The sequence below is a fragment of the Diceros bicornis genome, unplaced genomic scaffold, assembly GCF_020826845.1.
Source record: "Diceros bicornis minor isolate mBicDic1 unplaced genomic scaffold, mDicBic1.mat.cur scaffold_92_ctg1, whole genome shotgun sequence".
Taxonomy (NCBI): Eukaryota; Metazoa; Chordata; class Mammalia; order Perissodactyla; family Rhinocerotidae; genus Diceros; species Diceros bicornis.
In genome coordinates this window covers 187,247-259,335 of record NW_026691812.1, presented here as the reverse complement: position 1 = coordinate 259,335, position 72,089 = coordinate 187,247, and positions in this window count along the sequence as shown.

Genomic DNA, 72,089 nt, shown 5'->3' with positions numbered 1-72,089 from the left:
TTTAGTAGACGCTGTTTTCTATATTTGCAGTCAATATTTTTGCTTTAAAAAAATTAAAGCAAAAGATAGTGGAAAAAACTTATTTTAATTTTGTGTGTGTGTGTGTGTGAGGAAGACTGGCCCTGAGCTAGCATCCAATGCCAATCCTCCTCTTTTTGCTGAGGAAGATTGGCCTTGGGCTAACATCCATGCCCATCTTCCTCTACTTTATATGGGATGCCGCCACAGCATGGCTTGACAAGCAACACTTCAGTGCACGCCCCGGATCTGAACCTGCAAACCCCGTGCCACCGAAGCGGAGAGTGCACACTTAACCACTGCGCCACCGGGCCAGCCTCTATTTTGATATGTTTTGCTTCTTTATGGCACTCAACCAATCCAAACTGCTGATTAAACTATTCTTGAATCTCTTAAATGAATCATTCCTTATAAATTTTAAAGTCTTTAACAACTATTCAGTGTGCTATTACATATATGAGATTTATAATTGTGCTCATATTTAGTTCTATTTATTTTTATTAATTATGGAAGTACATATATCACAAAACTAGACCAATAATGGATACACACACACACACACACACACACACACTCCTATACAGATGCTTTATACCCTCTTAGCCACTTATTCATATAAATACCATAATAGAACTGAGAAGAAAGGAGCTTCCCACTTAATCAATTTTTCTGTTTGACTAGTTTTATTCACATTATATAAAATAGATTAGGATGTGGCTGAACAGTCAGCTTGTTAATTGCTCTCTGAACAAGTTCTAAATGTGTCGTTATTATCTAAGTAATGAATAATTGTGGGTGTGATTTCAACATGGAATAGCCCGCCCTCCGCTTTTATTTCTTAAGAGGTGTAATGTAACTTCAGTTGCTTTCAGTCGGATGTGACATCTTCTGTACATTGATAGATGTGTTACTGACACGCGGGGTCTTGATGTGGCGAATTCGCTTTCGTCTTTGATTAAGATGAACTGTCCCGTCGCAACAGCCGCTCTCCCGTCGTCAGTCTCACAGCCAGCTTCCTGCCACTCCCCACACTGAGGCTTTAACAGCATGTTCAGCAAGTGTCTTTGTGTTTCTATATCTGCAGCCCCGTTTCCTGTTTCCTGATACGAGAGGCACGTAAACCTCTACTGCCCTGCAGTAGAGATCTATTGTTCTTGCCTGACTGCCTCTCCACTCCTGCTCACAGCAGCCCAACCTTCCTTTGGAGGATCTCCCCTAACCCCTTTCAGTCCTTGTGATAGGAGTGGGTCTCATCTTACCAGTCCCCCAACCACTTCACCTCTGAGAATAGGCATATGAATCAACTTGGCCAATGAGATTAGTCTGTCTTTGCTTACAGAAGCAATACAGGTAATAACTATTATTTGGGCATTACACTTAACAGAAAATTAAAAATTGGCCTATTTTTTATATATAAAAATAATATACCTATAGGATATAATATTAGCTTATTTCTGTAGTGTCACTGAAATTTCCATTTGATTGCAATTAAAATATCTAGAATATTCAGTCTCAAAGAAATTATAAATATTAATGGAACAACATTTTATTTATTTTGTTGCAATGGGTATAAAATTGAAATATGACATTGAAGGTCATAGGAGCTCTTGGGAAGGCTCTAATAGGATGAAAAAATGTGATAATTGCCATTATGGGCACAACCAATTTTGGGTTGGGTCATGTCAGCTGTTTAGTTCTAGTTCTTATATTAATTTGTTGTAATAATAAACCAGTTGCATATTAATACCTGTCTCACAAAAGATTAGATAGGTTAAAAAATGCTTTGAATTAAAAGAAAACTCACCATATAAATTCAAGGAATCCTTCTCAGTTTTCTCCTCCCGATTCTACAAGACTTCTCCTAAGTCCATTTATATTTGGACCTCAACCCATGGGTTGAGAATCTATTCAAGTTCAATATTAAACGAAGTAATTCAACTAATAATGCTACAGACACTTATTTAAAGAGATGTTCTGAATAAATTATTCATAAAAATCTGGGTTAATTGGCCAAAGAAATGCTTAAAATTTTTCAAAATTAAATAATCAATGCTTTATTACTTAAAGGGAAAATTGATGGCACAGAGTTTTAATGATTCAATTAATGGAAAATTATAATGAAATTTCTTTAAAATTATTTTCAACATCCTAGTGTACCACTAGATTCATTACCATTGTCTTTACATTCAAAGGTATTAATATCAATGGAATAATTGAAGACAATCAAAATGGAACTCATTTATATCCAATTCTCCTTTTCCCAAGGCTTTATATTGCAGGTTTATGTAGCCTTTGGATTGAAAACAGAAAAAAAATTTTTCTTGGCTAAAAAAATTAGCTTTTCTGGTTCTTTCAGAATAAACAGAAACAGAAGAGTGGTATGTCGAATGGCTAATTGTTTCATTAGAAACCCAACCACCAGAAGACAATAATAAAACCATACTCAACTAATCTAATTTTTATTTATTTATTTATTTTTCCCCCAAAGCCCCAGTAGATAGTTGTATGTCATAGTTGCACATCCTTCTAGTTGCTGTATGTGGGACGCGGCCTCAGCATGGCCGGAGAAGCGGTGCGTCGGTGCGCACCCGGGATCCGAACCCAGGCCGCCAGCAGCGGAGCGCGCGCACTTAACCGCTAAGCCATGGGGCTGGCCCAATACTCAACTAATCTAAACGGCCAAACTGAAATAAATTTCCATTTATTTCAGATGTCCAGAACAAAAACACCAGCACTTCAGTTAAAAGCAAACACACAGCACAATTATGTTGTTGATATGACTATAATAATTAATCCCATCAACTCTAATTAAACCTTAATGATCAAATCCCTGGGAATTTCTTCAGAGTTCATAACAGGCAAGAATTTCATCTATTATTAAATCATCCATAGAAAGCTTACAGTGACACTGTTAGTGATATGCTATATTAAGCTACACTAGACCGTACTTGCTTGACTTTTTTAAATAAAAGAAAATGTAAAACGTAGCCTCAAGTTTTATTGTATTTGTTGAGAATGATACAGAAGAAATGGTGAATATTAGTTAGCTATTGAAGTGTAACAAATTACCCCAAAATTGAGTGCCATATAACAGTATTATCTCACTATTTCTGCAAATCAGGAATCGAGGCACAGCTTAGCTGGATCCTTCAGCTCTGGATCTCTCACAAGTATCACCTTGGAAGGCAATCAAGCTGTCAACTGGGTCTGCAGTCACCTTAAAACATGACTGGTGGTGGAACTATTTCTAAGCTCGAGAGGGGCTGTTGGCAGAATTTAGTCCTCTCCAGCTCTCGGATTAAGGGCCTCAGTTGCTCACTGACTGTTGGCCAGATGCCGTCTTCAGCTCTTTATCATGCAGGCATCTCCATAGGGTAGCTCACCACATGACAGCTTGCTTTATCAGAGCAAGCGAGTAAGAAGAGCCAAAGGGAGAGTCTGCAAGAAAGATCGAAATCACAGACTTTTACAACCTAATCTCAAAGTGACACCTCTTTTGTCTGTTCTATTTGTTAGAAGAAAGCCACTAGATCCAGTTCACACAAAAGATGAGGGGATCATACAAGGGGTGAACAGCAGGAGGTGGGGATCATTGAGAGTTATTTCAGAAATGGTCTACCGTGTGGTGCCAGTACTACTAAACTATAGGGGTTGTCTGAGTAGAATAGTGTCCCCCTAATATTCATATCCTTCTCAGCACCTCAGAATGTGACCTTATTTGGAAACAAGGTTGTTGCAGGTGTAATTAAGTGAAACTTATGTCATACTGGAGTAGAGATCAGCCCTATAATCCAATATGACCAGTGTCCTTATAAGAAAAGAAGACACACAGAAACATACAGGGAGAATGCCAGGTGACAACAGAGGCAGAGATTGGAGTGATGCCCCTACAAGCCAAGGGATGCCAAGGATTTCCAGCAACCACCAAAATCTAGGAAAGATCCTACCCTAGAGCCTTCAGAGGGAGCATGGCCCTCGCTTTCAGATTTCTAGCCTCCAGAACTTTGAAAGAATAAATCTGTTGTTTTAAGCCACCAAGTTTGTTCATACTTTGTTACAGCAGCCCTAGAAAACTAATATTTTTATATAGGTGCTAATTTAAAGAATAACTATATAGATTATCCCAGTAACAGAACTTTTTCTTCTGAAGAAAACAGTGTTTCTTCAGGTTAGATTAAGTAATACACAGATCTCTCTTTAAAGAAGAAAAATTCTCATGTATTACCAGTGATAAAACTATCTTAGGGGCCCGCCCGGTGGCGCAAGCGGTTAAGTGCGCGCACTCCACTGCAGTGGCCCGGGGTTCGCCAGTTCGGATCCCGGGCACGCACAGACGCACCGCTTGGCAAGCCATGCTGTGGCGGCGTCCCATATAAAGTGGAGGAAGATGGGCACGGATGTTAGCCCAGGGCCAGTCTTCCTCAGCAAAAAAAGAGGAGGATTGGCAGATGTTAGCACAGGGCTGATCTTCATCACAAAAAAAAAAACTTTATTAATTATATTAGTTTTATGAAAGATGATATTGCTTTGCTGAACATAAATGACACTTGTTGGGGTTAATAGATTATTTGCAAGTTTTACACTTCATTTATTGTGGGACGGACAGACTTGTAGGTGGCCTCAGATACCCGCCTCCTGGTATTACACCCTTGTATAATCCCCTTCCCTTGAGTGTGGGACCTGTGACTCTCTTCTAACCAAAAGAATACGGCAAAGGTGCTGGGACATCACTACCACAGTTACAGTATGTCATATAGGATTCCATCTTGCCAGAGACTCTCTCTCTCTACTGCTGGCTTTAAAGAAACAAGTTGCCGTGACTCTTACAACTGCAAGTAAATGAACTCTGTGAGCAACCTGAGCGAGCCTGGAAATGAACTCTTCCCCAGTCAAGCCTCCAGATGAGACGTAGTCAAGCAGAAGCATTGACTAAAGCCTTGTGAAACCCTAAGCAGAGGACACATCAAAGACCTGCTCAGACTCCTGACCCACAGAAACTGTTAGATAATAAATGTGGGTTGTTTAAAGCTGCTGTGGTTGTGGTAATTTGTTATGCAGCAATAGATAACTAATGCTCAACTTGATTCTTTTGATTTTAAGCATGATGATCCCTCATTTGAGTTATTATTGTCATTTTTTGCAGGGGGAAGTTTTAAATTTTTTAAAGACTTTATTTTTTTAGACCAGTTTTAGGTTTACAACAAAACTGAGAGGGAGGTACAGAGATTTCTCATATACCTCGTCCCCCACATATTCATAGCCTCCCCCATTATCAACCTCTCTCACCTGAATGGTACTTTGTTTTTTTTTGTGTGTGTGTGAGGAAGATTAGCCCTGAGCTAACATCTGTCGCCAATCCTCCTCTTTTTGCTGAGAGAGACTGGCCCTGGGCTAACATCTGTGCCCATCTTCCTCTACTTTATATGGGACGCTGCCATAGCACGGCTTGACAAGCAGTGCATCGGTGTGCGCCCGGGATCCAAACCCCAGGCCGCCACAGTGGAGCGTGCACACTTAACCACTACACCCCAGAATGGTACATTTTTTACTGAAAAGATGAACCTACATGACACATCATAATCACCCAAAGTCCATAGTTTACCTTAAGGTTCACTCTTGGTGTTGCACATTCTATGGGTTTAGACAGATGTATAATGACATATATCCATCATTGTGATATCATACAGATTATTTTCACTGCCCTAAAAATCCTCTGTGCTCTCTTATTTTTAAATAGTGTATTTCTTTCAAACTATCAATCATTTTTTGATGAATCAATCAATTACCTAGTGCTGACATTCAACACTAAAAAGTAAAAATCTCTATTTAATTAAAAAGTCTTTTGTATATTTATTATTACTCTTAGTACAAAGAGAATTCTCCAAGTGGTGGGTAAATAAATTAGAGATTTTTACAATACGATTTTTTGCAATGTTAATATGATACGATCACACACGTAAGAAGACAATTCTCCAGTCACTTTTCCCAATTTAAACTACTGTGAAAATTTCATCCATACAGCACATCGTGATGTCATTTGGCCGTTACTGGGTAAAACATAAGTCATAAAAATAAATGCACACTCCACAGAAATCACAGGGCCATTCCCAGATATAAATGATCAATCAGATGATCCAGAATATACTTATTTTTGCTTACATTAAAATTTTAAATTATTTTATAAACATAACTGCAAAATATAAAAGTTCCCATTAATTAACATTCAAAATTATTCCCAAAGACACTCAGATCTATACTCTTGTTATAAAAATAGTAGAACAAAAACAAGTAAAAGTGATATAAAGGATATAAAAGGATAACTTGAATAATATTAATATGTTAACTTTTCTAATATAAATAATTTGCTACATTTGTTTCATTTATCAGTACTAGTTATGTAACAGGCATAAATGCCCTTTGTCACTAGCTTGGGATACAAAGATAGGCTCCAGGGGCCAGCCTGGTGGCGCAAGCGGTTAGGTGCGTGCGCTCTGCTGCAGTGGCCCAGGGTTCACCGGTTCGGATCCTGGGTGTGCACCGACGTACCGCTTGTCATGCCATGCTGTGGCGGCATCCCACATAAAGTAGAGGAAGATGGGTGTGGATGTTAGGCCGGGGCCAGTCTTCCTCAGCAAAAAAAAAGAGGAGGATTGGCAGATGTTCGCTCAGGGCCAATCTTCCTCACCAAAAAAAAAAAAAAAAAGATAGGCTCCAATTCTATCCCTAAATCATGGGTGACTGAGGCCCTCCCCCAGTCCCCTGAGTTCTCAGTTATTCCCTAGAGCTTTATCAGGGTCCCAGGAATATCCCCATGTGGTGTTTAGGGAAGATGCTGCACTCATACCCAGGTGGTGGGGTACCCTGACCTGGTCATCAGCCCTGGGCTGAGCTGCTAGGTGGGTCCAGTCTCTGCTCCTGGTAACTCACTTGAAACTCCCACAGTCAATGCCCAGATCTTAGAACGCTAAGACTTCTCTGCCCTTGTCAGAAGGATAGGTATGGAGGGGCAGGTAGGAAAAGGAATACATTCCAACCTTCACTGATGACTAGCCTATCACCCAAGGACAGACAAGAGGCTTCTTGATAAAGCATAAAAAAAGAAAAACAATCAATAAAGTTCCTTGGTGAGACCTTCTCTCTTCAATATTCAATTTCTAGCAGCACATCTCAAAGCTGACAACAAAACAATGATATGCTACGATAATGTAGTTTTTTTAAGAACGATTGCCCAATTATACATTCATATTTACTTGGTGGATTTCAAGAAAAAATTGAAATACAATACTTAAGTATAGTCATAATTATGCATTGCCAAAAAAAGGAACACTAAAAATCTTCATTAAGCAATTCCACTTCTAGGTATTTACCCAAGAGAACTAAAAACATGTCCATCAAAAGACTTGTAAAGGGCTCACGTTTTCCGGTGCAGCACGTAAAGAGCTTGGAAGTCATCACTCCAGCATCACAAGCAAGAAGCTGAAAAAACTGAACATCAGCAATTCTTCTTAGACGCATCAGAGAATTGAGGTCACAGGGCAGGCCTTCTTAAGAAGAACAGAATGCTCTGGTGTGTTTCAAAATGTTTCAAAATAGGATTTTTCTCCAATCTTCACTGTGAGAACCCGGTAGAGCTCCTGGAGGAAAAGCTCATGAAAAGGTGGGCGTGGCCCCTTAAGACTGGCCCCCGGGAGGTGGTACATTTCAGACTTGTCTGAGCCTCCAGCAATTCGTCAGTTACCATTTAGGTTTTCTCACCCCACGCTGAGTCCCAAGGAGGTTTCTGCTCATAGGTTTCTGCTCCAGGGCGTTGTGGTTCTCTGTGTCTGCCTGTCTGTTTCTCCAGTTTTTGAAGACACAAGCACTAAGCAGTTTGTATGTATTATTCTCACTCAATCTTGACAATAATTCTTTGATTCAATTATTTTCTCCACATTACAATGATTAAATGGAAGGTTAGAAAGGTTGAACTGTACCTAAAGTCTGAAGCAAAGCCAGGCCTTGAGCCTAGACTGCCCAACTCCAAAACCTCTGCTTTGAACCACCCTACTGTATGGCCTATTCAGCCCCATTTCCTGTCACGCGACTTGGAAGCTAAGCAGGTTAGCTGTCTCCTGATGGGGTAGGGGAGAAAGCAGAAGATGAGAGAAGACATGGGTGGCGGCCTATTAAGGCAAGTGTTATTACTTGTAATCCTAGATCTACCACTATTTCTATACATCACCTTGGCTGGATAACTTGATGAATAAAATGAAGGAAAATGGACAGACCGGATCCAGATTTTTCCGTTAGATTGGAATATATTAATGGGTTTGAAGGGATCAAAGAACACTGAAATTCTGTGATGGTGATACATATGTGTGCACATGGTAGGGCATATACCTTTTTCTGGGAAGAAGATCCATGGCTTCAGATTCTGAAGCAAGTTTGTAATCCAAATATTTTAAGATGATCTTTAAGGTCCCTTTCAACTCCAACAGTCTGTGCATCTTCCACTGAGTCATAGTTCTTCTTTACCTTAATTTCTACCCATTATAGAGACAACTTGTTTTCCTTCCAAAATGTATAATGTTTGAGGGGAAAAGAAGAGAAATAATTTTTCATTTTGAAACATTGTGCTCTAAAGTTCTTTGGTGGATGTTTGTATTTTGCCTAACAATTGCATCTGCATCTTTGAACAAATACATTGGATATGGTCATTTCCACATCAATATCACCTATACAGGTAGACTAACTTGTATTCACTTTGTACAGTTAGAGAAGTTCTGGACAAAATCAAATAAGCATAACTCAACCATTCCCATTTTCACCTATATAGTCACTGTGCCAATTTGTTGAAGCTAGAAAGTCTGGATTTTTCAGTGATTTTAAGAATCTTATAAACTAAGGTGAAAAATAGAATTTTTTTCTTAAAGGAAAGGCTTCCTATGTTATGAGGAGAAATGTTTTATTAAGCATTTTTTAGTCAGGAAGTTATGACAAGAATCTTCACACATTCTCAGAGAAACCCTGAAATGGGTAAGTAATTCATAGGCTGGATTTGTGCAACATAATTATTCCTTGGAGATTCTAAGAAATACCTAGGGAGGATATTAGACTTTCATTAGTTATACATTTGGGACTTGACTGTGTTCACTGAATCTTAAAAAAAGAGGAATCTCCCATGAAGGACAGAAATATGAGAACAAGCAAGTAGTGATATGCTGGTAAATGTTTAACAACTGGGTTTCCAGAAAAAATAAAAAGCCCTGATTTGTAGTGTTTGCTGGTTTTTGAAAGACCTTCTGAGACAGTAAGAGTAAAAATCAACGTGGACTGAAAAACAAAAGTCAGCCCTGCTGTGAATCAGGCTGGAAGGACAAACATACAAAGTCAGCTGCAAAGTTAAGAGGACAAATGGCTTATCCCAAGGTTCGGTGGGTGTAAAATGTCATAACGCCCCCTTTATGAGTGATCACTACTTTCTCACCAATGACGCTCCCAGACGCCCTTTGCTATTCACAATTGGATTCCCAATTGCTAAACCTTCCTACCCTCATGGAGGCACACAACCCCTCGTTAATCCCCAGTTCTCTAATCCTGTCTCAGAAACAGCAACCAACCCAGAATGGATCTCCCCTCCCATAGGCCCTCCTTGGAATCCTCCAGCAGGCACCCAACATTTATAGACCCGTCCTCTCCTCCCCCTTGGTCAGGTGACCCAGCACAGTTCCTCCGACTGCACTCCCTTGCTGTGCGTCAGTCAATAAGTCAGATTTTGCCAGACTACAGGCTGGAAGTCTTTGGCTGATGAGATTTTAACATTTTCATGGTGTTAATACTCCCACCAACGCTGATTTTAAGCTGCCCAAATGATGCCCCTGAACATGATCTGGAAAAACATGAGCACGATCAGCAGAAGTTGGTACAAGCTGGCTCCACGGCCCAGGTTACACTCTCAACAGCCATGGAAGAGATATTTTTTAATCTCTATTTTATAGATACGGAAACCAAGGCTTAGAGTTTACATAAATTATTTAAGGTCACAAAGCTGGTGGCAGAGCCACCATTTAAATCTGTGTCATTCTGATTCAAAATACTATGATCTTTTAACTAACACCACCCTGTTCAATACATTATAATAGTATCATCTCATAGTAATTTCATAGGTGTAGACCTTTTTAAAGACTGCACATTCCATTGCTTGTACAGGCTGCATTTTATAATACTTTTGTGTATCTTCCACACACTGTATGGTAGCTGTGAAACTTTAGGTAAAATATTTATCATCAATGAGGTCTCATCTGTAACATGGGGACAAATACAGTGCTTATCCCATAGGGTTGTTGTATAGATTTTAAAAATTAATAAATATAAACTGATAAATATAAACTGCTTAGCGTAATGACTAACACATAGTCAGTACTTAATAAATGTTAGCTATTAAAATTACAATGCTATATATGTAAAGTGCAAAATAAATGTCATTTTTATGGGCATTCAACTTTATAAGTCTCTATAATTCTCATTCAAATCACTTTCAGATTTTCCTATACAAGTGAGATGGTTTAAAAAATCTTTCTATAATCCTGTTTCCATTAATTATTGCTGCTTTACAAACCAAAACTCATTGGTTTAAAACCACAATGATGTACTGTTTTTCACATTTCTGTGGGTTGTCTGGTGGTTCTATTCCATGTAGTGTCAGCTGACGTCTCCGTACGGCTATGTTCAACTGGAAACTAGGCTGGGGAACCCTGGTCTTCTTCCAACTGGCCTCTCTCTTCACATGTGTCTCATCCTCCAGGGCCATTCCACATGGTGTCTCTCTCTAGCAATATAGTCTGGACTTCCTTACGCTATGATATCTAGGTTCCAAAATGGAGTTTTCTAAGAGGACAACTTGAATGAGCAAGCCCTCAACAAACCCTACTGTGTCACATTTGCTAATGTCCGTTGACCACAGCCAGTTACACAGCCAAGCCCAGAGCCCTTGTGGAAGGGAGCTACACAAGGGCATTAGTACTGAGAGGCATAGTTTTTGGGGGGCCACCAATGCACCAGCCTGCCACAGATTCCTATGCATATTCATGTACAAACCTCTTTCAGAATCAATGAGAAGATGCCAAATAACTGATTTTATAGAGAGAGTCTTTAGTCCTGTGAATAATGAAAGCAGAATTGGAACTGACAAAGTTCCTGTCAGTCTGATTCTCTGCGCCATATATGCATGGCCCTATCACACGATGAGAACTGAGAAATAATGGCAAAGTCATTTTAATGAGCTAGGGAAGAGTGAATCAATTATGATCCTATAAGTACCAATTTCCATCTACCTCTTTATGGACTAAAAAAAGTGTCACAGATTATGCTAATCATTCATCTAACAACACACACACAACGTCATCATCATTAGGATTGTCATTATACCCGTTACATTTTTATTAACGTTTTCTCCCTGAAATTTCCATTTGAAAGCCAATGGTAATTTCATTTTGAAATCAATTCTGACTACGAATGGCTCCAATACATATTTTGTTTCTGAAGTCAGCCTCCCCTGATAAAAGCTGGCCTGTTTCACTTTTTTCTTGTTCCTTTCCTCTGTTCTTCTGAGGGTGAAAAATAATAGCTCTTTTCTTTGAAAAGAGCTATTATTATATGTCTACCGTAATTATAAGCAAGATTCAATTACACTGCTCTAAAATATTCATTGCAAATTTATGATTTAAAGATATTTCATTTCCTATTCATGTGTATTTCCCACACTCACAGTATAAATATTTACAGTTAATTATAGAAAATTTCACACATTAATCCCAGTAGCATGAAAATATATTAATAAATTTACATTAATAAGTGATTCTTTGAAAAATTATTTAGAAGTGGGAAAAGAGAAGAATGTCATATAACTATGGTAGTCAGAGGCTTAGGCTTTGGGGTCTCTTATTTACCCAGGGCCTTTCCAAGACCATGGTCACATAATCGTATGTTTTCGTAAAATCTATAAAATGAGGATATTTTATCTTATCTTAGGACCTTTGTCTCTTTCCACTTTGAATTCCCCTCCATCACACGTCCTCTCATGTAGGGTAGCATTGGAACGGCTGTGGCATTTTTAGACTCTGGTAAGGAAAAGTTAAGTGAGGAATACATTTAGTTTGGGTATTGTGGGACGTACTTAAATGGCTTATGGTCACATCGATGTATAATTGTTATGCCCGTGATCTCAGCATAGGAAAGACCTTCAGAAATACTTCTTTCCAATTAAGATTATGCACACTCACACATTGTGAAGGTGCAGGCCACATGAATGTATCTTACAGTGTCTAGCATGGAAATTTGTTGGAGTAGAAGAGAAACACAGTTTGAAATTTATGGACTAAATTGTCTTTTTATTCTGAAGTGAAACCAAAAATACACACCAAAAAACTATAAAGGGGAAAAAAGTAATGTACAGGTATATCGGGCAATTCATTAATAACAAGTACATGTTTTCTTTGTGGATTTGTTCTGTTTACAGTATTGGTCAGCTTTTAAACTTTTGTAAATTGTTATGATTCCTCTTCTCAACCTAAATAAATATTCACCTTCATACTTGATTAGGTAGTAGTACTTTTGTATTCTCTTCTTAAAGAATGCTCCCCAAACTATGCAAGCAAAACCTGGATCTGCTCCCAATGGTAACCAATCTCTAATACAGTAAAATCTTCTATTTGAGGGATTGAGCTATTGGACAATAATAAAACCATGTTAAGTAAATTCTTTTTGTTTCTGGATTTCCATTTTTCTTCTCTTTACTCATGAAGACTGATTCACTCATCTATAAAATGTGACTCTAGTCTCTTACTTTCACTTTAAACTCTGACACGTAGGATTAGAGATGAATTTTGGCCAGAGTAGATCATTAATCCTGATTGACTGAATGTATTGGCCAGGGTTCTCCTGAGAAACAGAATAGAGAGAGCGAGAGAGAGAAATTTATTATAAGGAATTGGCTCACCCAATTGTAGAGGCTGGCAAGCATGAAATCTGCAAGATTTGTTTTTCTGCCAGTCTAGGCCTGCAGGCTGGAGGCCCAGGAAAGAGTTGATGTTGCAGCCGGAGTCTGAAGGCAGACTGCACGCAGAATTCTCTCTTCCTTGGGAAGTTGGTCTTTTCTCCCTTAAGGCCTTCAATAGTGACGGGTGAGGCCACTCACATTTTGGAGGGTAATCTGCTTTACTCTAAGTCTACTGATTTAAATGTTGCTCTCATCATAAAGTGCCTTCACAGCAACATCTAGACTAGTTTTTGATCAAATATCTGGGTACTGTGGCCTAGTCAAGTCGACACATCCAACTAACCATCACACTGATGAACACACAGCGAAGGTAGGAACCAGCATTGCTACATTTACTTAAGTCATGACATGAAAATATATATACCATATTCTATTCTTTTGTAGGATGATGGATTCTACGAAACTAAGTATCCAAATTAATAAAAAGGGACCAGATAAAGAAATCACTTTTTGCGTCACTATGTGAAACAAACAAGATGTCAGAAGAACACAAAAGGGTTTGACTGTAGAAATAGCAGAATGTTGAGATTTTGGCCAAAGTTATGAGACTGGCCCAGTCCCTACGAACCAGCTAGAAAAAACAGACTACTTTGAATTATAATTCCTCCAATCCCTTAGAGAATTCCAGAAAAACCAAGAGATCACAACTATGTGAACCTAGATCCCTTACAGTTCTAATATTCTGTAACTCAATTTGATGTTAAAAAATGAGATTCATAGAAGATGGGGGACGAAATATTGAAACAAGAAGATTTGATAATAGTTCTACACTAGATGTGTTAATGGCATATGCTACCTTTTGCCTCAAAGAGCCTATTAAATCATCATCTTAAATTATCATCAAAAAAGACAGCTTTGAGAGGCAAAGGGGGTTTAAAATCAAACATATTTATAGTTCACATCATAGTTCAGAATAGCTGATTCTCTAAACAGTGTCTCGAAGAACTGCTTGTAAAGTGACTTTTAACAGGTGCTGACAGAAGTTAAATACAAAATAAGCCCCCTTTGTCATCCATAACTTTAACATTTTGAAAATAGAGTTTGTGGGGTGGAAAAATCTTTAAATAAATTTTATTAGATGACATGTCATATTTAACATCTTAGCAAAATCCCATTGTTAAGTGGAAATTATCACTCCAAATGCCAATATTCTTATTAGGAGATTTATGAGCCTTTTAGTTTACATTTCTTCCAACAAATATCACGCTCTCATGCCACTGTGCAATTTAATACAAGACAGTAGGGCCATATAGCCTATCAGTTCTAGCCTCCAAACATTTTCTCCTGTTAGTCTCTCACTTGATCCTCCTCTACATTCTAGTAAAAGGTCTGTCTGACGTCATTCTCCTGCACTTTCTTCACTCTCCAGCTCTTATGTCCTACTTCTTTATTCTAATCCAATCTAATACCTCATCCAAAGATCAGACCAAGTCTTAACCCCTTAATGAATGTGAGTGCATAGAAGGGAAGCATCAAGATAATAAGGCATTCAAAATTTGTAGCAGTGGTTTTCAAACTAGCGTCTTATAAAACAACGGTTTCCCTCACGCTGATCTGAGATATTTTAACTACTAAAATCTTAATATTGGAAGTTTTTTCCCAATCTGCATATTAAAAAATGTAATTAGTAGATAAAATTTTCAATGCTAAAGAATTCTTTTGTACATTTAAAGTAAAATTTTATTGTCAGCTAGTACCCACCAGACGACAAAATGAATGTATCAATAAATGAATACTAATGAAAATTGAAAAAATATTCATTTTATCTTGTACTGGATATTAGCTGTTGCTAAATTTTACATGAACGTTCTCGTCGCTTGAAAGGAATATCCCCACTATACATTAATACATCAACATTCTGAGTACTTGTTAGCTTCTTTTGAAAGAATAAGTTGCTGATATCCCAGTTAGCTCAAAGTGCACTGACAAATTGAGTTTATCTGAAGTTGTAGCATTAACCGTGAGCTTGGACATCCCCACCAAGGTATCACCACCATATGAGACCACACAGAAACAGTCAGCCTTCCAACCCAGCATCATCTCTCATTTTAGAAACATGACACATATTTTTTTTTTATCCAGTTGTAAGTTCTTCAAATGCATGGACTAAATTTCACTTCAAATGCATGGACTAATGCTCCACACCACCTATCACGTTACTGGCATATCAGAGATGCTTAATTATGATATTGTTATTTCTACCATTAGATGGCACCCTCCGACGTTAGATCTACCAGTCTTCACCCCACTACCCGCACATATCTTCCCAACACCAATCCTAGCTGCGAATCTCTTGATCAGCATCAAAGAGTAACCGGAGACCAATGTTTTGTTTTGTCTTGTTTCCCGCCTCCGTCCCGTCCCGTCCCCACCCCCCCCCCCACGTGTATCTAGTTTCTCTCCTCACTCTTAGTGACTGAAAAAGGAGCAAAAGAAAATGGTAACCTCACCCACCTCTTTTCTGGCAACTAGATCTACGGAAACCCAACATACATTGGCTGAGAACAAGAACAGCAGCATCAACATTAACAATAATAATTACCTTTATTAGGTGCTTAATTTGTTCAGGCATTGTGCTAAGCACTTGACATGGATCATCTTGTTAATTCCTCTTAATGCACCTACCTGCATTAAGAGGCATTTTGTAACTGGATAACCATTTTCCATAAATCCTAAAATGGGTCTGACGTGGAAGAGAGAAATAGGGTACCCAAAAAGGCCTTGCAGTTGGGATGAGGGAAAAACAGCAGCCTTGGTGACTAAACCCCAGCCCAGCGAGAGAATGTCCCAGCTGATGCCAGCAGGGATAGATGATGACACCCAGGATCATGTGCTCTCCCTGCCTTACCTTAGCACCACTTAGAGGAAAAAGAACATTTCAATATATAGGGGGAAGTTGAAGCCAGGTACCTGAGGGATACTGTACATGTTAAGCCAATTTGCTATTTTTTCCTGTTTAATTTGAGGGGTGATTCAGGGGTCTCGAGGATTTGTGAGCTTGTTTTCTAGAGGATTTATGAGCTTGTTTTGCAGAACAAAGAGAATGTCTTTGGGGAGGTTGTGATCACAAGATGGCTGGCCCTCAGCAGCTGGTGGAGCCCAGAAGTCAGATTGCCCCCCGGGCGTATTGGGAGTGAGCCCTTCTTCCCTGAAGCTCCTCCTGCCCAGCCCTTTAGCTCTATAAAACCCCCTGCTTTCTGTTCTTGGGCAGGGGGATTTGAGCGAACCCAGGCTCCCACCTACTCGTTTCGGCCAATTCAAATAAATCTTTCTCCATCTCCAAGCACTGATGTCTCAGTATTTGGCTTGCTGGGCATCGGGCACACGAACTGGAGATTGAGAGGTTCAGTATCAAAGTGACTCCTGAAACGACTGAGATTGTTCCCACCAATAGATGGATTGGGCATTCATAATAGATATTAATTTCAGTTATGGAAAAATAAATGTGTATTTCTTGCACATCTGAGTTTGTAGACCTGGGTATTAATATCACCCTACGGTTCACGGGGAAAAAAACCCCTGAGATTCAGACATTTGTCCAAGATCATACAGATATTCAGTGATGGTGTCTGGGTTTGAAGCCATGATGTCTGAATCCAGAGTTCAGTCTTTTGAGTATTGGATATATAAAAATTTTACAAACATAATGGGAATGGTGTGACATTAAAAAGGTAACCTGCCTCAGTATCATTTCTTCCAGAAGTTGTGTCCTTTCTGTGTATCCCTGGGTCACCAAGAAAAGGCACAAACGTATCTGGATCGTAGCACTGTCCTATAGAACTATAATTCAAGCTAAATATATAATTTCAAATTTTCCAGCAGCCACAGTTTAAAAAGTAAAAAGAAACAGATAAAAATAAATTTTCATAAAATATTTCCTTTAAAAAATATCCAAAATATTATTATTTCACCATGTAATCAATATTTTAAAATTTCAAATAAACTATTTTACATTTTTTTACACTAAATCTCTAAAATCTGGTATGTATTTTTTTAATTGAGGTATAATTGACATATAACATTATATTAGTTTCAGGTGTACAACATAATGATTCGATATTTGTATATATTGCAAAATGATCACCACAAAAGTCAACATCTGTCACTACACACAGTTATAATTTTTTTTCCTTGTGATAAGGACTTTTAAGATCTATTCTCTTAGCAACCTTCAAATATGCAATACAGTGTTATTGACTATAGTATCTCATGTGTATTTTATCCTGACACCACATCTCAGTTCAGATTAGCCACATTTCAAGTGCTAAACGGCCACATGTGGCTAGTGGCTACCTTTTGGACAGTACTGGCCCAGATAAAACAGAGTAAGGGGGTGATTCCAATTCATCACAAAGGATTACTTTATGACCCCAATTCATGGCGTCCCCAGGTGCTCCTTCCTCCACAAAGAGCTGCGGGAAGCACAGCCCTCCTGTCTGTCTGTCCCAGAACTTTACCTTCCTTTGAAAAAAGTCTCAAAATTCTCAGGCGTCAAGCTAGCATTTTCTTTTAGTAACACAATTTTCATTTAACTTTTTCTTCTCTCACTTTTATGAACAGCCTTATTGAGGAATAACTGGCATACAAAAACTTACTTTAGTGAGAAAACATTTATTTCGTTTTAGTAAGAACAAAAGTTTATCAAGCTTTTACTACCTGTCCTGTACTGTCCTAGCTTTTATTAATCTAAGTGAAATCTTGCAACCTATGAGTAGGTACTACCAGTATTATCTATCCCATTTCATATATAAGGAAATTGAGGCTTAGCGGACGAAGGCCACTTGTCAAGGTGATTCAGCTAGAAAGAGTGGACGCCTGAATTCAGAATCAGGCAGGCTGCCTCCACTGAGCAATACTGCCTTCAAGGTACCTAACTGTAAATATCAGAAGGAGGTAGGTTTGTATTATCACACCATAAAATGCTAGAGGCAGAGGTGAGGAGGTGCTAGGAGCATTTTAATATAATTACCAAGAGACATAGAAGAAACAAAAAAGTCTTTATGCAGATTTCTGGCTAGTCAAGCTAATCTCTCTTTAGATAACACCTATTTACTTATTATAGGCATGTGACTCTTCAGTCTTTTGCAACCTTAATATTTGTAAACAATGAGCTTTCCATAATAATTCTGCATAAGGTTTGCTGAGCACATTACACAGTAGAAATACTTAATGAAACAGAATAGTGTTAGAGCACCTAATTTTTAGTATTATGCTCTCATGGTACATTCAAGAATGTTTGAAACTATACTCAGAGTTTCCATGAGATGTATTCTCCCTTCAAGACCAACTGCTAGAATAGTTTAGAAGCATGAGGACTGCCAGCATTTTCCACCTAAAGATGTTCCTTTCCCTTAACCTGGCACCACCACCCATTATCACCTTTGGCACCACTAATGAATATGGAGAGAACCCCCCTTGAGCCTAAGTTGCATTCTTCCTAGACTCAGACATGTCTGAGCATTTCTGGCAAACAGATAAATCAGAGCCACAAGGAATCGAGGGGCGGGGCGGGGGTGGTGGTGGTGGCGGGTGCCTTTAGGCAAAGAAAGAAAGAGAACTGAAGCTCATTGTTTCTTCTATTAAAAATGTCCTGGGTAAAGAGTGAGAGGAGTAACATTAGGCGAGTGTGGCTCGTCACAATCAGTGCCTAATATCAGGCGAGTGTGGCTCATCTTGTTCTATGACTTCCCCTTCCTCCTAGGGCCCCACCTTCCCTCCCTCCAGGGACCTGGGCCAGATCCTGAGGGGAGGAGCATTTACAGAAATGGAGGAGAGCTGCCTAGCTCAGAGGTCTGAGAAATATTGGGCGCCCAAATCAGCACTGCTTTGGAAACTCTGAGAGACAATAAAACAAAGGTAGGAATTTTCCCCACTTGGAGAAGAAGCCAGTGCAGACTTAAGAAATCAAAGTACAGAGTGAAGCCTTGGCATAACCTGAGCTCCAACACACCAGCAGTGTTGGGGACATTTCCAGCCACAGAGCAAAGCCCCAGTGACCTCAGCTCGCCTCAACGTGGCAGGGGCAACATCCTCACAGCCACACATTCATCAGCAGCCTACACCCACACTGACAGGCAGCACCAGGCAGCCTACATACCCCCAGAGTCTGGCATAAAGGAAGGAAAATGTTTGCCCGGCGGCTGAGTGAGCTGAATGGGAGCACTTATGGGAATTTATGGGAACTCCCAGAAATAGTTGGGATGGGGATACCTGGAGGCAGCTGGAGGTTCCACAGAGAAATAATCCATGTGTTGCTAGCCTAATTTTATTGCTAGCTTTGTGTAGTGTAGGCACGGGTTATACATGCACTGTGCTGTCCTGCTACCATTTCTCAGACTCCAGCTCATGGTAAGTGTTCAACGATCGCTCAATTATTTGTTCCTAACCTCAGGAAAGAAAATAACATGTCAGCAGAGAACAGGCAAGGGAGATCACTGTGTGGGGGATGCCAGGGAAGGAATGGGCACCAGGATGAATTACTGGATGGTGTCTGATGACCCATCCTACAGGAACACACTTCCTGGCAATGGCGGATCCGGATCCTGGACCTATAACAAATGCGGAATGGACGGCTCCCCTTTAGTCAATTTAGTCAATGGTATTTTGGCAATTAATTATTACCAATACAAGTGATCATGTATACATGTAACACAAGTGATCATACCAACATATGATGGTATCCAACAAATCGAAAGTTTAATAGGAATTTAATTGCTTTATTGAGAAGTTTTTTTTTTAATGTCTTACATTTGCTTTAATAGGAATTTATCTCAGTTACTCAGTCCTATAACTGAGCAAGAAGTGAGTCACATTGTTTCAGGAATTCAAATCACGTTGCACAAATAAATGGAAAAATGATTCATCCTTTCAGATTTCCCTAAACAAACTATAGCCGAGCTGCCAGTAGGACTAACACCAGGAGCATTTCTCAGCAAGAGGGCGCCAGAGGCTGACATTCTTCATATAATCTGCCTAGAGCCAGTGAAGATTTCAGAGTCTGATGACAAAGTTAAAGGAGCAAAGGAGTCAAATATATAAAAGTGATAGGCAGATGTATCTGGTTCACAGGCTTGCTTTATGCTAATGATTAAATAGTACTGAAATCTCCATAGTTGGTTCAGGATGTTAAATATGTAAATAGCAACATCTGAGCAAGGGAGATAGTGGTATCTTTCTACTTGAAATTGCCTTGCTGAATACAATGGGGTTTTTGTTAATGAATTAATTTTAATAGGCTTTTCTCCACGTAAAAGAAAACTCGGGGTGGTATTTCAATTATCAAAATCATTGGTACATATCCTTTTATGCAATGGCCAAATTGTTACACAAAACAATAGAAAGCATAACGAGGTATCTACTGTGGCATAAGTCATTGTTAATTTGCTAAGCAAGGCCAATTTTAAGGATTTGGGTTTTGAAATGAAGCTGTAATGTAGGATACAGAGAGAGGGTTTTAGAATAGTCAAGTATCAAAAGAGAGAGCAGCCAAGTTGTTTTTAAAAGGGGGAGAAAGGCAAAAATATGATCCAAATTACAATAGAAATAGATTTTAAAAATAAATGTTTTTTAACAGAGAAAAGAAAAGGTCAATGGTCCTGAGGAACTAAGAGCAGGAAAATGTCAAGCTGAGGACTCTTCTGACAGAGGCACACAGCACAGCTTTATTCAGATCACTCAGCCTCTCACACCTGTAGTGCTCTTACGAGTAAACAGAAACTGTGTTAATGAGTTACATTCTTTCATCATACCCTGTGTTTCTCCTTTCGGCACTTAAAATAGTAACCTGAACACCACACCCTTTATTATGGAAGAGTGGGGTAGCAGAGTTCATAGTCCTAAAGTCTTGTTTTGAGCCAATCAAGCAGACACACAGAATTCAAAAGAACCAACAAATAGCTCAGGTTAGAGCAACAAGTTCCACTCAGAACCCATCAGGCAGTGGAAACTTGAAATGGACTCTGTCACATTCATCTCTCAGTATGTTAGTTATCTCTTGCCACATAATTAATTACCCTAATACACAGCGATTTAAAACAACATAGATTGATTACTCACAGTGTCATTGGGTCAGGAATTCAAGAGAAGCCCAGCTGGTGCTTCTTGCTCAGGGTCTCATGAGAGCCTGAGCAGTCACGATATCAGCGTGACCAGGCTGTAGTCATTTGCAGGCTTGACTGAGGCTGGAAGCTCCACCTCCAAGATTGCTCGTTTGCGTGGTTATTGGAGGGGCCTCAGTTCCTCCCCTGTGGGCCTCTCCACAGAGCTGCTTGAGTCTTCACAACATGGCAGCCGGCTTCTCCCCGACAGAGTGAGCCAAGAGAGCCAGGCAGAAGCCACACATCTCTCATGACCCAGACTCAAGACACACTCAATCATTCCACGATATTCTCTTAGTTCCACAGGTCAGCCCTTTCCAGTGTGGGAGGAGACCACATAAGGACATGAATACCAGGGGGCTAGACTCACTGGGGACTATCTTGAAAGCAGGTTACCATATCCAGCTCCTCCAGTGTTCTAGATACTCATGGCATTCCCATATGGCCAACCTAGATGTAGGCAGAACAATATTTCTGCCAAGGGCCCTTTTCTACCTCCTTCCTCTCACAGCCTCTATGATTCTCTTTATAGCCTTTTTTCCTCACTCTCACCCTCTTCAACCAGACCCTCATAGTCTCTCACTGGGTCTCTTCTTTGTCAGCTTCTTTATGTTCCATTGCCAAATTGTTCCAGAGATTTTCATTGCTGAAGGCAGAAGAGAAGGGAAAAAAATCTTCACTGAGGTCAGTCTTTTAGATTCTCAATATAAAGCCATTAGCTTCTTCACACTAGCAAGATTCACACTTTTAGTATGTCTCCTGCACTTTATTATGCCAAAGAATATTTGTCTCCTTCTTGATTCAAATTTCCAAAAACCCTGTTTTCTTGGTTTCAGTATGAGTCAGGCTCCAGGGAGCATGGAGGAGGGGGTATGGGATGAGGAGAGGGAAAGGAAACAAAAACCATATTACCATGCAACAATTGCAATCCATCAATTATTTGTAAATGATTCCTTTTGTATACACCTTATCCAATAAAATATAAGCTCCCCAAATGCAGACAGCATCTACTTGGTCACTGCTTTAGTCCTAGTACCCACAACAGTGTCTGGCACATAGCAGATACTCTAAGAATCATTTAGAATAAAATAGGCAGCCGCCTCAATGACGTTATTTGAGAGACTAAAATTGTCTCCTCTTGATATACTAAGTGAAGATTCATAAATCTCTGTTAAAATATAATTATGCGATCTGGGACATAATATATTAAATAATGTTAATATATTGACCTCTTAATTAATTAGTATATCTGTTCATTTCTTGATATGTATTTGTAATGCATCATAACTTGAGAATAAATCTAAACTTTGTCATCCACAAAGTCATTTACCGAGCACCCACTCTATAAATGAAATCCTTCTATGGCCAGTCAATACACAAAGTTACACCTGTTAGCAGAATTCATTATCAGATCACTGATGAATTTAAATATTTCTTCTGTTAGGTATACCATAATGGAATGATTTACCAAGGGATGCTGCCTCAATTTAAAACCACAGCTCGATACAGAGGCATCATCTTCAGTGGGGTTGAGGCCCCCCGCACCCTGGGCATTTGGAGCCCTGGAATCTACAGTGTTGCACTCCATTTATCAGCCGGTATTCAGGAATAGAGGCCTCAGTGAGGCTAGTCTCAGTATACCTTTTGTGCTGTTCCATCCAAGCCAAGGAGAGAGGAGATACACCACGAGAAATAGTTCAATGAGAAGGAGAGGCTATATCGCTCTGGGCCCCAACCAAAAGCAGATTACATTCACCAGATAATTCAAGGAGGAGGGCTTATTTGAAAAGGGGTGAGTTTTCAAGATATGACGGGATGCAGACAAGCCTTGAGACAAAGTGCAAGTCAGAGGAGCTGGTGCTGGTAGAGTGGCTCAACAGGCTTGGAAGAGAGGTGGGCTGCTGACACCCAGGTGCAGACCACTGCTAACAGCCCCCTAGAGAGGAGCCAGCCTCGCTCTCCCATCCCTCCAACCTCCTACCGGAAGACAGAGAGGAGGGCACCCAGAACATCCAAGACAGGAGAGCTTTACTTTATTCCTCTCCGAATCCTTCACACAGGGCAGTGCCTGCCACAGACAATGAGTCCTTAGGAAACGTTTTGTGTGAACTGAGCCCAGCCTCCCCTACTCTCCCCCCACACTCATGCCGTGACACCTGGCAGGTCACTCTAGCTCCTGGATACCCAGCCTCCCACCTCTACCATAAGAATGATAATAACAAGAGGGATTCTTTCTGGGGAAAAAAAGGAGACAATGTGCTGTGAACTGTACATCTCTACACAAATACGAGTCATGGGAGATCCCTAAAGGAATGCTGCCTCTATGCTTATTACACTAAAATGTCATCCCCTAGGAACATTTTAATAGTTAAAAGACAGTGCAGATTTTCTCCTTTAAATTATTCTGCTTGATAAAGTAGGTAATGTAAGGCAGAGGAATCTACATGTATTTCCATGTTACTCAATAATTCTATTTTTATTTTCCATGGGCAAAAATCAGTCTTACGAAAGAAAAAAAAAAAAGAGTTGTTTAATTGTTAGTTTAGACTTAACCAAATCTGTATAAAGATAGAACCGTGTTGTCCAATACAGAAGCCATGAGTCATATGTGTCTATTTAAATTTAAATTTTAACGAATTAAAATTAAATATAATTAAAAATTCAGTTCCTCGGTCACAATTGTGACAATTCAAGTGCTCAACAGTCACATGTGTTGGACAGTGCAGAACATTTCCATTTTCACAAAAAGTTCTATTGGACGGCACTGAGCCTAGACGGATGACCTCTCAATTTTCCTCTAGAATTATATTTTGAAACTCATATGACTAAAATTAAAAATGACCACACTCTGGTTAGTTTATTCTGACCATGGCTGAGGTATGATCACAACATTAGATTCAAACTATAAATAATGGCTATCAGCATGAAATATTTGATTTTTACAACGAAGACAAGCCTAACTATATTAGCTACTGTTAAGTTATATTTAACAAGAATGATGTATGTTTAAGTACATGGGATTAAGGGGATCTTTTTAAAGTTTATAATTTCCCTCTGCTCATATAGCAGAGGTTCTATAATAAAAAGAATCACATCTCGCCAAGTGAAATCACTTATTTACATCTGTGTAAATATAAACAACGCAAAAACAAATGTGGTTCCAGGCAGTTGGAGCACGGATATGTTAGAATTTAATTTGCCACATCATTCAGCCTTTATAATAACAGAAGATGAGCTGGCCCTGTGGCGTAGCAGTTAGGTGCGCACGCTCTGCTGCTGGTGGCCTGGATTCGGACCCCGGGCCCGAACCGATGCACCACTTGTCAAGTCATGCTGTGGTGGTGTCCCATATAAAGTGGAGGAAGATGAGCACAGATGTTAGCCCAGGGCCAGTCTTCCTCAGCAAAAAGAGGAGGATTGGCATGGATGTTAGCACAGGGCTGATCTTCCTCACAAAAAAAAAATAATAATAATAATAGCAGAAAGTATGACGGAATCACTTACAGCAGGATGTGAAATAGGTTGCTCTTTGTTAGCTACAGCTGATAAAACCTGATGAACGTCCTACATTCTGAACACGTCCTCAGGGCAGAGCCAAAGAGATCTTGCCACCATCACACCCAGTGGCCCACTTAGGGAGAAGGATAGAGACTCACTGAAGAGGAGACTTTGAAATGAATTGAAGGAAGAGAGTGCCATGGTGTCCTGTGGGAAAGGGGAGTGGTGTGCTGCCCCTAAAAGCGACGCAAGTAACAGGAGCCCTAAGAGAATCACCCAGAGAGATTATGGTTTTCTGCAGGAGATATTTCACTGCTCTGGTGGAAGTTTGCTGAATGGCAAAAATGTGTAGGCACATTCTATGAGAGTATTTTACGAAGCTCTCACATCTGTCTCCAGGTGTTTGGAGGCATACATGAAGATACAGACTGGGGCCAGACTCAGGGCCCTCAAGGAATCTGTAGGCGAGAGGCAGCTGGGGCAGCCCGCAAGGCAGGGCCAAGAGAGAGACCAGCAAGAGGAATGGCCCGCACCAGCTGGGCCTGGGTGCATGAGGTTTCCCATGTTCAATCTTTGCTGCCTGCCCATGGAAGAAAACCTCCTGAGTCTAGCGCTAGGGCAGGAGCCGGAACAGGGATATTGGCAAGTGTCAGCCAGCAAGTGCATTGCAAGCATCAGGAAACTACAGTGCAGAGATGCCTGTGGAGGGAGAGGAGGGCAGAAAACCCACCAAATCATCCCACAAAAGAAAACTAACTACGGACACCTGCCAAGGTAGAGAGCAATTGCATCCGAAACACAGCCCCAGGAGAAAGACCAGTACCCAGTAATAACAAACCCAGTAGGAATATGCAGAACAACTAACAATGGTTGAGTAAATGCTTTACATAAATGACCTCATACAATCCTCACAACCGTAACTCATTATTGAAATAGTCATTAAAAAATCATTATTGGCACTTCATAGATGAGGAACCTGAGACACTACGGAATTATAACCAAGCTCACAAAGCCAGTGAGTGGCAGAGGCTCTAACCTCAGGTATCTAATTCCAGAGTCCGTGCTCTTAACCACTGTGCTTACTGCCTCCCTTTCTACCCCTTTACTGCTCATCACAGCCCCCACTTGAAAGCTGGAAGAGCCAGGCACAGCAGAGTGAGCGGAGAAGTGGAAGGGGATTTGAAGTAAGGATATTGAAAGAACAGTTAACACCTCCCCTCCCCGCCCACATCACTGATCTTAAAACAGGGTCAGGGCTGAAACTAAAGGGAAAAAACTTTACACTGGAAGCAAGATTAAACTGTTGCTTTAGAATGGACTTTTTAACATCTGTTAATGACTAACAAGCTACAAGATCTGTATAAAAGGCTATCAAATACTGGGGGCCAGCCTCGTGGCATAGTGGTTAAATTCATGCACTCTGCTTTGCGGCCCAGCGTTCGCAGGTTCGGATCCTGGGAACAGACCTATGCGTCGCTTATCAAGCCATGCTGTGGCAGGCGTCCCACATATAAAATAGAGGAAGATGGGCATGGATGTTAGCCCAGGGCCAGTCTTCCTCAGCAAAAAGAGAAGGATTGGCAACAGATGTTAGCTCAGGGCTCATCTTCCTCACCAAAAAAAAAAATGCTATCAAATACTAGAGAAGGGAAAGCCTAAAAATCAGGTGTGACATTGGTGATAGATGAAGCTATTTTCTGATCGGATGCCACTGAGTTCAATGCAGTCAATAAATGTTCCATTTTTATAAATATTGTTAATAGTTTGAATCTGACAAAGTTGTGCTTATAGCTCTGCTATGCAGATTAATAATTAAACTCACCAAGATGGGGCCAAGATTAATTTTAGTCATAGGTTTATCAAAATATAAGTCTAGAAGGACCTTGGGAAGTCATCTATCTTATCCCTTTAACAGACTGTGTTTAAGTCCAAACCAATAATGAAAAATGGTTGGGCACACAATGTAAATGAAATAGAAAAGAAAAAGGACTAATTGCTATATAATTTTTTAAAGAGCAATTGAAGCTTAATCATTACCTAATAACACAAAAGAATAAACTAATAGAATATTTATTTGCATGTCTTTTCAAAAATTCTCAAGTTCAAAAATTCGCAACTTCAAAAATTGTGTTTCCTTATCAATTGACCCATCCTTTCACTTTAATACCGGCAGTAAGATAAATGACTTAAGAGAGTCAAACTAATGAAAGCTGTAGGATAAATGGAAAAATATGCTAACTTCCAGAAAACTACAACTTAGAGAAGTTTGAAATAAGTTGGACTAAGAACGTTTCCTTTTCTTCCACTCCCCCAAATATAAATCATTCTTGAAAATTAAACAGATTTTCCAAACAAAACTTCCTTTCTAGCAGATTACACATTAAAACTCTTTCAGTAGTTATTGAGGGAAAAAATCTGTCAAAAACGTATTGATATTTTGGAACAGATTATTTTAACCGGAAAGCCTACTCATTATGGTGAGTCATGGAAAAAAAAATCTTTTATCAGTATTTTTTTGAGTAAATGATTTTCCTAAGATATTTCACATATAAAAGTTGTCTCAAGAAAGAAACCTCATTAGAAAACCTAAATTGTCTATAGAGTCTTTAAAGTTGACTAATCTTGGAGAGAATAATCTCTAGATGAGAAAAAGAGGCATAAACACATGAAATAATTTCAAGGAGCTGAAACCCTACACAGTGGCTCAGTCTGAGGTCTGTAATTGTGCTCACAGAGGGCACAAATATAACAGCCACCTCATTTTGCTTCCTTCCTGACCTATTGTAATTTTCAAATGTTATATGTTTTCCCGAAATTAATTTTATCACCAGCTTCCTATCTTTAACTGAAGACAAAATTAAAAGGAGCCAATTCTAGCTTTTTGACCTAACAGCAATAAATGCATGGACCATCCCTCCAAAAATTCTGATTTGTAATCGATCTTGTGTGAACCCTAGATATTAGTATTTTTAAATAGTCTCCCTGGGATGAGAACCACTGCTCTGGCTTATTTGTACATGCAGGAGTGGCTCATTATTCCTTTACTAAAAAGGCCTTCCCTCCAAACCAATGAGAGGAGTTAGATGTAAAGCTCTAGTTAAATCCACAAGCAGAGGGGCCTTGTATGTTCAACATTCCTGCAATTCTGCAACCAGGTTGCCTCCTGGCCATTCACTGTGGTTTTTCCAGCACAATATATATCTTAATTGTGAATCAAAATTTTCATAAATAAATGCTAAGTAGAATTTAAAAGCTGTTTTTCAAACCATTAAATATGTTAGGTGCCCAGACACCAGGCATTTGTTGAGCCTTTGTTAAAACTGAAATTATGACATTGTTTTTACTTCAAATGACCCTCATTACAAATTTACCTAATATTCATTGGAATGACACTTTTTGTAATGACATTTGTATTCACACGCATTCATATTTATTTCTATGGATGTTTCATTTTAATTTGCCATTGATTAAGAATCAGTTGATGATTCTTCGATTGCCTTATTTGGACAGGAGAGTAGTCCTCACTGTTTTTGGAGGAGCTCCAAGCCTGGTGTAATCAGGAGCTCTGGGTGTATAAGCCAAAGTCTTTTGTCTCATTTGTCACCTAAGCCAATCATCATTTCAACTGGATTTGCACTTGCTGAGAGAATCAGGGGAAAGTTTATTCTCCAATTATAGTGTGGCATATAAAACTGCACTATAATGGCCATGAGAGAAATGGAAACTGAGTATGAAAAATCATTTTCCATTTTCTAAATATAAAGGTGGTTTTTCAATCAGCAAGTCCATTCAGCCTTTTATTCAAATGCTGACGTTAAAATTAAATATCAGTGTTGATGCTTTTTATTCAAGAAGAAAAACACTTATTATTTAACCAGAATTTATATTACCACTCATGCATTTTCTTATTCCCATAGCAAATCTATGAGGCAGAACATCCCTCTTTTATAGACTGGTAAGGTGAGGCTCAGAAATATTTAATGATCTTTTTTTGCGACAAACAGCAAAATTATGGCAAGACCTAATTCTTAAATTCCCAATTCTTGCTTCATCCCTAATATAAATGTTAACATATATGAGTCAAATGCAGGATTACCTCTCTCAGTAATTGATCAAATAACAAGTATTTATTATTAGCCTAGCACTGTATCATCAGGCCCCATTAGGATGCAAAAGAGTAATAAAGCATGACCTCATGGAATTTACAATCTGGTTGAGTCTAGCTTAATTAACTATTTAATTTCAGTTAGTGTTAAATTTTAAATCCTGAGATTTTTTTAAGTTACATTTTCAATAATACTATGACAGCTGTAACCAGACAAACAAGAATGTGAGAAATACTATAGAACTAATGATCTGATTTCTTCAACAAATGAAAAGAATGAAAAAACAAAAAAAACAAGGAGAGAAGCCAATAGATTGAAGACTGTAAAGAAAAATGTCAACCAAATTTAATGTGTGGGTGTTGTTTTGATCCTAATTTGAATAAATCTATTGGGGAAATGCGAACACTGACTGGGCATTTAAGGATAGCAAGGAACCTTTCATTTCTTTGAGGAGTTATAACGGTATTTTAGTGGCTTTTGTTGTTGTTGAGGAACATTGGCCCTGAGCTAACATCTGTGCCAGTCTTCCTCTATTTTGTATGTGGGTCACTGCCACAGCTTGGCTTGATGAGTGGTGTAGGTCCATGCCCAGGATCCTAACCAGCAAACCTGGGACGCTGAAGCAGAGCATGCAGAAATTAACCACTAAGCCACCAGGCTGGCCCCAGTTGCATTTTTAAAATACCCCTCAACTTTTAGAAATAAAATTAAAAGGTTACCAACCAGTTAATAATGGTTGGTATTTTTACTGGGCATTTATATGTTCCAAGGGCTGTGCTAAATATATTACGTGTACTATCTTGTTTAAAATTTATAATACTAAACATTGAGTCCCTTTTTACAGATGAAAAACTGAGATTCAGATTCCTTAAAGGTAATATCTAAAATCTTAGAGCTAGCAAACATCTGAGCCAGTCTTTGAATCCAGGTCTGTCTGATTATAGAGCTCATGTAATCAGCACTCAACCTGTAGTTAATTGTGGGATTTTTTTGTTTTTTTTTTAATCTACTGCAGTACTCTAAACTATGTTTTTAAAGGTAGAAGAGATAAGGAAATTTTGTGATTTTTCTTTCTGAAACCTGAACAATCAAAACTTTTACTGCTGCTGAGTATGTAAGAAATGTCTCACTAAGAGCAACTCAGATTTTCTTTTGACTCTCACTGTAAGGAATTTAAGGAATTTTTCAGGGGAGGCACAAAGATTGTTCTTTTCCCAAATTGGTTCTATAAATTCAGCAAGTGAGTGAACACATTCAAGAACAAGGGCTATGGCAGAACAAGCATTTAAATCACTTCAACTTCAAAATGCTTTGTGCTCTCCAAATCCTTTTGATCATTAAGCCAGCAGTAAGTGGATGTCTAAGTTGGAGCATTTTGAGGAATATTTTCCAGAAAGTTCATAAGAAATACTGCTCCTTTGAATTGAATAAATTTTCTCCAGTAATTTATTTGAAAACAGATGAGCCACTGCTCCAAGGAGAAAGCCTATTGTCATTAATGTATTGAATCCTTTACAATGTCTTAGAAAATAATTGGACATGGTAAAACTTGAGGGGTAGAGAGATAGGATTGCAGGATGAAACACAGAAATACAGAACCAGCAATGTCTCTCAAAGGAACACATTTGTCCTAATGTCGCTCCCATGTGAGACAGTAGCGTGAACTAGCCTTAATGCATTTAAAAATTCTGGAAGGGAAAAAAGAACTATCGCCTGATCTCCAATCTGTCCTCTACTCCACATTTGTACCAGAGTCTGTACTATTCAGCACAGCAATGCTATGCATATGCAACACTTTGTGTTTGCAAAATATGTGTAAGAAAAGGCTAAATAAGGAAGGAGCTAGCAGAAGTGAATTACCGCCATTCTGTGGTCCCAGCTGCTGGCTCTTATCTCCATACAATCTAGCAAAAGATTGTTGCAGGTGAATTTGCAAATAAAAGGAAGTACTTCTCTTACTACTCTCTTCAGATAATAAAATTTTAAATCTGTTACCAAAGAGTCACAGAAATTTAGAATTGAAGATGATTTTAGAAATCATCTAACCAAACTCTCTTGGTTTTCACATACAGAAAGTAAACCCAAAGAGGTCAAATAATTTGCCTAAGGTAACACAATAAAGTTGGTTAACAAAAGAGCTGGTAATGGAAATAAAACTTCTTTACCCCTAGGGTGATTTTGGAGCAAGCGACTGCCTGGATTGCTTGGGAAATTATCCTTAAAGCTTCAGAGTAACATTGCACCTTTTAGCTACATCTTGCTTTATGAAATAAACAATATTTTATGAGATGAATGATTTTAAAATCTCTATGTCATGAGAATAACCCAGTTCTGGAAAATATTTTTGTCCATTTCAAAGTGGAAACATTAATGACCCATATAGAAAATATTTAGAAAGAACTATAAATAAGTGATAGTTTCCTTAAGAAGTGATACATATCAGCCATTCTATTAAAAATGGCAAGCATTGAACATTGTATGCACTTTAAAGTATTCTTACACCAGAAAAAATCTTTAAGGAAGTCCTGTAATTTAACATTTCTGAACAATACTGGATTGTTCATCTGAAAGTCCCTATGGTATTTTGATTTTTTGAATCTCTAGCCAGATTCAGAATTCTGAAGGTATGTTAAATTCCAACTCATCTAATTTAAAAATCCATAAGAAATAATATCATAAGACAGTCAACACTAAGAAAGAGGTGTTGAGTAGAATGTTGCAGGTAAAGTTACACCAAGAAGCAAACATCAATTTAAGGTCCGTTATTCCCATCTCCAATATTAGTCTTCGAACTTAACAGGAAGAATTTTTCTTAAAAAGACATAATTTACCATGGAATATAAGAATATCAAATTTTATATATATATGTATTTTAAAATCTTGCCCTAAAGACATTGAACAAACCAAGTAATTATTTCAAATTACTAAATCATTCATATGTGTAGGAGATGCATGTGGGAGAAAGCAAAATAGTAGCAAACCTGAAGGTGAAATCTTCTAAGACATGAAATCAAGAGGAATTAAAATATAACAGATGAATATGATCATGTCAAAAGCATAAAGGAGATAGTCTTAAGGGGCTCCCTCTGCTCAAATTTGGGGCAATTTGACATCAAACTATTAATAGTGCTATTGAATTATTATGCATTGAAAAAAATTCGTAGTGTTAAAGAGGAGAGAGAGAAATTGAGAGAGGGAAAGGAGATAAAGCTAGTTTGGAAAACTATTAACAACTTACAAATCTAAGTAAGAGATACACAAGAATTCATTGTACTACTCTTTTAACTTTACTGTAATTTTGAAATATTTCAAAATAAAATGTTGAGGAAAACAGCATTCCCTGCTCTCTATATATAGAGCAGGGGGAAAAAAGTAAAGGATAAGATTATACATCTTTTGGTAGAGAATTAAAATTCAAATAAAGTGACCTAGGTAAGAGCTCAGAGGTGATAGGATTAAGTGATTAGTTATGGTCATAACTGGGAAGCTTAAAACCAATCAATTTTATGGACATTAACTTTTTTTTTTTTTTTTTTTGCTGAGGAAGATTCACCCTGAGCTAACATCCATGCCAGTCTTCCTCTATTTTGTATGTGGGTCACAACCACAGCATGTCCGTCTATGAGTGGTGTAGGTCTGTGCCCAGGAACCAAACCCAGGCTGCCAAAGCACGGCACACCAAACTCAACCACCAGGCCACGGGGCTGGCCCCAACATTAGCTATTTTTAAAAAAAGGAATATATAAACAAGAATGGAGGGCCGGCCCCGTGGCTTAGCGGTTAAGTGCGCGCGCTCCGCTACTGGCGGCCTGGGTTCGGATCCTGGGCGCACACCGACGCAATGCTTCTCTGGCCATGCTGAGGCCGTGTCCCACATACAGCAACTAGAAGGATGTGCAACTACGACATACAACTATCTACTGGGGCTTTGGGGAAAAAAAAAACGAGGAGGATTGGCAATAGATGTTAGCTCAGAGCCAGTCTTCCTCAGCAAAGAGAGAAGTATTAGCATGGATGTTAGCTCAGGGCTGATCTTCCTCACAAAAAAAAAAAAAACAAAAACAAAACAAGAATGGAATAGTCTGCTTGTTATGTATGAAAGGGGAATTTGAAGAGCCTAATTTGACTAGTGCTGGGCTTCTAGCACTCTGTAGAGGACAAAGGGGTCTGACAAGCATAAAGCTTTGTGATAATTTGGCAGTCAAACCACTATCATGGAAATGGATATATCAGGTACCAGGTATGGTGGCACATGCCATTAAAATCATCTAATTTCCTGCTCATGAAGCTCCTTCTGTAGATTTTGGTAGGGGAAAGGGAGGAGAGGAACCATGTGGACTAGTCAATAATGCTCTGTCCCACTGGCAGATATATTTCTGTTGACATTGTGATTGGTACTTCAGTCTCCTCTAGTTTTAGTGAGTATACATGGTTAAATATGTCTAGGTGATTAGGAAAAATTGAGTTTCTGAGTTTTTAGATATGTAATATGGGAAACAGAACCTGAGAAATGACAGATATCAGGATGTTTTCTTCGAGTAGTGCCTTTATTTTACTGCCGAGTATTTCTGAAGTGACCTTGAAATTTAGTAATAATATCAGTAAGAAACTGACATTGGAGGGTAAGAAATAGATCTTCTTTTAGTGTTGTAAACACCCACAGGAAAGGCAAAAGAACTTTGACACATTTTCCTATAGAAGAAAATACAGAATCTCAATGGAGAGAGATCAACAAGATTTTTCCAACTCTCATCTGTGCTGCTTTAGAGGATCTTTGATTTCCACAGAAATGAGCGAGTTGAAATTAATTCATTCAAAAAACATTTGTGGGGCGAGCCCAGTGGCACAAGCGGTTAAGTGCGCGTGCTCCACTGCGGCGGCCCTGGGTTCGCCGGTTCGGATCCCGGGCGCGCACCAACACACCGCTTGGCAGGCCACGCTGTGGCGGTGTCCCATATAAAGTGGAGGAACATTTGTTCAGTTTCCATTACGTGTGAGGCTTCACTCTGGGGATTCAGCACTGGTCCCTCCTCTCATTGAGGTTTTGTTCCATTGTCTGTAATTTATTTTAAAATTCTTCAACATGGAGAGCTAAGTAATTTTCTTTCACAGGGGCCTTTATCTCTCAAACCACACTCTACTTCATGTGTTACACTGGCCTAACTATTGTATCAAATTATTTCAGTGTTCAGCACAACACCAGAAGATGAACTAGTGGGATCCCATAATAACAAATCCAGGTATTGTCAAATCTAAGCCAGTCTTACAACCAACTAAAATTTTCAAGAGAGGATTTCCTGCCTGATGTACTACATCTTTGGTATTTATCCTTAAACAAATTTTGGCCATATGAATTGTTTCCGAGATCACATGCAAGAGAGTTCCATTCTCTGTTTAGATACCCAAGGAGAGTGTTAGTGATTGCAGAATGTGAGTAACATGATATTAGCATTGGAACATGACCAATTTGTGGGAATCAATTCAGCACCAAATATACATTATAAATGAAATAATCTGAACACAACAGAACTTGTGGAACACCATGGGAATACCCTGGCAGGAAAAGATTACAATAAATGAATCAAGTACATCCTTACAAGGAATACAATGAATAGAGTAAGAGCAGTGATTACTAAGGGAACTTTACATAACAACAAGAAACAAATAGGAAATGCGATACACCGTAATAATTGTTCCCAGATAGCCATTTTGGCACAAGCACAATGGGAATTATAAAAAAAATAAATTATAGGACATGCATTAGAAAGCAGCCACATTGTGCAGAATCAATTAGAATTCTGGAGACAGATATCTGCTCAGTAAATTACCTCCAAACTCTAGAGGCAAAGGAAAGAGCTAACGTTTTTTTCACTTTCCAGAAGAAACTGAGGCCTAGAGTAATTAAATAGCCCTAGTTGAAAAGAGAAAGTCTACTTGACAGAAGAAATTCAGCTAACAACTGTGAAATAAGGGATAGAATTATAAATATAACTACATTTCAAGCCCTAAGGAGATTATTGATTCTGCTAAGTCTTATCAATTCATGTTAACAGCATTAGGCAAATGGCTGCTGGGAACCTGGCAATTCACATAGTTCCAACCAAATAATTTTGGTCACAAGCAGAGAAACATAACTTTACAATGGAAGAATCAGACTTTAAAACCCCTTAATCCTATGGCCAAATTTAATATCACCACTGGTGGGACTACCAGACATTTGTGACCCCCAATCTGAGACAATGTAAAGTATTAAACATGACCTGTGATTTTAACTTTGACAAAAATGTTTAAATTGAATTTTACAAAGCTTTTAGATTTGACTCCTAGATTACACAGATTACTGGGTGTGAAGGAACAAGGAAAACACCACCACAAGAAAGGGACCAAGCAACATAAGACATTCTAAAGGACCACTAGGGGAACTTCAGCAAGTCAGAATGTCATCACAAAAGGTACTGCAACTCTGAAAGAGACTCAAGGGATTTAACACAGCATGTTGGGATTGGATCTTGAATCAAATAGACCACTTGGAAAGGGACAATAAAAGAAATTTAAATATGGCCTGAGTATTACATAATATTAATAAATTATTAAATATTGTTAGGTGTGATAATGTCATTTTGGTTATGTAAGATGTTTTTATTTTTAAAGAAACATATTGAAGTATTAGGATGGAATGTTATATTTATTTTACTTAAAATACATCACCATAGGCAGTGTGATACATATGTACACATTAGCTTTAATCTGCAAACTATAAGCAGAATACATACACCAGGGAGAGTGAGTTAGCATCTGGAAGACTATTCAAAAGCCCTTCAAAAGTAGCTGCTTCTAGTTTCAATGATCTCTATCTCCAGCCACCAAAGTATTTATTAACTGACAAAATGGATGTTAGAAATTATTATTTTTTAATTATTTTGCATTGGTGAAATGCCTGCTGTACAATGTACATGGATTGGCCAGAAATATTTTGCAGGCACACTGGTCCTGAATTCTGTTGCTATAATATTATTGCATTTTGCTTTGAGTAAACCTTCTATGCAAGTTGCTTGTCAGAGAACCCAAAAAGAAAGGGAACTGGACTTTACGGGGAATACAGACAGGTGGTATGACTGTGCTGGTGTTTGCATGCTAATAAATGCTTGCTGAGTTTCAAAATTCAGTCTGAGGCTTGCTTTATTTCTCACATTGTAATGTATATCATCTCATACCTAGGTTGAGGGAAAAGAGACCTATAAGCTTCACCTACATCTATGGGAAGTCATTAACTACCTAACTACCAAAGGAACTGAATTGTGAAGGAGCAATGCAGTCTTGACATTGTCAACCTGAAATAGGGTCTAATGGACCGCAATGGAGAGTAACTTCAGGGGCCCTTATGTGTAAACACTGTGTTGATTGCAAAAACGATGGTTGACCAGACCGGGAATTGTCCTCAAGTACCTTATTTTATGTAAAGACAAAACTCAAGGGCATAAAACTTTGTTTTTGTCTAATCTAAATTAAAGGAACTGTTAGAAAATGATTATTCTTTTATTTAGCTTATCATATAAAAGTAACATCTGGGTATCTATTTTCAATCCAAAATTTAGCACTCAGTTTAACTTCAACTAGTTTAATTTCCAATTCCTTGCCTTTTTATTTTATCTACAAAGTACATCACACTCCCTAAAATAGATTCTGAATAGAGGTATTTTATATTTAATAATACAAAGAGAAGGTACATGGTTGCAATGTATCTTTACACATAAATGTCTAGGTAAAACTTAACATGGCTGCCACGAGGAAGGAGCCAGCAACCTAGTACATATAGAACTAACACTTCTACTCATGCTGAGGAAAAAACACTCAGTATCTATTCAATCAGGGTACCCAGAACTAGGCCAGACTAGTTCAGGGACATCAATTATGGATGGGCTCCCCTGACACCAAACTCTCACCTCTCCTCACCTCAAAAAGAGATACAGTTTTGGGTCATTCCAGTGACCCAGCAAGTCCCAGGACCTGCTGTTGCCCAACCTGGAGAGGCTCCACAAAGCCCCTTGACTTAACATGCTGAATCTGGGGAAATGTTGGTGGGAAGGGGGGCACCATAATTCAGAGGAATGGGGTGAGGAAATGGGAGGATGGAGCTCAGAATGTTCTCTCAGGCAGAGGCTGTCCCAGAAGCTTTAATAAGGATGAGATGCTGGACTTCCTGTGGCTTCAAAGTCAGCACCTCCATGGCGCACATGGGGCTGCAGCAGAAGTGAATGAGGTGCCTCAGAAGTGGACTGAGATGAGCGCCAGAAGCTGGACACAGGACTGTGCCTCTGGACGTGGAACGTGGCTCCCAGCAGAGAGAGTTGTGGGGGGAGCAGCACGGTCTGAATGGGAGAAGGTGCTGGTGCCAGTGGTTGGCAGGAAACTAGAGTGGTGGGCTGGATGTAAGGAGGAGGTGGAGGGGGTCTTTGAGGCCTGGACACCACCAAGCTGTAGTTTGAATGGATCTGAGGACCTGATCCTGGTGTGGTAAGAGGAGAAGTGGGATCAGCCTTTGGAGGTTTTTGTTTGGGTGGTTGGGCCAAAGTCTCTCTGGATGGATTGGTGGATATTTCCTATCTCGATAAACACATATGAATCATATTTTAAATCTTTTCCTAAAGCCTCAACATTGTTATCATGGGTTATGATTCTATAATTAGATAAAAATAGTGAGAAATATTGAGATAGATCTATAAACCATAGATTTGACTTTGGGACATTTTCAAATAAATTCTCTCTCCTTTTAAAAATTGGTGTATGTATGATAAGAAAAAAGAAATCATGACATACAATAAAATTGCAATTGAAAATATAAGTGCATTATCTTTCAGAGGTAACTGTTTCCTACAGCTAACAATTTGTCACTTAACTGCAGTGGGGTTGACTCTTGGGTGTCTTTCTTTGTGTTTCTGAAAGAAAAGAGACCCAAATTTAACTACCATTGCAAGGAAAAAATACCTAAGTGCAATTTTAATTTGGCTTTCTCTAACTTCTTTTGGTGAATATGTAATTTTAAATGTATGCTACACTGACTTAATAAAAATCTTATGTAGTGCCTATAAAGAAATTGGTGTGTGTGTGTAAATTTGAGGCTGGCTCCTACCAAGGTGCAATATATATACAAAGCCTTGATTCAAAGATTAATGCCTACTAAAAAATAAAATAGTTATATAGAGGCACACGAAGATGTGGATTCTATCAAATGATAGCAAAGCTATCTCTGTGCATTTCTGGAAATGTGTAAACTCCCCTTGATGATTCCCATGAGCAGCTAGTGTCCTGGGGGACAGCCTGACTCTTGAGAGGGGCCAACAGGATTCACGGGCAGTGACTTCCTTGTTCCAAACATGGATCTGTCCTTTGATGATATTTTGCTGTAGCAAAGCATATTTTTTAAAAGTCCTCTGGAAGAGAAAACTCCCAAATGGTACAGTTACAAGATGGAAGCATCCCAGATACTTGAGACATCATTAGAGGAGAGCTATCAAGGAGAGACACCGAAGCGCATCCAACTTTGCATGAACAAGTCATAATCTTTGTTTTGGTGAGGTGCCTCTGGGTTTTTCTGTTAAAATAGCACTGCATTGCCAATTCTCATTAATATATTAAATAATAGAATTTCCAAAGGGAGAGAAGAGAGATAATTGACGAGAGTCAATATTCAAGGAAATAATGGTCATAGAATTTTCTAGAATTAATAATCAATGCATTCACAGATGCAAGTAGTACAGAATTCCAAGGAGGAAAAATAAAAATAAATCCACTACTAGAACACAATAATAATATTTAAGAATACCAAAGACAAAGAGATCTTAAAAGCAACCACAAAGAATTGGATTGTCTAAAATGGAATAACAAGAATACTGATAACCAACTCCTCAACAGAAACAGCTGAAGCCAGAAACACAAAGGACGATCTTCAAATGGTCCACCTCGAATTGTGTATAGCTGAACTTTCTTGAAGAGTGAGGGTAAAATAAAGACATATTGCTAATTAGAAAGTACCATTGACTGAATTTTGCTAACAGAACCAATATAAGTAGGAAGGAGATGGATTTAAGAAGCAATGGTAAGCAATGAAATAGATTTGGGTAAGTTTCTAAATAGCATAGACTGTAGAAAGTATAATCAAACAACAATAGTAACCAGGGTAGAAAAAAAATACTGAACAGTAACATCATATAAGACACTAGACTCAAATTGAAGCATTTTAAGAACTTTTATTGTTCTGGAGATAGCAAAAGTATTAAGGTTCTCAAAGTCAAATGTATTTGCTCAAAAATTAAGAATTATCACTTAAGGAATAACTTTAGCGAAGTCAAAGAATAATAAAGTTTGATGAAATAGAATAGCTTAAAATTTAAATTAATAGAGATTCACAATTTTTCTGAAAATTGAGTCCAAGCTTCTGCTGTTCAAAAGAGATACCCATAAAACAAACACACAGGACAAAAGTTTAAGGGATCGACAAAAATTCTATGAGGCAATACCAAACCAAAATTAGCAGGTGTATTCATATCATACAAAATATACTTTTGGGGAGAAAACTGGAGATCAAGAAGTTCCAAACTGATAAAACCAACCATCAATCTGTAAGTTAAACTCTAAACTTGAATGCACCTAATAACATAGTTTCAAAAATATATAAAGCAAAATCAACAGAATTTCCTGGAGAAACTGGTGCATTCACATTCATAATAAGAAATTTTAATATACATCTTTCAATAACCCCTAATCCACTGTTTTATATTTAGTAGATTTGAATGCTCAGGTGGACTTGTAGATTCAGGCACTTGAAACATATGCTTTAATTTTTTTTTTTTTGTGAGGGAGATCAGCCCTGAGCTAACATCCGTGCTAATCCTCCTCTTTTTGCTGAGGAAGACCGGCTCTGAGCTAACATCTATTGCCAATCCTCCTCCTTTTTTTTTTTCCCCAAAGCCCCAGTAGATAGTTGTATGTCGTAGTTGCACATCCTTCTAGTTGCTGTATGTGGGACGCGGCCTCAGCGTGGCCGGAGAAGCGGTGCCTCGGTGCGCGCCCGGGATCCGAACCCCGGCCACCAGTAGCGTAGCACACGCACTTAACCGCCAAGCCACCGGGCCGGCCCTATGCTTTAATTTTAAAGGATGCTAGTGTATTAGTTTACCATGTTCCTATGGTATCTATTTTGATCTTACCCTAAGGAGAAAAGAAATATACTATATACTCACCAAGATGATCACAGAGACTGGACCTATGAAACTCCAGATAAACCCTCCTGTTAGGTTGAACCAGCAACTGAATAAAGAAGAATCAGTAAATATATATGAACTGTTCAGTACTGCCTCGGATAAATGTAAGATGCTTAAGGGATACTAAAATGTATGCAGTATGTTTCCCATCAAAATAATTCATAATTAGAGATGCATTAGGTGTTCAACTAAAGCGGCCACACGAGGTTCATGAGGGACAGGAATGTGGTTGGATGATGTCTGGTAGGTAGTCGCCTGGTGATTCAGTAAGGTAGAGTGAAAAATTCTGGGAATAAGTGGAGTGAGGCTGGGTTATGAAGGACCTGGAAAGATTGTAATAGGCAGTTTGACTTGATGTAAATTTGGTCTAGACCATTTGCTGGTTTTTGAATTTGAACAGCACAATGAAATTTTAAGAAAATTCTGAATGCAAAATATATTAGAATTGCAGCGAGAACTAATGTAGAGATTACCTAGAGAGCACAAGAATGGAGACAAGAAATCCCAAATATAATTAAAGGCTCTGAATAGAATAGAATAGAACGTTTATCAACATAGTTAGATAGAAATAGGAATCCACAGATTTTTGCTAATTCAGAGGAGAATCTCAGAGTGCGAAGAATGTTTAGAGTAATGATGAGGACTTCAAGTGCTTCTAAAGACTGTCACATAACACTATATATTTAACAGCGTACTTGGGATTAAAAACAACACAAAAATACTCGTTTATCAGAAAAAATAATTTTAAGTTTTAAAACATTTAGAAAGCACCATGTATTCAGAGTGCTGAGGCCATTATCGTGGGTGGATAGGATTTAAGAAGAGGCACCTTTCTTGATATCAGTGAATTGGCCTCCTAACACTGTAACTAATCCAGAGAAATTTATTTAATTTCTGTTTATATTGAGACAGGAGTTTTCTTTCTCCAAATTTCAATATGATTACATTTTCAACCACTACTCAGGCTGCTTTTTCGTGTATAAAATGTACGTGGGAGGTGGGGCTGAATGAGATTTTAGATAACCTCTAATACTCTATACACCCCAGAAATTAATGATTCCATCTATATGATAGTTTACACTTGAGTGGTAATTCAGGGAACTCACCTGCTTACACTTTAAATGATAAACCATTTCCTCCTAACTCTCTGATATTGATGAGAGGAGGAAAAGCCCAAGAAGATGAGTAATTTGCTTCGTGTTGTGAATACAATGATTTAGGGATGCAGCAAAATTTAGTTGAATGAGAACACCTTCCAGAAGTAGGCAAATCTGATACTGGCATAATTCACTGAACAAGAACTAATCACGACCTCTCTGAGTCTCTGTTTCCTCCCCTGTTAAGTGGGGACACAGGAATAAGCCCTACTTCAAATGCGGATACTGAGTATTAAATGGAATATTATATACAAAGCGTTTACCAAGGAGCCTGGACATAGGAAACGGCAAGTGAGAACTGCTGGCACCACTGCTGTTAATATTATGGATGTCAATATTAATAATTATAATTGTCTTAAAAAGTTTCCTGTTGTTGTCCCTTGGTTTCCTGCGGAGAGAGGTGTACACACATTTCCCCATCAGCAGGAGTTCAGCACCACACTCACAGTGTAGGTGTGCCGTATCCATGGGGGTTGAGCCCTGCAGACACAGCCACAATCACAGCTGGGATCCCATAGCCAAAAGGATACAGAAGCCTCTTCTTGAGTCTTTTTGTGCTGGTGTAGTTGGCCACTTTGAGGTTCCTAACGGTGAGGAGGAGCTGCTGTCCTTCAAGGAGCATCCAGGCAAAAGAGGCCAAGTAGAGCTAGTGCAACACCCTTGCGATGATGGAGCACAGCACCTGGAGGGGAGACGAGAGTTAATGGAGTGCTTGATGGGCACAAAGAGCACACCACCTGCTGTTCCTCAATGCTGTCTCAGGACACATTTAGTGGGAGAAGTTTGCTTAGCCTTCTTTGAATGTCCTTCTTTTGTTTAGTTTTGTTGACAAATAAATCTAGGATGTAATTTTATTCCCACTGTAGCATCACATTTGAACTACTGAAGAGAGATATAAACTTAGAAACATTAAATTTACAAGTAAATTTCACAATTTATCTTTTTAACTATAAAATATTGACACAGGACAAGGAAAGTATTCAATGTGTTAGAGGTTTAAGAACTAAAATAATCCCCGTTGTCTGCCTCCTTAGGTGGGCTGGCATTGAGTCTGAAGTCTTCTTCTAGAAAGACATGATTCCTTCCCCAACTACAAAGGTGTACAAAAACCAATTCTTCTAGAAAACTTGTGGCCTGCTAATCCCCCTGTGTATCTCATTCCTATCACACTTGATCATTGTTTGAAATGTTTCATTTATTATTTTCCATGCTCTCATTCCCACATGACTCCATGTTTCCTCAGCCCAGACCCAACCTCTTTGTGCTTCACTTCCCCCAAAACTGTTCCCCCGGCCCTGTGAATTTCCTGCCACATCTTTACTGAACTCTCCTCCATCTCCTTGATTTTCCTCAAATCTGATTCTCCTTTGGAGATGCTACTTCGCCTGCATCTGTCTTAAGTAGATTCCCTTCCATGTAGACTATGCGCCTTAAGGTCTGAAGGTGGGTCAGTATTCTTTTTACTCATTAACCCACTTTCCTGTCTATTATTCCTGCACAGAGAATCCTGCCATCCAGCTCCAGCTGTGTCATCCTTCACCCTTTCTTATCCTTGGCACTTGCTAATTACTGAGTGACTCCCGTTACGCTTTTACAATTTGAGTGCCTCCCCAGTTTCTGCCATTGTCCTGGATAACTTCAATATCCACTGCCTTGGCTTCTAAGTTTCTTGACCCCTTACCTTCAATAATCAACATTTCAATTTGAACACCTATTTCCACGGCCACACCATACTCCTTGCCATTAAATTCAGACATTCTTCTTTCTAAACTTGTCCTTCCAGGTTTTTAAAAGTGCAATCACTCCAAACATCCTTGTTCTTAAACTTTGCCAAGACACCAGGCTTGATCCTTGTGCTTTCTCCACACTAGTCTATTCCTTCTTTCATTCATCTCCTTCCCTGTCTATCCTCGACCTCAACTTATACTGCGTCATCCAGTCTATGCAATTATATTCAACTCCCTTGCTTTTTAATTCTTTTATGAAAATCAATTGGTAAAACTCTACTACCAGATAAGCCTAACTATCTGCCTCCATATTCCAATTAAGATACTGCCTAAGAACTAAAATAATGTATAGTTTTTTATGGTCTCTGACTAAAATGTGTTAACGTTGTGTAGAAATTCTTCTACATTTCCTTTATCTTTTCTGTTTTTTGTTTGTTTGTTTATTGTGGTAACATTGGTTTACAACATTGTATAAATTTCAGGTGTACCTCATTATACTTCTATTTCTGCACGGATTCCGTCATGTTCTCATGTTCACCACCCAAATACTAATTACAATCCATCACCAAATGTATGTGCCAAATTATCCCTTTCGCCCTCCTCTCTCCGCACTTCCCCTCTGGTAACCACCAATCCAATCCCTGTCTCTACGTGTTTGTTGTTATTATCTACTACTTAATGAGTGAGATCATACGGTATTTGACCTTCTGCCTCTGACTTATTTCACTTTGCATAATACCCTCAATGTCCATCCATGCTGTCATAAATGGCTGGATTTCTTTATTTCTTATGGCTGAGTAGCCTAAAGCTAATGTGATGAGATAATAGTCCATAGTATTAATAACTGAAATCTTTTACTTGAAACCCAGGATCTTCTTGCAGTCCCTAGGGAGGAATCATGTCCTTCTAAATCAGATCTACAAATATTGCCTACTGAATAACAGGAAGGAAGGGAGAGAGGGGAACTGATGGTCATGGCCTGTGACAGAAAGTTCAGAGGCATAACTTGCAGAGTTTTCCTGACCTAGGAAAGAAGATAAAAGTTGCCCATGATCTGATCACACAGAGGGAAGGACAAACCAAAGGGACAAGAGAGGATGAGGCTAAGAAACCAAGAGAGAACTCCAGAACAGGCTTACCATCCACAAGCCATGCTGGGAAGTTACAAGGAATTTGTTTATCCAGTCATTCAACAAATACTTATTGAGTACCTAGGATATGCCAGTTACTGTTGTAGGCACCTGGGGTGTATCTATGAACAAAATGGATAAAGATCTCTGCCCTGTGGAGTTTACATCCCAGCAGGGAAGACAGGAAGTAGACAAACAGAAATAAATAAAGTACATAGTCTCTTAGAGGGTAAAACATACCAAGAATAAAAGTAGAAAGAGGGGCCAGCCCCGTGGCTTAGCGGTTAAGTGCGCATGCTCTGCTACTGGAGGCCTGGGTTTGGATCCCGGGCGTGCACCGACGCACCGCTTCTCCGGCCATGCTGAGACGGCGTCCCACATACAGCAACTAGAAGGATGTGCAACTATGACATATAACTATCTACTGGGGCTTTGGGGAGAAAAAGGGGAAAAAAAGGAGGAGGATTGGCAATAGATGTTAGCTTGGGGCCGGTCTTCCTCGCAAAAAAAAAAAAAGTAGAAAGAATGAGGGATCCAAAGTGGGTTGAGGAGTTAAAATTTGGTGTGGTGATGGTGGACCCCCCTGAGCTAGATTGCAGCCAAGACATGAAGAGTTGAGGGAATGGGCCAGGTATGTGGTATGGTCCTTGTGGCCCATCATAGCGATCCAGTAAGCCCCTATTTCCAGGAGACAGCCGCGCATTGCCTACTTTGGAATAAAACTTCTCTGTGTCCTCCAGATTCTTGTCAGCCCTCCGTGACCCATTCTGTGAAAGCCACCACCTTTGGACAACCCGGCACACGTCTGGAGCGAAGGGAGAAGGTAGATTCTTTGAGAAGGTGGCATGACTTCTGAAAGCCTTGGCGATGATCAAAGCCGAACGGGACAGAAACACATGATAAACTTGCCCATTGAGCTAGCATAGCAGTGGCACCCTCAACCAAAGTGGAATCCTTCTACTTCAGAATATCACCTAAAACACAACCCCAAATGGGCTTTTAGATACTTGGCCGTTTTGTTTTTGTTGTTCCTTCTTGATTGGGTTTATATTTCACAACTGACTCTCTCCGGGACTCAGCCTACATCTTGTGATAACTTTTTACTTTTATTTTTATTTTTTCAGGCTTATTTCATTTTGACCATTGGGTCATTACACTTCCTATTAATTATACTTATTAATATTTTTTCTTGCAAAAGTTTTGTCAATTGCTATTCATGAAGTCACAAGTTCACTAGAAATAAAGCCAGGTATAAATGAACCCCCAAATGGATAGGATCTATGAAACCCTACATCCCCAATTTTCTGAGATTGCCTTGATTTTAAAATTCTGCTCCCAACATTATCACAACCTAGAAATTCAAGCATTATTTCCTACTCTGTCACTCACACTCAAACAGCCTGGAAATCGGTTGTTGACCAGGTATGACAAGGTGTTCTAATTTTTAGCTTAGAACATGTGGCCATGGGAGAAGTGGGTATTTACGTGTATGCATGTGTGTGTGTGTGTGTATGCGTGCACATGGGCATGTACATTCACACTCACGTGTCCATCCACTTTGCAATTTGTCCTCTTTATGAGTCCTGAAGATTATTTCAGCCTTTCTACTGCCCTTATTTGGAAACAATCCCAAAAGCTAACATCTCCAGGAGCTGAGATTTGGTCCCCGGAATCATGAATCCCAAGTTCCCACAAGCCCTCATCCTTTGCTGGTTGAATTTTTCCTTTGGGTATGAAGAGAAAATGTTCCTAGGTAATTTTACGACAATTCATTCTGTATCTATCCATATCTATACCCATATCTATGGATCCATTTTGTCCATATCTACCCAAAAGTCCAGTTCATTGGTCAAGGGTATGGGTTTGGATACTCAAGACCTCAGAGTTATATTTCTAAATGAGTTCCCACCCTATTTTTGCCTTCCCCCGTTTTTTATAATCATTGCCCTTGTGAGGTACTGAGAATATGGTAAAGAAAACAGAGACTAATCTGGATCTAATGATGCTATAATGCCTTCTAGTATGATGGAGCATGGACAGTTTGAGCCTAGCTCAAAGGGAATACATTTGTGAAGGTTTAAATGAATCAAAAGCCCTCTTGCCATTGCAAGTGCCACTGTCCCCACTCAAGTTTTCCCATCATCCTAACAATCTGCCTCCACAACAAGCAGTGGGAACACAGGTAGAAGAACTGGAAGATGCCTTAATTCTCTTTTGGCCTCCCTTCTTTTGTGCTCTGGGCATCATACTCTGTATACCACTACCCACAAACCCTTAGAGGGTTCCAAATGAATATTCGCTTTCTTCCACATCTTGGCACCAAAAGTACTTTTTTAGTCTTTTCTCATATCCAACACCAGTATGTCTGATCGTATCATAAAATTGACCAGTCAATAAAGGGAAAGGAAGACAAGCTGGCCTAAGGTGAAAGGAAGTGAAAATATTAACCAGAGTAAGTTTGACTGCAGACTCTTGCCACTAATGCAAGGAGTGGCTATCAGCCCCTCCCAGTTCTGGTCAAAGTCCCTCATGCTCTTCTTCTAGATGGGATGACAGGGCTTCCTTGCACCTCACCCCTCCCTCCTTACAACTTCCATTTCCTTGAGTGTAAATTTGGGAAAGCATAATCTACATTACACGACTATTGTCAGGACTAAACGAGAGAATATGTGTAAAATCGACACATTGACCACCACATAGTCAAATTTAATAAATGGTGGTGGTGATGATGATAATTAATGAGTGCAAGCCATTTTAATTATTTTTAATGTTATTGCTTAATTCAGTTAAATGAAGCACTAAGTGCCTCCCCAAAACATGCACAGGTGCACATGGGCAAGGCTGCACTAGTTAGGAAAACTCCAGTCTGAGCAAGAAGACGTGAGCCCCATGACAGGCATCTTCCAATGTTCTCCAACCTCTCGTGGTGGCGGGTTCTCCTGGAGCTTTCATTTCCCATCTGAAAATGAGATTGGTGCTATCTTCTTGAACCTACCTCATAAATCCTATATGAAGAGATGATAAAGTGAATTGAATGATCTTTTCTACTCTAAACAAAACACAGCAAAACCACAAAACACGCATCTACCTTTTTTGAGGGAATATGTGAAATAATATATGATAACACACTGAGAACTCTCTGGTAAACCATGTTTTCCTGACTCAATCTAAGCACATGACTATGAGGGGAACATCTCTTAACCCTGGAAATAGGCTTTTCCAGGCCTTCAAATTCAATTTCAACAAATATTTATTAAATCCTACTATGTACCATGCACAACGGGAATGTTCTATATCTGCACATTCTGATACAGGAGCCACTAGCCCATGTGATTGTTGAGCACATAAAATGTGGCTAGTGTGACTGAGGAACTGAATTTTTAATTTTATTTAATATTAATAAATTTTAAATTAAATTTAAATGCCCACATGTGACCAGTGACTACCATATTGGACAGTACAGGAACAGACACTGGAGATTCAGCAGTGGTCAAAACAGCTAAAAGTCCTTGCTTTCCTGAAGCGTATGTTCTAGTAAGTGGAGAGTGGGGACAGACAGAAAGCTAAATAAATAAAACACACAGTAAGCCAGATAGTGAAAAGTGCTGTAGAAAAAAAATAAAGCCAAAATGGAGGTAGGAAAGGTCAGAATTCTAAAAGGAGTAACACACTTAACTTTTTTCATGCCCAGTAAATGTCTTGTAAAGGCAAACCTCTCAGATTTTATTTTAGGTATCACCTTAAGCAAACTGCAGAGTCCAGAGCACATCATTTCTGAATACATTCATGAATCAGGTGTCTGATTTGGACGGTTGCTTTTATCCTTCTCAACTCTGTACTCAAAATACACCACTTCTCACTTGGTAAAATAATCAGGAATAATGTAGAGCTTAATGGAACTTCTCCATTAAAAGGTTTTGGAAATAATATATAAAATTAATGGTTTACAAGAATAGTTTTAGACACTTGAAAACATAGCTAACCTAAAGACCTTCAATGCACCATGAATACATTCATTCCCCGACCAAAAACGAATCCCAAAATTGGTTTTGATTTTTATTTAAAATTCAAATGTCTGATGTCCTTAAGTTGAACAAATGATATTTAAAAATATCTATATCAGCCTCCAACATCTGCAGATTGCAATTTGCATTTTGAAATTGGCTGCTTGAAATGAACGAGGATGAGCACGGCCACTCTCCCTTTCCTCCCTCTGGTTAGTTAATGAAATGCGAGAGGTCAACCCTTTGTCCTTAAATTAGTTCCCATAAAAATCTTTTTGTACTTTGCAGCTTGTTATGATGTCTTGAGGCTGAAGGAAACGTTGCCATTAATTATGTCTTTGTTGAATACGGATATCTATTCAGAGTTAGTTGAACAGTTTCAAACAAAATTAGCATGGAGCGATACTCAGGGCCAGCTTTGGGTTGGTTATCAAAATATTTTTCTCTTTTTTTTTCCTTTTCTTTCTTTCTGTAAAAAAATTTTTTTTTAATCTCTAGGAGAATGCTCTTTGGCAAGTATGTATTATCTAATATATTCAGCTTTCAGTTGCTACTTTTTTCCAGATGAAGATGAGCTTAATTGAGGTTGTCCTTTTAAGATTGGAGAGCCCTTCAACATCTCACACAAAAGCATCTAGAGGCTTTTCATTTGCCTTGAGTATGTTTCAGATGTACAGATATTATTTACTTTAAACTCCAAATCAAAAGGTGCACAGTAACTGTTTTAAATAAAACATTTGTCAAGACTGAAATATATATAAATTCAAAGCGAGGCTTTTTTTTTTTTTCCATTATCAAATCATTTATGGTGAGGGAGCTCAGTTAACAAATTTTAGGGTATGTATTGGAGGAACTGTTGAGCAACACACTTCAAGCAAGCACTTATTAAAGGAATTTATTTTCAGACCTCCAAAGATAAATGTTACAAACCCACTCTGCAGCTAAGCTATGGAGTAAGTTTTCCATTTCAGATGCTTCTAAATGTTTGCTTGAATAAGATGGGGTAAAGCTTGATTTTGGAGAAGTGAAGTTGATGGGTGAAATGTACCCAGTGTGCTCTTCTACGAGGGCATTTTGAAGAAGTGAAGAAAAACATTCAGCTACAGGCTCAGCACTATAAAACCAGGTTTGTAGTATGAGGGTCTTGAAGGCTGATGAATGGGACTCCAGCCCTGAGAGGGAAACCCTATTTTGTGAGCATTTAAATCGATACAGTGGAAAGTATAACACCTCCTAGGGAACATCGAAGAAATTGTGAAAAATAAAATAAGATCTCTTTTTTTTTTATGAAAGGAAAAAAAATAAAGCCCCAAGTACTACACTAACAAAGTAGATTAACTGGTTTAGCAATAAAATTCTCAAACAACCCAATGAAAGATAATTATTCCCTGTTGTAGGAAAGACAAAGGATATGAATCTTTCTTTTCCCTCAATGAGGGGCTTGTTAATATCTTAAAAAGATTTTGTAGTGCTTTCTATTTTCTTTCATTTTCCTCCAGCTCCTTTCCTGAATATGGAACCAGAGTGTCCCTTGTTGTGAAACATTCCCTGGGAAGAGGCGCTAACCTTGTATCGCTTTTAACTGTAATATACATTTTTCATTTTAAATGGGAGCTCATAATGACATTGTGTAGACGGGATTCCAGGCCCCCTGATTATCACCATGTCTCCTTGAGCTGCGCCTCGGAAAAAAATGTGAAGGAGGTAGCCCTCTGGAATGAATAAATTCTGTAGCTGCCTGTAATTATTTATTAAAATAGGTTAAAGAAATAGGCTAAAAAGGAATCTGCCACCCATGTTAGAGATAGTGTAATAAGGGTACATAGAAAGGGAAAATTAACACCAGGGAGGAAAGAATGTTAAATATGTGTGTTCAAGAATACGGCCATCTCTGCATTGTTGGCTCACACGCAGACACACTCCCGGGTTTTTCATTTGGCCAGGTGGGCTGTGCTAATGAAAACGTGGGTTACTAATAAGGATGTGTATGTCTCTAATTAACATGAGAATTGAGTGGTAAACATAGCCAGGAGAGAATTCAAGAGATGGGCTAAAAGAGAAGCCAGTGCATCAGGAGGGGAGGGCGAGGAGGCGGGTTCCAGAGAAGAAATGGGTCAGCCCTTGTTCACATGGGTTTAATTTTGTCACTTGAGTCAAAATTGGAAACCCGTTTTCTAGTACAATTGCTTCTGTGTTTAGCAGGCACTGTATTTACAGGGTCCATTCATTGTGGGAGAATTTTATAAACTTAGCACTCCATCATCACACCATCTCGGGGGTCAACTTTCCACTTGTGCCTCTAGCTCTTACGCAAGTACTTTTACAGTGTCTTCTAATATATAGGATTCATCCTCGGTTCTGAGAAGAGCTTTTAAACTTAATCCCTTGTTGGAGTACTAATTTGTTTCCTCATCCTTAAAAAGTACTTGTGATTAACTTTCATCAGATGCAATAGGTTTCTCTAGTATGGCCCCTCAAGAAATGTAGGTTTGTGAATTTTTTGTTTTGTTTTCTTGCTGTTGTTGTTTGTGACGGCTGGGGATGAGTACAGTGGAAGGGAGAGAAATTGATTATAGTTGCTGATATTATTATATTTCTTCTTTTTTAAGTCTAAAAAATGTAACTGGAAATGATATTTGTGGACAGTTGCCTTAAAATATTTCAAATCATATTTGACTAAAGAAAACAAAAACTACCGCCTACTAAAAACAAAAAAAGGAGCCTTTAAAGATATGCTTTGATATGTCACAACTTATTTTTGCTTTTTCATTCTGGTTTTAACCATGACGTTTGAGTGGAATATTATGCCATGATGTTTATGTATGAAAAACAGAATACACTTGCATATGTTATAGAGAAGGAAGCTTTTTCTAGGAAAATGAACATTTTTCCTTTTCTTATGTTTTTGGGAATGATTTACCAAAGTAACAAAATGACTCACTGTGAAGGCAGTGTTATCTGTAAAAATAATCAGTGTTCTACTTCCTTTCATACTTGTAAGGCTAATATAACAAAGATGTTGCAGAGATTAAAAAATGTGTTAGAATCCTTTTAACCATATGAATACTTATGAATTTTATTGAAGCTCATACGTAACCACTCTATTTAACCAATTTAATAACATGTATATTTTTCTTAACATTTAATGCTAAGCCCCAAAAACTGTGTCCAATGAAAATTTACGTTTCCTGCATAATATCTGCATTTCCTTGCTAATTTGTTAGGAAAAAAACTATGAATCTATGCAGAGAAATGCTTTGGATTTATTCTTTGAAAAGTAATACATGTTACATGTAGAGGGTAGTGGAACTACACTTACACATGAAGAGAAAGCAGAGACCTCCAGTGTCTCAGGTCGGAAAATGAAGAGAACTTATAAAAATGTACAGCTAGAAATGTCATTCCAGTGGCTCTCCCCATAACAAAGTTATTACCGTGTGAACAACGTTCATTAGCTTCACCAATATTGTGCTTCTGTTTATTTGCCCATTACCGTCTTCACAAAGTAAATCATTCCTGTTCCGCCCAGATCGCATCCCTTCCCCCGCCCTCTGAAAACTGACATTTGCCACCCGTAAACAGGGGACGCCCGCTCAGCGATAAGTATAATAGCTTAAACTGAATTTTCCTCTGAATGATATAGTGAATACTGGAACACATTTTTACTTTGTGGTTTAGACTCAAGAAGGCATAAAATCTCCGCCATCTATTTATCATGTAGTTATTTTAATGTAAACATGTGTCCATTTAGATGAAGTGTTTTCATTATTAAGCTAATTCTGAAGTGTCTCAGATAGACCATGAGAAGGGAGCACAACTCTTGCTGATGGGGAACCAAAATCTGCCTCCGCTCAGCCTGCTGTCAGATACGTCTTCATTAGTTTTTTTTTGTCATTCACCAGTGGCAAATGCTGTATAAATGGAATGATGATCAGGTCCGCCTTGATAACTTGTCTTATCTCATTAGTTTTCACATCAAAGTTAATCAGCAATGTGAATTGTAATTGCTAGAGGAGACAATGCGTAGATCACTGGTCGTTTTTTTTTTTTCCTCCTGTATGGCATCTTGAAACATCAGCAGGCTGGCTGGAGCAGATAGGCTCAGGAGGAAAATGATGAGGAAGGCATAATAAGCAAGCTGCTCAGAATTAATGAGCTAACCCAATAAGAAAAGAATAGCCAATCAATGTGAGTTGGGCAAATATAATTTAGAAATAATTGCTTGATTGGTTGCCTATAGTAGACTGATTTGCCACACACAAGGATTAAGAATTAAGATGTCAAGGCAAAAAATAATTTGGCAACTGAGGGCATGTAATTTTTTGTTTCCTTCCCTTTATGATTGAAAGAGATGGGCATTTGATATGCTATTGGCCAGAATGAAAACATTAGACACCCTCTCGTTCTCTTTCTCCTCCCCTCACAATGCAGGCCCATTCAGAACACATTTGTGATACTCCTGGACAGGACATGAAAAAGGTGCAGATTAAGAGAGGGAGAGAGTGTTCCCATTTATGGTAGTTATGCCCGAAGGATGAATGGGTTGGTACAAGGTGTTTGCATCCCCGCAAAGCTGCAGCATCATTTGGAGGCACTGGCAAAGTGATAGATGCAGATGTTTGCAAAATACACCAATTGTCTGTCCTAGGCTGGAAGAGTTCTGATCACATCCTACATGTTCCTAGTGCAATTTTCCCTACAGCTATTCGCCAATTAGTAAAGGACCCTTGCTATATTCTTCTGTCTAAACTATTGGGAAGTTTCAGCCAGAAGGTAAATTTGCTTTGATCTACATTACACCTAATTAAGTCACCAGCAATGTCTCTATCCCAACATCAAGAAACGTGAAAATGTTAGATTATTTCACTGGGGATTAAACCTAATTTTCGCGTGTTCTGCATTAACCTCTTAGGCTGGCTAATCTGCATTGCTAATGTGGCTGAGGCAGCTGTCACAGCTAAAGAAAAACATGATCGTGCAATCCTTGAATGAATGATTCCTGGCCTGATTAGTCTTAGTGAAGTTAGTTGAGCCCTGGTGATAAGGAAGGAAAATTCCCAGGTTGCCAATAGCTTTGAAAATTATCAGACTGTAAGCAAAAATATACCTCATGATTCACAGGCTTTGGTCCAAATGCCGAGTTGAGTGACATTATTTAAGACTGACTAAGGCTAACTCGAATTGTCACTCGCATAAATGTTTGTGTTTATTTTAAGGGACTAATGTAATGGATGCAGATTTAAATGCTAATAGAAGCCAGCCAGACACATAAAACCCCAGGTGTTGTTACTCTGTTGGTCTTTTATTAACACAGATTAAATTGTAATATTTTCTAGATAAATTGGCAAAATCAGACAGATGCATGGCCCCCCAGAACGGTGGATAAGAACGACTCTTGCAAGACTTCTAGTTTTCTCATAGATGCAGAGAGCACGCTTACACTTTCACAACTCTCTGTCACTGTCAGGTTTTTTAAAAGAGAAAATTAGAAAAATGTGTGCAGTGTACATGGTAATTAGTCTTCAGGTGGTGAGCATGATGTAGTCTATACAGAAATCGAAATATAATGATGTACACCTGAAATTTATGTTATAAACCAATGTTACCTCAATTAAAAAAAGAAAAAATATATATTTATAAGGATGAAAATTGGTTTCTAGTCATTGGCTAGAAGGACTTTCTCAGCTTGTCTGCTTTATTGCAAGGGTTGGGCATGTATGTTTCCTCATCCTGCACTTTGCTTGGAATCAGGCTTTGCTGCAATTTCAAGCCTTTGCTTGCTTCTCTCCATTTGATTTCAAAAGCAAGAGATCCACCATGATGGGTAATCTTCAGATGTGGAAAATGTTCAAGGGAGCTTGGTGGCTACAAATAGAGCTAGGAGTCCATTTAATCCGATTAGCAGTTCAGCACAATGGGCCTGCCCAACCCATTATGGGAAATGAAGCCTTTACTTTATTTGTTTCTATTAGCCAAGAATTAGTTTTCAGAAAAGTGGAATTTTGCCCCATCAGATTGCCCACACAATCAACAGAAAATAAATGAGGAAATAGTCTTATGTGTCAATATTTATCTTTTGGCCCTAATTGTCCACAGAGAGGACTTGTTGAGCGTGTAGAGCTGGCAGCCACGGTTTATCTGTGTGCTCTTGATTGCTTCTCCCATTGTGTAGGCACAGGAGCTGCTACTCGCAGGGTAATGACATCTCAAAGGCAGAGCGCCCTGGCTGGAGAATAAAGGCATTGTAAAGCTCTAAGCACAGTGGATTGGAGAGCCAAGAAGAACCCTTGATGGCTGGGAAGGAAGGTAGACCCCAGCAAATTACAAGGCATTTGTGACTGGGTTTCAAATGTGGGGGCGGGGAGGGGTGTAGAATAAAAGGAGTGAAGAGATACACGCATCCTTTTTCACCCAGGTTCCTGGGCATCTTCCTCCGCCCGTTTTCCAGGAAGCTCAGCTGGCTCCATGACTGTGGGGGTGCAGTCCTCTTGCTTTTGTTGGCTCTTGTTGGTTGCAAAGTTTTAATGTCTAAAATACTCTCAAGTTTCCCTTAACGATAATGATAATCAAAGTCATTGTAACTAAAAATATTTGAGCACTCACTACATACCAGATATTTCTCTAAGCAGCTGATATTTGACCTCCCCGAGGCCCCCTGAGACGGCTGCTATCATGAGGCCCATTTTACAAACAAGTAGCTGGGGCCCCGAAAATAACTTGCCCAAGGTCACTCAGCCGGTGGCTATGGAGCCAGGCCTTGGGCGCAAGCAGTCTAACTCCACGCTGCTCATTACCCCTGGGCCCCAGAGCCCAGGCCCCGACCAGGGAGCCAGTGTCTCCTTAAATGTTGCGCCCCGCGCACCTCACTCGCCAAAGCGCTGACAGAGGCCCCTTTCCCAGAGACCTTCTTTCTGGCGGATGGCTGATCGCTCTCTCCCCATCCCGAAAAGCCCAAGCCCACAACAGTGGCAGAAGTGGAATGTGAGTCTCTCGCTCGCGGTCCCATCGACCAAGTGTTTTCAAGAGCACAATCCATTCAGTCCTCACACCGTCTTTTCCTGGAAGGAGGGACAGAAATTTCAATTATCCAAGCCTCCCTTAGGCCTCTCAGACCACGGCTACGTAGACTTCCGAGTCAGCGAAGATCACTCCTGAGGGGTCACGCCTCCGCAACTTATCTGGACTGCAGACGATGTCTGTGAACTGACCCCCTTTCCCTCGCTCTGCTGAAAGACACCCTCCCTTCTGGTTCCACAAGATGAGCTGTGCCTACCGATTCATTCCAAGAAGATAGCAAATGGATCCAATCACGGAGCACAGCACACGTTGGATTGGCCATAGACACAGATCCGTAATCTCTTCCATAACTCCAGCCTATTGCACAAAGTTAACAGGCTCTTTTCTTTCCGGCTGGATCTGATAGCATTCCGGGAAGTCTTTGTATCGCTTATATCACAGGATCACTGTACCTGTGTGGGAGTTAACAAACCTGCAGTTATGAATTTCTGATATTATCTTTTAGTAAATTATATCTGCCTTCCCTCTGAATAGCAGAGTTAAGAAAGCTGAGACAAGTTCTTAAAAAAATATTTCTTTGAATTCTATATTACTCACATATGGATTATTTTCTCTTTCTAGCAATTCTGCTGGGCTCATTCTTTGCTAATAATGTGATGCATCATCACAATGCCAAATATATTTTTGACCTCCAATAAGAGCATCTTAGAGAGACAGGACAGGCTCATTAACATTAGCATCAACGTCAACACTAGTTGCATGTCTGTGAGTTGCCCAGTTATATTTGACATGTGTATCAGTTTCCTATTGCTGCTATAACTAATTACCACAAACTTAGTGGCTTAAAATGATACAGATTTATTCTTTTACAGTTCTGGAGGTCAGAAGTCCAAAATGGGTCTTAAAGGGCTAAGATAAGGGATCAGTGGGGCTGGTTCCTTCTGAGGCTTCAGGGGAGAATCCACTCCCTGCCCCCTCCAGTTTGTTGTTTTTTTGTGTGTGTGTGAGGAAGACCAGCCCTGAGCTAACATCCATGCCAATCTTCCTCTTTTTGCTGATGAAGACCGGCCCTGAGCTAACATCTATTGCCAATCCTCCTCCTTTCTTTTTCCCCAAAGCCCCAGTAGATAGTTGTATGTCATAGTTGCACATCCTTCTAGTTGCTGTATGTGGGACACGGCCTCAGCATGGCCGACAAGCGGTGCATCGGTGAGCGCCCGGGATCCGAACCTGGGCTGCCAGTAGTGGAGCTCGACCACTTGGAGCGCGAACACTCAACCGCTAAGCCACCGGGCCGGCCCCCCAGCTCCAGTTTTGAGATGCTGCAACATTCCTTGGCTCATGGCCGCCTCACTCCAACATCTGCTTCTACCCTCACATCCCCTTCTCTCCCTCTTATAAAGACACTTGTGAGTATTTCAGGCCCACCTAGGTAATCCAGGATAATCTCCCCATCTCAAGAGCCTTAACTTGATCCCATCTGAAAAGCCCTGTTAGCCATATAAAGTAACATTCACAGGTTCCAGGAATTAAGACTTAGGTCTCTCTAGGGGGACCATTATTCAGCCTACCACAACATGCAATTGATTCTGGAAGAAAGGCAAAGTGCTTGTCAGTCATTCACTTATTCATTCGTCGTCCATCTGCAAACATTGACTTGTGGGCACTGTGCTTGGCACAAGGGCTGCAGCAGGGAGCAAGACAGTGTTCTCGTTGTGGAGTGCCAGTTCCGGGGAGTGAGCTGGCCATCCGCTGGGCAATCACACTGGAAGTTAGTTCATTGCTGGGGAGGTGCAAGTGGGAAAGGAAGAGTTGAGAGAACAAATGAGGGGGAGCTAGAGCTAATCCTGCCTGGAGGGGCGCTAGTGTCCAGCAAGTCCTCCCTGAGAAAATGCCCATTAGGCCAGGAGCTGAGGGAAGTGTAGGGCTTCACCAGGGGAAGAGGTTCCCTAAAGGTGGACAAACCAAGAGGACAAAGTGACCAGCCAAGCCTCCAATCTCTGTCAATCTAGAAGAGAAGCGTTTAACTGCAGGGACAATGATTTTTACTTGGTCTGCTGTAGTCAAAGTTGGGGTCCCTGCTGAGTGAGCACCCATGTTTGTGTTATTTGCTAAAAGGGCAAGGGATCTCTGGAGGTGGGAAGAAGGCAGGGCAAGCTCTGTGTGTGCCCGGCGGCTAAGGAGGCAGAAAGCTTCCTCAGTCTTCCAGTTCTTAAGCCCAGCCCTTATCTGAGGAGAGGTGGCCTTTTGTTGTGTTTATTCCACTCTTTTGCAGGGTTAAATGTGGTGCAGAGCCCAATTGGCCCTGCTTCCTAGAAGGGCCAGGTGTAAAGAGTTTGTGACAGACCAGCTTTCCTCCCTTCTGATTGGACTAGGACGTCAAACAGCTTCCACAACCAAAATGCCATATACTAAGTTTATTTACACAGCCTCAGAATAGCTCCCCGTAAAATACTTAATCATTACAAAGGGAAAATAGTAAATTCACAGTGAAGAAGCCTGGTAGACAACTCCTTAACCCAGTGATCAGAATTAACACAACCAGTAATGGGACAACTTGACATCATGCACCTCTTACTAGGATGCACTGAAAAGGATGCGATAGCCCTTCTGGGGTCTTCCTGCCCAAAACGCATCCCCTCAATATAATCATGAGGAAATATCACACAAACTCAATTGAGAGATTTTCTACCAAATAGCTGACTTGTACTCTTCAAAGCTGTCATTATCACAAAAGATGTATCTACTTTTTGTCTTTATAGATTTGCCTATTCTGGTTATTGGATATAAATGGAATCATACAATGTCTAGTCCTTTGTGACTGGCTTCTTTCACTCAGCATGATGTTTTCAAGATTTGTAGCACGTATCAGTACGCATTTCTTTTTATTGCCAAATAATAGTTTGTTGTTTGGATATATTACATTCTGTTTAGCCATTCATCAGTTGATGGGAATTTGGATTGTTTCTGCTTTTTGTCTATTATGAATAATGCTTCTATGAACACTCATATACAAGTTTTTGTGTGGACAAAGTTGTCATTTCTCCTGGGTGTATACCTAGGGGTGGAACTGCTGGGTCATATGCTAACTCTATGTTTAACCTTTTGAGGTACTGTCAGACTGTTTTCTAAAGTGGCTGTGTTATTTCACATTCCCACCAACAGTGTATGAGGGTTCCAATTTCTCTACATTCTCACCAACACTTGTTATTTTCTTTCTTATTTTAGTCATCCTAGTACATTTGAAGTGGTATTTCATTGTGGTTTTGATTCTTTATACTATTCTTAAAACTTTCCTTTCCATCTAAAATTATGTCAAAATAGAAAATGAAAAGAAAAATGTCCTGAACCATAATTACTCTGTAATGAAAGGACTTTGAAGTGAAGTCCTATCTTTCTCTTAAGCTGAGCTGATGAGCAAACAAATAGATCCTGAGGACAAGAGCAAGCTAGTGACCTGAGTTCTAGAAATTTGGATACTTCTGGGGTTCAGTGTTTCCACTCATTTACCCAAAAAACATTTATCAAGCCCCAGTTAAAATAAGTTACTAATAAGATGACTATGGGGAAATGTGTATTGCTGTCCTTGTCATGTAAAAGTGAACTGCTTTCGAAGCTCTTTTTGGATGGAGATTGAAAAAACACATTCACAAATGCAATAAATGCATATCAAGTACCAAAGGCTATATTTATCTGTTCCGGTAAGATACCACATTAAGCATTGCAACTATGATTAGAGCTATCATTTGGTTAAGTTTATGGTAGTTCACTGTCATCTGCCGTAACCTATCTGGTTTTTGCTGAAACTCACACAGGTGAACTAGGTGAGGATATGATGGGGACCACCACTTTTGCATTCTTAAAGTCTTTGAGGGTGATGCAATTCCTCCTGGGATGTCATGATTCTATCTTGGCCAGGACCAGGGAGGAACAGTTTTAAGGGCTTCCACTTGGACCTTCCTTCAATACTATCTCTTAATCCACATTAACAGGGACTCAACATGAGGATTCTGCCAGCTGCTAAGGATCTCCATCCTGATTATGCATATGAGTACTCGGAAAATAACTTTAAGATGGGTGTGAGGACCCATTGGAAACACTGTCAGATGGACTTGGGCCAAAATTCAATTTGTCGTCTGATCTGCATAAATCCCTAATAGAGGCCACAATGCTGTTTTAGATCCCTTGGTGTCCATGTCAGCTCGGATCTGTATCAAATAGCTCTCTAAAGGTTAGGGTATTTCCTCTTCTCTAGTGCACTTACTATGGCAAATGGCCAATGGTGGTCTAACGACTGAAAACCAGATAGGACACAGGGTAAGTTTATAGAAGAACGTAGAGGAAACTCAAAAATCCCAGATTCATGCAAAGAACATGGACTTTGGATCCATGAATATCTGGGTTGGATGCCTGTGCTACCACTCATCGGCCAAGCAAGGCTCTACATCATCTGTAAAGTGGTATTGTTAATGCCCACCTTGCAGGGACATTCCAAATAAATATATAGAGCAGAAGACACAGAGGAAGATCTCATTAAATAAGTAGCTGTTTCTATTAATATTACCAATGGGATGTCCATTGGTCATGAGTCATGGTTCATGCAGCACACGAATGTTCATGTGGCACAGTCTTAGCCAGTTGAATTTTGAGAGCTTTATGAGTACGGAACAGTTTCACCTGGAACTCGGAGGCAACAAAACAGTGAGCACCTGCACATAATAAAGAAAGTGTGTCTTTGGGGCAACTGGATTTTACCAAGGAGCAGGAAATTAGTCTGAAATGATATGGTAATGAATACAAGGAGATAGATTTATACACTGCCTTAGTTAGGATCCTGCAAAAGCCGAGCCTCAATTAGGGACTTGGGTGCTGGCAGTTTATTTGGGAGGTGATTCCAAGGAAGGAATGGAGAGAGTCATATAGAAGAGAAAAATCCAGTAAAATGTGTGCTAAGATTGTTACTGCTGTAGGCAACTGAGGCTCAGTTCTGTTAGGAAATCACATAAAATGCACATCTGTATTGTTGCTTCAAAAGACTAGAAGATGAGAAATTTATCTTTTAACTCCTATCAGCAATTGTTTGAGGGTTACCCCTGGAGGCCTTGGTTCCAGCCTAGCTGGGGGCACCTGTGGCTGAGTATGGCTCCAAGAACCCTAACAAGGCAGGTGGAGCTCTGTGATGGGTCCTTGAAACGGTCACTAAAACGACTTAGGAGATACCTGCCACAGCTAAAGCCAGAGGCCAGCTTAGGGCGTGTTATACAGGACACAAAAGAGGCTCCTACATATATTCGACGTTTTCAGATTTCATTATTATTCCTTGGCTAAGCCACTGAGGTGTATTGTTTTCAACTAACCTCAGTTTACCCATCTGCAGTAGTTTCACAGAAGACCATAAGGATTTTGCATTTGTTATATGGCTTTCTGGCATTTACTTCTGAGGATGCCTACCATAAAGCAGGAAATTGCTTGAGAATATTTTAAACATTATGGCCTTTCCTGATGCACAGTCACTTTGCATAGGCAGGAAGCGGAGAGCGTGGGGTAACAGGTCCAGCATAAATATCGGAAGCAAAACATAGTACTTGGATTTGGAAGAGTGTCTAAATGATTTGGGTTCTACAAACATAGCATTTTTGGCACCTTGGGGCAGCTATAATCCTGTGTCCATAAATTTCATTTTATTTTAAGAGGATCTGCGCCTATTTTCCTTTGGCTGATAAGAAGTGTCCTCGCAATATGAATATACTTCAAAGCTTTTGTAAAAATTCATTTGGCTCTACCTAAGAAATTTCCCAGTTTTCCATTTTGGGCCTGGGAACAATGGAAATAGCTTTCTTTTAACTGATTCTGGAGAGAATTATGATCACTTTTTGGCGTGGGCCTCAGCTTTGGGGGGTGAAAGAGGTGCTGTGTCGATCGGCTCTCGAGCTTCTTGGTGACCCCACATGCACGTCCACAATGCCAGGGTCCACTCCACTTCCTCCAAAGCCTGTGCCGGCGGGATGACCACGGGGGACTGGCAGACAGAACGGAGGTCGAAGCCTCCGTGTCAGGCCAGTTTCCCTGTGATTCCCCTCCCCCCCTCAAAAACAGACAAAAGAGATGGGTTTTCTCTGGATGAAATTTTTGCTGTCACGTCCTCTGAATCAGCCTTTAGTATTATGAGCCACAGTTTGGCATATGCTTTTGTGATTTCAAGAACGCTCTTTCTCTCAGGACAGAATGGGCCTCCGGTGTCACATGGTGAAATACGTCCTTCTTCCTCGGCATCGTTTTCCTCCTCTTTAAAACTTGGAGCCTATTCGTGTGGACTGTTTTGATTGCAAGTGACAGAAACCGATCTGGAACTAGCTTAAACACATAGGGGGCCCTATCACAAGGGTCCTCAGCTGTTTTATGGGGACAAGGGCAGCAATCCAGAGCTGTGAGAGGAATGTGTCTGGCCTCAGGAACAACTGGCTCTAAGGACACACTCAGTCCCCAGTAGACTCTCTCTTCATCTCCCAGACGTGTCCCTTGCTATACATCTGCATAACTCCTCTCTCTCTATGTGGATTACTTCTTCTGTCTCTCTGGCCCATGAGGGAAAACTATGCAGCCCTGGACAATTTCCAAGTATAATGTCATAAAGCCCAGCTCCCAACAGGAGGACAGACATTTCAGCTCCATAATTCCCACAGAAAAACTCTAATTGGCTCACTTCGCACCAATCAACTGTAATCAGGGTTCCATTCAAGGAATAACATGGCAGATGCCTCTATAACCACAGTGAGAAGTCCCCAGAGAAAAGGAGATCATAGATTGCCAAACCATAATTCTCTCTTACCAAGGGGTTGGACCCAATGATTACTAAGGGTCCTTCTAGCTTTAACAGCCCACCTTGCATTCTCTGCTTGACTTAAGCTGACTCAGTTCAAAGGAGCTAATGATTGTGTGTTTCTTAAACAGAGGTATAAGTTTGCTCTAGCCAGAGGCTGAGCCTATGATAGTGGAACCAGAAGCATCCCCAGTTACTAATGCTGCCAAGTCCCCTCTATCCTTGGGCTTTTCATTCCAGGAGCCGTCACACATCTAAGCTTACAAACAGCTCCCTGGGCACACCACAATACCCAGCTGAATATCCTGCCAGCTGAGGTTGCCTTTGTTCTGAGTTAGACCAGGAATCCTGCACAACTGAGCTGACGACTTCCAGGTTGGGGCTGTGGCCTCCACTGAGGCTGGACCAGGGTGAGATGTGCTGTCAAGCTTACTCCTGTGGGCTCGGTCAGGATCAGCTTCACTGAGAGCCTGGCTCCTTTCTGTCTGTTGGCCAGGGCACTCCCTTGGTTTTCTTCTGCGTGGGCCTCTGCATAGGGGAGCTCAGGACGTCCATGTATGTCCCCAGGTCCAGGGGTTAGACAGACTGAGAGAGGGGAACAAGGGGAGAGGGAAGAGGGAACACAAGAGAGCGAGTGAGAGAGAATGACAGCCTCGGTGATGGAATCTGGGAAGGGTCGTCCTGTCACTTGTGCTGGGTCTGCTGGTCAGAAGCCAGTCCCTAAGCAGTCAGTGGTCCACAGGGACGTATAGAACAGGCAGGGAGCTCATCCCTGCAGGGGCACGCTGACCTTGACTCGAGTGTCCTGGTGGCGAAAGGCTCCCTTCCTACCTGGGCTGATCCTGCGTTGAGCTCAGATCCTCCTCCTTGGGAGTGTTGCTCATCGCGGCCCGGGTGTGCTCTCCCGGGTTCCCTGGGCTCCTGTCCCCTCCAGGAGGGAGATGTACACTGAGGGGGCTGAGGCCAGAGCAGGCAGGGACCACTCCACCCTCCCAGCTCATTTGCTTCCTTCCCCAGGAGGGCCGACTCCTCAGGAGCCTCTCCTCACTGCTCACCGTCTTCTCTGCTCTGAGAGCACCTCGTTTCAGCCTCTGAAGAAGACTTGGGGAGAAGTTTCCAGGTGGGAAGGCCTCTCTCCATGGGAGCCCCAGAGTGGACAGGGACCTTCGACAGGGCTGGGCATTGTCCCCTCAGTCAACTTGGACTTCCTGGGAGGCAGCAACCCCTGGGGGCAGGGCCTAGGCTGGTGGCAGGTCTCTAAGCATCCCCACAATGCCCATCTTCCTGGTCTCACCTGATTGAGCACAGGCCTGCACAAGCACACCACCTTCCAGACCCCCTGGGGTTACGTGCAGCCCATCAAGGCCGCTGTGTCTGTCTCATTGTGTGGCTGTCCGTCTCACCTTCCTGGCTGATTCACTGCTCTGTTCTCGATCCAACCTCAGGCGGCTGCAAAGTTGACCTTCCACGTCCGCTTGCCACTGAGATGGCTACTGTTTCCAGGAATGCTTAGGGGCCGGGCTTTGCCCACGCGTGGCGACATCAAGTGGGCAACCTCTGACAGTGAAGCCACCCCCATTCAGGCTTGCGCCGCTCACAGGGCCGTCACACTGAGGGGGTGGGGACGGGACCTGCCCTGGGCAAAAACACCACGACTCTCACTGTTCTTCCCTCAGCTTCACATGCTCCTCAGTTGGTTGTATGTCTTTGGTCTCTTCCCAGAGGTTGTTTTCTGACAGCACGTCCGGTGTGATCATGGCTTTCCGGGAAGAGGATTGGCTGAATTCCTCACTCAACCATTCGGTGCGTCCTGCCGACCCACGCCGATCACTTTCTGAAGGCGCATCCTTTCAGCAATCTGAGGACCCAAGATTGTGAGTCTGTGTCCTGGAGGCATTTTGAGAAGAGCTGGTGGGATGGCAGTATTGCAAAGCATAAAGTCTTGCTTCCAGAAAGCTCTCTGGGATCCTCATCATCTTGCTGTTTTGGAGTCAAAGCCCTGAGATCTTTAAAAAGGCAGCAATGTTAGAACATGGGCAGGACAAACAAAAGTCTCTGGGCTCCAACACCAACTAAAATATTCTGAATTTCTAGTAACCTGAGACGAGTGGAAAGGAGTTGGGAGTGTGGAGTGGAGCGGCGGTTTGGGGCAACTACGCGTCTGGGAGGAGAAATGCCATGCAGAGCAGCCTTTCTGGGGGCATACGTGTGGGACATGTGTGCAGACCCCCGCTGCAGACATTGCTGCTGCTGCCCTTCAGTTCCCTCAGCCCACTTGAGTCCCTGCAGTCCCTGGGAGCCAGTCCCCGGCAGGCCCACAGTGTCCCCCTGGAGCACCTGCATCCACTCTCTGCCTGAGGGCTCTCTCCTGCAGCGGGAGCTTCCTCTCCTGCGAGCCTGTGCCAGCCTGTAGCACAGAAGCCTTCACGACCCGGGGTAAACCCTCCACCCACGGGGACAGAGCCAGTCCGGGTGGGATCTCGTCTCCCAGCAGGACTAGGAGGTGCTCCCTCGTCAGGCCCCGCACTGGCGCTCCTCCTCCAGGCTCCCTTCCCCCTGGCCTCCCTCGGGCCTCCTCCCTCACCTGCAAACAAACCACTCGCCCTACATCCTTGTCTGCTCTGGGCCCAGACTCTGCGGAGGCTGCACGCTAGCTGTGACGTGGAGCAGGTTGTCCAGCTTTCTGGACTTGAGCTTCCTCACCTGTGAGATGGGGACACAGGCCTGCCTCCCGGAGTCGCCAGAGGAGACGCAGCGTGGGGAGATGCACACCGCTGCAAAGAAGGACGCCCGCTGATCACCCAGGGAAAACCCCAACCTTGCCAAAGAGACAGGAGCTCGCGAGGCTGCGGGAGGAACGCGGGCAGCCTGTCCACACAACGTGGAGAGTCACTGATGAGTGTGGCCGTGCAGGGTAGGCCCCCGGACAGTGGAAGAGCCATTCGACAAGGAGGGGGACAGGACAGAGGCTTCCAAGGAGAAAGATTTAAGTGTTGGAGGATCACAGAGGCCTTAGGAAAATCATGAGGCCCTGGAACATGTTTACTGAAATGCTATTATTGGCCGGAAGAATGTGTTACAAACACCCAGTCCACTCTGGATTACTTCTCATTGGCTGTAGGAATGAGTGCACACTTGTGATTAGAACCCACATTTTGTTAAGTGTAGGATATGTTTATTTTTCTTAACTTTTAATTATTATTTTTTGTCGATGAAGTGCCAAGCATGGGTTTTCTCCGTTCTTTTCTTTGCATGGGTGGCCTCTACTTTCAGAAGTGGATTCCTGGTGCTCATCACCCCTGCTAACCCGAGGGACAGCCCTCTTTCAGGTCACACAGTGGATGTGAGCTCCAGGTGGGCAGGGACCACGTGGGGTCATACTCACTGGTGAAGTTACAGTGCTCAGCCCACGGCAGGGACCAGAACGTATTGGCTGAATGAGTGAGTGAAACAATGAACGAATGCATGAATGAGTACATGAGTGCAGGAGTGAGTGAGTGAAGGAATGAGTGAAGGAATGACTGGGTGAATGAAGCAATAAGTGAGTAAACCACAGAAGCTGGATCCACACAGGAGGAGCCTTTATCTGTGGGGGGCTCACAGGGGGTCACAGCACAAGCCCTGGACGGTGGCATGGAGCATGTCCAGCTGTCCTCCCAGCGCTGAGCCTCCGTCACCTGCAACACAGTGTGGTCCTGGATCTTCTTCAGCTCCTCTTCAAACAATGCTGAATGTTCCCGGGAGCAGAGCAGCAGGAAGGGAACCTGAGGAGGGACTTCCCAGACCCTGCGCCCTGGAGGACCACTGTGACTGCCTGGCAGGGGGCTCTTAACACGCTCCGGGCACCAGGCTAGAGATGCTCAAGCAATTCCTCAGGGAAGTCTCCCAACAGCCCATCAGGAGGCCAAGTTATTTCCTCATTGTACAGATGGGGAAACTGAGGCTGAGAGCCTCACCTGCATCACCAGCTAGAAAGAGGCTGAGCAGGGACTAGGACCCCTGTTTCTCTGACTTTGGATCATTCCAAACCACTGTCCTGCACTGTGGCCTCCTCGGGCTCAGGGGTCCTGGCCTCCCTGGGGCCTGCACCCTTCTGGCCTCCAGCCATCACTGAACTAAAGGGACAGGGCCACTCCGTCTGCCTGGGGCTGGGTATGGTGGCCGGGGAATGGCCAGCTGTGGGCGCTGTGGGCTCTCCCAGTAGCAAGGACCAGCCTATCCCCCCGCAGAGTGAGGTCTCTCTGGGCATCAGGACCAAAAGTTCTCAGAACTTTAGGGAAAAGAGGTCCCTCTCTCAGCATGGGGGAGCCCTTCTCAGGCAGGCCCAAGGGGTCTAAGAGGCACTGGGTTCAAATCCCGGCTCTGCCACTCTGCAGGGCACAGAGGGGGCAAGTCTCTTTGAGCCTCAGTTTCCTCATCAGTGAAATGAAGACAATAATTGCTCCTCCCCCAAGGAGTTGTGGGGAGGATTCAAGGAGATAGCTCAAGAGGAGAACAGAGGCCCCGGTAAGTGCTCATCACCGCGAGCTGTTCCTGCTGATGTCACCCCACTCAGAGCCCCCTGGGGCCCTTTGCCTCTGCCCACTCTGATCTCCCACCAGGCATGCCCTACTCACTCTGACTCCGCTGTTCCTCTGGAATGCCTTTCTCCACCCCATCTTGTCCCACGGCAGTCAGCCAGCCAGGTGGGGATCCGGGACCCAGCCCCATCTCTCCTCTCTTGATTCCTCTTCATTAGAGCTAGCAGCTGTTGAGATCTGAGAAGGTGCAGGGCGCTCCAGGTGCAGCCTCAGCGAACTTGTCTGACACCACCATGAAAGGTCGGCTGTCACCCCACTTCACAGGGGAGGAAACCGAGGCTCCAATGGCAGTGCCTCTCCGAGGTCACCAGGGCTCTCTCCCTCATCCCCACTGAGCAGGGCCCCTCCATCGCAGAGGCTGAATGTGCTGGATATGTGGGCTGGGGCTGGCACAGTGCCTGAGGCAGCCATCACTCCTGGAAAACCCTGAGGTGTGCTTTGGGCACGATGACCTTCTCCAAAGCCTCTAGCCCCGTGCTCTGACCTTCTGGCACCTTCTATGACACCTCCACTCTGTCTTGTAAGAGTCACTTCTGCTCACACAAGCTCAAGTGGGTCCTGCTGTTGCAACTGAGAACTCCCCCTGGAGGGAGCATGTTCAAGGAGGTCCCTGTGACTCACTGCACTGACCTAGATGTACTTTCCTGACTGAGGATGGGGCTCTCTGCTTGGAGGGAGAGGGAGCAGGCAGGAGTGTCCAGACCCTCATCATCATCTGTCCTGGATGGCAGGCCAGGCTGCTCAGCTCAGGTGAGTTAGGGAGCAGGAGGGGCATGGGCAAGGCCAAAGCGGGGTCAGGTGTGTTAGGGGCGGGGCCAGGGGTGAGGGGAGTGGGAGGGACAGAAGCAACAGGAGCGAGGCCTTCCAGCTGGGCAGGTCACCCCAGGTACCTTCATCCCCTGCATCCTAGCTGCTCCTCCTTCTCCCTCCCTCCCTCAGGTCTCTGTTTCAGGGTCTCTGGACTCCCTGTTCCCAAACAAGATCACAGGGTAGAAGGAGACCTTGGGTGTCAGAGACTGTGACCAACACCTTAACATCACGTTTACAGTATGAGCCAGAATCTCCGCCTCTAGGGATCGGTCCTAAAGAAGTAGAGATTTATGGATGCAGGTGTTCCTTTCAGCACGATGACGGGAGTGAAAAATCAGAAATGATCCGTGTTGCCCAGCAGAGGCTCTTAGGCAATTCTGAGGCCGACGCAGAGGAGGAAGAGGATTGACTGGCCAGGGTCCAGCCCTGGGGAAATCAGGTTCCAGAAGAGCACACTCCCTGCAGTCCTTCCCACACGATAGCTGCAAGTGCACACCCACACACACTTGCACATAGACATACCCATGTGCATACAGATGCACACAGCTGAATGGGCACATGCACACACGTGCACACACACGTGCATACAAAGGCAAAGGACTGAAACGGTGAACACTGCCTGTTAAGGGCACTCCTCAGTTTCCACTTAATTCTTAATTCCCTTAGAATTCATTCTTTTCCTGTAATTAACGTACATTGTCTTTGTAATAAAAACCTTTACAAAGAAAAACGAAATAATGTACTTCAGTCCAAAGATGAGTGATAAATGGATAACATTAACATGTGATTTTAATCTTGTTAGAATTATAAGAGGAATAGAGGCACATTCTATCAAGTTGAAACATCACGCAGGCCTCTAAAGGAGAAGAGAAGCGAGTGGCAATTCCCATCCCCAGAGGTGAGCCCCATGGATGATTTGGTGCGTATCTCTCTGGCTCTGTCTCTCTCTTTCTCTGTCTGTCTCTGTCGCTCTCTCACACACAGATTCATGTTCCTAGATGCATGTCTTCTGGCTGATATCACATATTAGTGGTCTTACAGATGGGACGGATGGATCCCATCGCCTCGCCATGGACAGTAGCGTTCCTTCCAATTGCTTGCTATTGCAACCAGTGCTGTGATGAATAGTCTGGAAAATACATCTTTGAAAAGTTGGGCAGGAATTTCTGTGGGATGAAGTCCTGGGATCAGTACCGCCAGCACAGGCGTGCCCCTGGGGACTGCGATGGGTCCTGCAGGTTGGTCTCCAGAGAGGAGTGTCCTTTCACACTTGTCTCTAGGGGTCTACTGGGGCCTCTGCTTCCTCACATTGTCACCAGGTCTGGTCGTCACCACACTGGAACCCAGCCCGTCTGATGGGGCCCAGTGCCCTCTCCACAGTGTCTCCATGTGCGCGTCTCCTCCTCGGGGAGCTCGCGCATCTCTGACACATGCTGCCCCTGTGTATCACCTCTCGTTGGCGTTGAATGTGTTTGCTCTTTATCTCTTTTTAAAACTCTGACTTTCGAGTGTTTTTTTGGACCACAAGGATGCGTAACATTTCCCTGGCCTTGTGTCATGAGGAATACATTCCGGTTTGTGGTTTGTCTTTCCAGCTTTCTACCCTTTCTTGTTTTTGTTTTGGCCACAGGAAGAGCAACGCGTTTCGTGTGTGGCTTCTGGCTCTGGTGTCCCACGTAGAACAGCAGTCTGTACCCCAAGATTATGCACATATTTACCAGAAGGGCTTTCTTTGATACATCAAATCTAGACTCCATCTGGGATTTTCCTATCAAATTAGAGAAATTCTATTTCAAATAAAAACAGAAAAGGAAAACCTATCAGGCCGTGCGAAAAGAAATGGGCAGACACACATGGCCACCTACGGCATGATTTCACTTATAAGAAACATGCAGAACAGATTAAAAAAAAAACAAAACAGTGACAGAAAACAGATTAGGGGTTGCCAGGGCCTGAGGGAGAAAGTGGGAGTGAGTGCTTTTAGAACAGGGTGTTCTTTTGGAGAATGAAATATTGTAAACGCATACAGCGGTGATGGCTGCACAGCATTGTGAATGTACTTAATGCTCAGGAAGTGTACAATTTAAAATGAAAAACAGTAAACTGTTAAAAGATGAAAGTGAAATTTATTTTAAATAATCAAGATATAAACAATAAAAAAAGCAATGAAAGGAACCATGAAATAGAGAAACACAATTAGGAGGATGGGGAAGGAAATTGGTGGTAAGGGAGCAGGTGGAACAGGTGGGACTGGAGGTGCTAATGAGGGAGGTTCCCGAGCCAGCTCTCCCAGGCCTCAGAATTTGGCCTCAGCTGCCTCTCTGTCTCATGCAGGCGCCTGTGCAGAGCTTGACTCTCCTTACACAGAGGCTGGGCCCTCAGCCGCCTCCTGATCTCCTGCAGGAGCCTGTGCAGGGGATGGCTCTCCCTGCACAGAGGCTGTAGCCTCAGCTGCCTCCCTGTCTCCTGCAGGAGACTGTGCAAGGGATGGCTCTCCCTGCACGGAGGCTGGGCCCTCTGCTGACTCTCGTTCTCCTGCAGGAGCCTGTGCAGGGCATGGCTCTCCCTGCACAGAGGTTGGGGCCTCAGCTGCCTCCTGTTCTCCTGCAGGAGCCAGTGCAGGGGATGGCTCTCCCTGCTTGGAGGCTGATGCCTCAGCTGCCTCTTGGTTTGTCTTTCCAGCTTTCTACCCTTTCTTGTTTTTGTTTAGGCTGCAGGAAGAGCAACGCATTTCGTGTGTGGCTTCTGGCTTTGGTGTCGCACTTAGAACAGCAGTCTGTACCCCAAGATTATGCACATATTTACCAAAAGGGCTTTCTTTGATACATCAAATCTAGACTCCATCTGGGATTTTCCTACCAAATTAGAGAAATTCTATTTCAAATAAAAACAGAAAAGGAAAACCTATCAGGCCGTGCGAAAATAAATGGGCAGAAAACACATGGCCACCTATGGCATGATTTCACTTATAGGAAACATCCTGAACAGATTTAAAAAAAAAAAGGAAACAGTGACAGAAAACAGATTAGGGGTTGCCAGGGCCTGAGGGAGAAAGTGGGAGTGAGTGCTTTTAGAACAGGGTGTTCTTTTGGAGAATGAAATACTCTAAACGCATACAGAGGTGATGGCTGCACAGCATTGTGAATGTACTTAATGCTCATGAAGTGTACAATTTAAAATGAAAAACAGTAAACTGTTAAAAGATGAAAGTGAAATTTATTTTAAATAATCAAGATATAAACAATAAAAAAAAATCAATGAAAGAAACCAAGAAATAGAGAAACACAATTAGGAGGATGGGGAAGGAAATTGGTGGTAAGGGAGTAGGTGGAACAGGTGGGACTGGAGGTGCTAATGAGGGAGGGTCCTGAGCCAGCTCTCCCAGGCCGCAGAGATTGGCCTCAGCTGCCTCCCTGTGTCCTGCAGGCGCCTGTGCAAGGGATGGCTCTCCCTGCACAGAGGCTGGGGCCTCAGCTGCCTCTCGTTCTCCTCCCTGAGCCTGTGCAGGGCTTGGCTCTCCCTGCACAGAGGCTGGGCCCTCAGCTGCCTCCTGTTCTCCTGCTGGAGGCTGTGCAGGGGATGGCTCTCCCTGCACAGAGGCTGGGCCCTCAGCTGCCTCCTGTTCTCCTGCTGGAGGCTGTGCAGGGGATGGCTCTCCCTGAACAGAGGCTGGGGCCTCAGCTGCCTCCCTGTCTCCTGCAGGAGACTGTGCAGGGGATGGCTCTCCCTGCACAGAGGCTGGGGCCTCAGCTGCCTCCCTGTCTCCTGCAGGAGACTGTGCAGGGGATGGCTCTCCCTGCACAGCGGCTGGGCCCTCAGCTGCCTCCTGTTCTCCTGCCGGAGAGAGTGCAGGGGATGGCTCTCCCAGCACGGAGGCTGGGCCCTCAGCTGCCTCCTGTTCTCCTGCTGGAGGCTGTGCAGGGGATGGCTCTCCCTGCACAGAGGCTGGGCCCTCAGCTGCCTCCTGTTCTCCTGCAGGAGACTGTGCAGGGGATGGCTCTCCCTGCACAGAGGCTGGGCCCTCAGCTGCCTCCTGTTCTCCTGCTGGAGGCTGTGCAGGGGATGGCTCTCCCTGCACAGAGGCTGGGGCCTCAGCTGCCTCCTGTTCTCCTGCAGGAGGCTGTGCAGGGGATGGCTCTCCCTGCACAGAGGCTGGGGCCTCAGCTGCCTCCTGTTCTCCTGCAGGAGACTGTGCAGGGTATAGCTCTCCCTGCACAGAGGCTGGGCCCTCAGCTGCCTCCTGGTCTCCTGCAGGAGACTGTGCAGGGGATGGCTCTCCCTGCACAGAGGCTGGGCCCTCAGCTGCCTCCTGTTCTCCTGCAGGAGACTGTGCAGGGGATGGCTCTCCCTGCACAGAGGCTGGGCCCTCAGCTGCCTCCTGTTCTCCTGCTGGAGGCTGTGCAGGGGATGGCTCTCCCTGCACAGAGGCTGGGGCCTCAGCTGCCTCCTGTTCTCCTGCAGGAGACTGTGCAGGGTATAGCTCTCCCTGCACAGAGGCTGGGCCCTCAGCTGCCTCCTGTTCTCCTGCAGGAGACTGTGCAGGGGATGGCTCTCCCTGCACAGAGGCTGGGCCCTCAGCTGCCTCCTGTTCTCCTGCAGGAGACTGTGCAGGGGATGGTTCTCCCTGCACAGAGGCTGGGCCCTCAGCTGCCTCCTGTTCTCCTGCTGGAGGCTGTGCAGGGGATGGCTCTCCCTGCACAGAGGCTGGGGCCTCAGCTGCCTCCCTGTCTCCTGCAGGAGATTGTGCAGGGGATGGCTCTCCCTGCACAGAGGCTGGGCCCTCAGCTGCCTCCTGTTCTCCTGCAGGAGCCTGTGCAGGGGATGGCTCT